Here is a 72,089-nt window from a genome sequence, read left to right as displayed (position 1 = left end):
ATGCATATATGTCACTTTTAAAGGCATGGGTTTTGCTTACTATGTATTAGAACACAATTATTAAAGCCTTGTTTAAAATGTGATATATTACTATATTAAGATGTAATGTTGTTATCTCTGTTGCAATCATTTTTACAATACATTTTTTATGTTAAAAAGCCCTTGTATCATAAGCTTCTTTCACACTGGCAAACAAGTTGCTTCCGGAGCACTGATATGTGCATTGTGTAGTGTCTGTCACCCATGTCAACGCTGCTTTATCAAAAACAGTGTGAAATCACGTAACCGACCCACATGACATGGGGTCCAGACCAGGGTAGAGCATGTCAGTGTGAAAGGGGCTTTAGAGGCAGAACAGAGTGAAGCTCCCTACGATCACCATTGTAAAATGATGCGCTTGCCAATTTTCCAAGCAGGGATTATATTTCCGCCCAACTGTCTAAAATGCCAACCATGATAGGCTTTTGGTTTAACTGATGACACATTATAGACACATTCAATAGCAAATTGTGAAGTCTCACTTCGGTGCTGATTGGTATAGATTTTCACATCTTAGAGTAAAGGCAAGAAATACATTTTGTTCACCTTTCTGTATGTCCTTTGTTTAAGGGCCTACAAAGTCATAAAGCTTAGACTCTAATTTTCATTGATTATACAAACATGAATCAAAGTCGGTTCCACAGACCAACAGCATCGCTAAAAAAGAAAAATAAATTGCACATAGTATGTATCTTTCAATTAGTAAGCGATACTTAAATGTGTATTTTCAACTTTAAATTAATATTTTCTAAAATTATGTTTTTTACAATGAAATAAAACAAAAAACGTCAAAGTATAAGTATTGTGATTATTATTATGTTGACTGGATCATTCATACTTCTGAAAAAAAAAATGAAATCTGAAAAGATTGTGCTTTACTGAATAGTATTCAATTATATGACGAGTTGAAAAGTGCAAAGTTCATGAGCAACACAGCAGAACTCTTCATAAGAGCAGAACTCACCAGATCCCCGGTTTACCACCCTAATATAATTGCATTTTTTATTTATTTTTTGCCTGCTGTTTGGTACATTGGAAGAAAATCCATAGATATATTATTTTATGTGTTAAACTGAAGGTACATATTGTTTGATTGTTTGTTTGTTTTGGTCTGAACTGAAAAAAAGAGTCTTATGTTTTGCCCGAATTCAAGGACTGCTGTTATAATTCAGATTGTTGTTATACAGTTCAGATAATCACAGTGTCCAAAGTTTGACGCTCATGTGTGCTCAAGATCATTTGCGTCAAATCAATTTTTAATAGCAGCATTTTACCTGAAAACCAAATCTGGAACAGAATTTAATATTGGCATTGCTTTCATCAAATTTCTTGAATTGTTTTGGCACAGGACCTTCCATGAAAATGTTTTCACTAAGCCCTAGGATAGGTCTATGGTCCATTAGATACCATTCACCTGAGAAAAAATGTGCTCTGTTTGTTTAACATTTCACCTTAACCTCACTTCTTGTCTAAATATTTTAAGTGATATGGCTACATGATCAGAGCTGCCTATGGTAGTAAAACAAAGACTGAGTTGTTTCGTTAGCTCATGAATAAGCATGTGCCTACTCAAAGTTCAGTAGCTGGGATAAGCTAGAAGCAAGTGATTGTACAATTAGCTTGGGATAACAAGGTAAGCTTAAACACATTAATAAAGCAGAGGCCTCTTCAATTTCTGTACATAAAATGTATAGGCTATTGGCATCAAAGTAAGGACAAAGAACAAGCAGTGCACTGTGTTTTCAATGGGCCATAAGGTAAGACAAGCCCTGTCAATGTTCTTAACAATTTGTAACTGATTAGACCATATCTTTCCTTTGGAAAGGTCAAAGATTAAATGGCCATTGGGCAGGACTTGCACCTTCTGTAAAAAGGCTAGTACATAACAAAACGAAGGGGTCCATTGTTAGCTTCATATGTGGTCTTTCTGACTTAGGAAACACTCTGTCTTTCAATATCTTATTTGTCTCCACACACTAAATGGCACACACTAGTAATACTTAATCGAATGAAACACTTCTAATCCAAGGCACTCTTAGCAGGCATTCACAAATTATAAAATTACCTTGTGATTCAATTCATAAGAACATAAGAACATGAGAAAGTTTACAAACGAGAGGAGGCCATTCGACCCATCTTGCTCGTTTGGTTGTTAGTAGCTTATTCATGCCAGAATCTCATCAAGCAGCTTCTTGAAGGATCCCAGTGTGTCAGCTTCAACAACATTAATAGGGAGTTGGTTCTAGACCCTCATAATTCTATGTTTAAAAAAATGCCTCTTATTTTCTGTCCTGAATGCCTCTTTATCTAATCTCCATTTGTGACCCCTGGTCCTTGTTTCTTTTTTCAGGTCGAAAAAGTCCCTTGGGTCGATACCTTGTCAATACCTTTTAGAATTTTGAATGCTTGAATCAGGTCGCCATGTAGTCTTCTTTGTTCAAAACTGAATAGATTCAATTCTTTTAGCCTGTCTGCATATGGCATGCCATTTAAATCTGGAATAATTCTGGTTGCTCTTCTTTGCACTCTTTCTAGAGCAGCAGTATCCTTTTGTAGCGAGGTTACCAGAACTGAACCCAGTATTCTAGATGAGGTATACTAATGCATTATAACATTACTTCCCTTGATTTAAATTCAACACTTTTCATTATATATCTGAGCATCTTGTTGGCCTTTTTTATAGCTTCCCCACATTGTCTAGATGCATACATTTTTGAGTCAACATAAACTCCTAGGTCATTTTCATAGATTCCTTCTTCAATTTCAGTATCTCCCATATGATATTTATAATGCACATTTTTATTGCCTGTGTGCAGTACCTTACACTTTTCTCTATGAAATGTCATTTGCCTTGTGTCTGCCCAGTTCTCAATCATGTCTAGATCATTTTGAATGATCTTTGCTGCTGCAAGTGTTTGCCATGTCTCCTATTTTTGTGTCGTCTGCAAATTTAATAAGTCTGCTTACTATACCAGAATCTAAGTCATTAATGTAGATTAGAAATAGCAGAGAACCTAATACTGATCCCTATGGTAGTCCACTGGTTACCTCGCTCCATTTTGAGGTTTCTCCTCTAATTAGTACTTTCTGTTTTCTGCATGATAACCACTCCCTCATTTAGTTTCGGAATTAATCTTTTATGCAGGACTGTCAAAAGCTTTCTGGAAATCTAAATAAACCACGTCATATGCTTTGGAATTATCCATTGTCGATGTTGCATCCTCAAAAGAAGTCAAGTAGGTTAGGTAGACACAATCTCCCTTTCCTAAAACCATGACTGTCTCCCAGGATACTGTTACCATATGGGTCATTTTCCATTTTGGATCTTGTTATAGTTTCGATAAGTTTACATATAATAGAAGTCAGGCATATTGCTCTGTAGTTACCTGGTTCAGTTTTGTTTCCCTTTTTGTGGATCAGTGTTACATTTGTAATTCTTCAGTCTGTCGGTACAACCCCTGTGTCAAGAGATTGTTGTATGATCATGGCTAGTGGTTTTTAAATAACTTCTTTAATTTCTTTGAATACTGTTGGGAGGGTCTCATCCGGCCCAGGGGATTTGTTTATTTTAAGAGTTCCTAGTCCCTTTAACACTTCTGTCTCGGTTATGCTAAAGAAATTTTTGGTTGACATGTGGGGCATGTTGTCCGTATCCTCCTTTGTAAAAAACTTGTGAAAAGTAATAATTTAATATATTTGCTATTTTTTTCTTTGTCTCTGATTTTGGCATTTGTATCTCTTAGACATTTAACCTCCTCTTTGAATGTTCTCTTGCTGTTATAATATTGAAAAACATTTTGGAATTGGTTTTAGCCCCCTTAGCAAAGTTCATTTCTATCTATCTCTTGTCCTTTCTAACTTCCTTCTTGACGTTTGTAGGTTCCAAGTACACTTTCTTTGTTTTTGGTCCCTTTTAAATGCTCTGTAAAGTGTCTTTTTCACTGAATATTTTTTTTAATTGATCTATTAAACCATTTGGGCAATTTTGTTTTAGATTTAGATTTTACTACTTTTGGGATGTAATTGTTTTGCGCCTTTAGTACTACATTTTTTTAAAATTGGCCATCTGCAAGGAGAGTGTAATGTGTGCATTTTTCAACTAGGAAAATATAAAGCCTACAAAATTATGACAATAGATATTTGGTAAGGTTTGCTGGATGTACTTTAAAGATGAATAATAATAATAATAATAATAATAATAATAATAATAATAATAATAATAATACCATCATTCATTTTAAATAATTTGTTCTTTAACATATTCAATGACATACTCACTGCCATTGAAATTTTGGCTTTTTTTCTCAAAGTAAAAATGCTGTACTGGCTTTGGATAGAAGATACATAATTGTAATCTCAACACTTCTTGATGATCTGTTTATGTGGATTACAGGATGTGGGCCTTAAAATACTGAACATTTGATCCTTTGACGTTAGTTTTTTTTTTTTTTTTGTACACATAATCCTGGTGGAGCTTATTAATTGAACAGTTGGGTTTGTTACACTGTCTAGACAGAGGTCAACGATTGTTTCATTAGAGATACAATCAAAAGTCCAATTAAATAATCATCACATTAAACACACATCACAACGCAGCTGTGGGCACCCAGTTTCTGTAGAAGCATTCATTCTGATGGTGTATCCCACTTTAAAAGCAGTTAAGACAATGTAAGGCCTTTCACCCTGCAACGGTACCAGTAGTAAGTAGCAGACTCCCTGCTGTTCAGTGCAGCATGCTGAACAGTAGGGGGTTGCTCTCTGTTTGTTTAAATCTCACAGGAATCACATTAAAGCCCTGAGTCCTCTCATTTAGGCCTTCTGAGAAGACACAAAGAGCAACCCTGGGAAGCGGCATGTTGCAAGGGACACCACTTTATATCCGAAGGGACACAGGCCTGCTTGTTCGTGCTCTGGGACGTGTCAACTTGTTGGATGACCCCTTTCGTCAAACCCATTCAGCAGAGCAAATAGAGAGGCATTTTAATTGGTGTTGGGCAAACAGATTTTGTCACAAAGTTGCAAAGAAAGTTAAGTAGCTGAATGTTCACATTGTCCAACCCCTGACCCAGGCTGAGGGGCCATTCCGAGACATCATTATGCTCCATTACTTTGATTAATCATCCCTGACTCCTCTTCACTCTGCAGGGGAAACCAGGACAGCAATTAAAAGCAATATTCTGATAATAACTCTCTGAATAAATACAAAATGAGACCTTTTCTCTGCAGACAATGATATGATAGTGGTGAGGGTGCAATTTGGCACAAGAAGCACAGTCTGGAAGGAAACATTCATTTGTTTGTTTTTGTTTGTTTTTTGTTTTTTTATGGAATCATTTGGCATTGTTTGTTTGGAGATCTGCCAAAATGATAAAATGACTGTTGGGCTTATGAAAACATATCTTGAAACAGACACAGGACACCACTTTAGACCTCAGGTGAAAGGTCTGAAATGTTTTCTTGTATTTCCTCAGTCTCTTATCAGACATTGAAACAAAACCTGAAACACTTTAATCTTATATGGTTAGGTCCTTCTAATTTTCTATGCAGGCTTCTTAAAGTTGGGACTATTTGAAGATGCTAAGGTAACCTTTTGGTATTAGATTGGGGGTGACATATTCAATGTGAAATGATACAATATAACAACAGGATTTCCAATAGAAAGGTCAATGTGCACAGGTTTAAATTTGCAACCTCCAATACAACAAGCCAGTGTTCAATACATTGACATTTTATACCTGTGCAAGACATCTGTATACCAAACTTGACTGATTTTTGACCTGCAATCAGTGTTCTGTTATTAATAAATCTGTATAAAAAATCCATTGTCTATCTCATGATTACCACAGTTGCAGAGTGGAGAAAAATTAGTTACACACTCCTAGTGATAATTTCTAAAACCACTCTCTTCGGATTCGTTCAGTAGCAGCCCTGTGGTCAAAAAGAACAGTCTAAGCAGAAGCAGTTTATACAACTATTACAAAAACCACTGGGCTATAAACAGGTAAGAATGGAATAATACAAAAATGTAGTAGTGAATGGCATAAATGCTTTTATTCACATGGTGGATACAATTATCAGATTCAAAATGTTGAAATCTTCCTGGCTATAAATCAGAAAGCACTGAGATGTAAATGAACTCCAGACCTCTTAACAAAAAAGAGTCGTAATGTATCTTAAGTTGGTATGTTATGTAATGCAAACCTGTACCAATCCAGACTATATCCTAATTCTATTACTTTCCTTGTTTTCTGAAGTATCATTTACTGCACAGTACAGAACTCAAATGGAAAAAATACAGAAGCACAGGGAAAATGATTCAATTTCTGTACAGTAAAAAAAAGATACCTCACATTATGGTAAGCTAATGCCATACATATTTTACTATGAGCAGTGAAACTTTTTATGTGACGCGGAATGCAGCAGATGTTTTTTTGCTTTTTTTATTTCCCAAGCATTTTTCAAGCATGGTCTCACATTTGAGCCCTAGAACCCCCAAACTGTAGAACATACCAAACACATTACAAACTCCAAATTCTGTCTGTTGTAAAAATTGTATAAATGTTGAACTAGCCAGAAGGAATAGCCTGTTCATCAAATTCCTTATTAGACACACTCACTGCGATGTGGAACAAAAAAAAAGCTAAGAACTTCTAATGCAGCCATAAAATGTTTAGTTCGGCTGCACTAAACAGTGAGTAAACAATTTATATGTGGTGTATAGTTAATTAAAATACATGTGTCCCTGTTTGGGTGCCTAAATTCTCTAAATTGTTAGTAGGGACTTGTTTTTTTAAATCTTTTTTTTACCATCTTAAACAATATCTGTTGCAGTGTGTATTGCTGTTTACAGTAACTTTTAGATTTGTTTTATAACATAAAAAAGTGAAGAAGATGGGTCAAAATTGTATTTGAAATGCAGCAGTACCTCAGAATAGGTTTTATATTTTCCTTTCTTCCTAAGGCATTCTACTGACCAATATTTAGGATTATTCATCCAAAATAATTGAGGTGACTAGGACTAAAGAATAATAGCGAATTTGACAATGTATACTTATTTTGTTATTTTCATTACCTGTTCAATCACCTTGGAAACTTAGTTGTAATTCTAAAAAGAGTAAACACCCATAATCAAATATGTAATAATTGAACCATATAAATACTAACTTCATCTTTGACCCTTATTGTTTGTCGTTCGTTTGGTTATGTATCACTACAGGTCGTGTCAATGCTGTGTTTTACCTTCACATTATGAATTTGACTTTTTAAATCATAGATCCAGTTCCAGGATTTGTCAGGGAAACATCATGACAGGAATTGTCTAACACCACATCCATTTTACAAACGTCTCAATTTTTTTATTTTTCAGAAGTCCTTCATTCCAGTCACTCAGTTGCCAAACGTTCCTGGTACCGATAAACTAATGCTCAAAACACACAAAGGTAGGAACGTTCATTTAGTACTGCTAGGACGAACACAGGAGTTTTGTGTTTGAATATTTGCTCATAATTAAAATATTAATTTGCATATTGGTTAATTTTCAAAAAGTAATAATAAATATTATATTGCTCAGAACATTATTTTACAGCAAGACGTTACAACATGTAACACGTAAAAGTAGAAAAATATCCCAGGAGTAAAGAATACGTTGTTTAAGCCTTACTTTACCCCAGTGAATTAACTACAAAACAAAGGTTACCAGATAGCAGTTTAAATTAAGCATTTAGTTTATTCCCAAAATAAATAATGCATACATTTGACACTGAATTTTATTTATTTATTCCTTTTTTTTTATTTCTTGCCATAGCCGTTTCTTCACAGTAAACAATGGCCACACGTTTTCATAAAGTAATAAGAGGTTTATTTGTGCCTTGTTGTAGCTGAAGAAGCAAAGGAAAACTGAAATTTTACTTTAAACGCTTCAAATAAAACAAATGTGGAAATGGCATTGTAAAATGTGGCGAAAAAAACTTACCATTTTGGTTCTCATTCATTACATTCCACATAATAGAGTCACAACAAAAAATATATAATATATACAATCTATATAAAAATCACTACACAACATTTCCAGCAAGTTGGGCATTATTTAAGTGAGGCACTTCAGAATGACGTGCTTGCCTTATTTCTGTCCCATGAGATTCTGACTCGCTCTAAAGCAGAGTTGTTAAACTCAGTTTTACCAAGGGCCATATCTTAATTTAACGTTTGAGTCGCGGGCCACAAAATGCATACCTTTTACATATACACATGCATTTTAATAAGTGACATAGAAAACACATGTTTATAATCACAGTTTTTAATACATCCACATGTAAGTTATATATGACTTATTAATATAAAACACATGTTACCTATCTTACCTAGTTGCTGTCCTGTGCATTCTCATTTACTGAAGAAATCTGGTACATCTTTTGTGAGACAAGCTTGTTAGTATCAGGATTCATGTTTTGTGCTGAAATGATCTTTAGCACGGAGTTTAGATGCTTGTCATTCAGGTGAGATCTTTGAGCGGATTTATTAATCTTCATCAGTGAAAACAGCTGTTTGCAGAAGTATGTACTGCCAAACATTGACATGACGCGTGCAGCCTGAATGCGAAGCTGTGGGAATGTGGCTGGAAGGAACGGGTAAAACTGCTCAGCCGAGACAGAATGTAACTTAGCCTTCAGTGCGCTATTGCACTGCAATTCAATAAATCCCATTTAGATGTCTTTTGGTGCAGTTTCCACATCTACGCCAAATGGATTTGAAAAAAGCTGAAACTGGAACTGCTGCTTGCGAAAATCTGAAAAACGGTGCAGCAAACGCAATACCAGGAAAAATAACATCTGCCACAGAATCACATACCACGTGGCACGTTAGGAAATGGGAAAGGTTTCCTTGCTGCGTGTCTTTCCCACACTTAACTTTAGCTGAAGTGCCTTAACACCATCATATATTTCAGTTATGACTTGTACAGCCTTGCAGTTTCACATTTAAATTGTTGAGCTGTTTGGTTATATCGCAGAGAAATCTCAAATCACACAACCACTTTGCATCTGAAAGCTGTCTAATTTCTTTCCCTTTATTGTGCATGAAAATTTCTATTTCTTGACCGAATTCAAAGAATCTTGTAAGTACTGCACCACGGCTAAGCCAGCTAACTTCAGTGTGGTGTGGCAAATCACTATATTGAGCATTAAGCTCGTCAAGCAACTTTTGGAATTGCTGGTGATTCAAACCTTTCACCCTGATGAAATTTATCATTTTCACAACCGTGACCATTATGTGATCCATTTTCAGCACCTTCCCACACAGCGCGTGCTGGTGTAGAATATAGTGGTACATTATAAGTGTCGTTGGACAATTCACCTGAAGTTTTTTGCATACCAAATTCAATAAGCCCATTTTTTTTCACCACACATGGGACACGCTCCATCTGTTGTTGTCAATCCAACTAATTTCTCCCACTGTAATTTCATGTTGCATGCACACTTCTCAAGCTGTTAAAATATATTGTTTGCTATGCTAGTCTGATGCATAGCTGCAACATCCAAAATCTTTGGGGTAATAGTGATAGATAACGCAGCGTTATCAGTAATATCTGTGCTCTCGTCAACAGCAAGAGAAAAGGCTACAAAATCGCTTGCTTTTTCAATGAGCTCTCTTGAAGATCAGTAGCCAGGTCATTCACTCTTTCAACCACGGTATTTCTTGAAAGACTGACATTGGAAAACACATGCTTTTTCTCAGGACAGAATATTTCTGTGACTTTAAGCATGCAGTCTTTTACAAAAGCACCCTCAGAAAAGTGATTTGACAATTTTGCTATTAGCTCTGACACAAGGTAACTTGCCTTTACTGCTGCATCACTTTAAACATGTTCTGCTGTAAATCAAGGGTTCTTTTTAATTCAGCCAGCTTTTCTTGCCTTTGCTTTCCTTCAAATTCGGTATATTTTTGTTTAGTTTCATTTTATAGTGGTGCCTTAAACTGAATTTTCATCACCGCAATACTTCCCTTACATACCAAGCAAAAGGGGTTTTCTTGCTGCTTTACAAATAAATATTCAAACTCCCACCTTTCCTGAAATAATCTGGCTTCCTTAACGATATTTCTTTTCTTTGACATTTTGAAAGTTATATTATCATTCTGAATAATGAATAAACTTTGCGGGGGGTGGATAAAGTACCTCCAAGGGCAGTATTTTGCCCGCGGTCCTTGAGTTTGACACCCCTGCTCTAAAGCAACGTGTTTTTGACCCAGATGGCCTCGCACCTGTCACCTTGTGTTTTCCCAAGAACCATACGGGTTAATTCTATAAGGTGGTGGAGCCTTGGAGGTTTGTCCTTTTTGGGGGGTGGTGGTCCAAAGCGTCACTTTTCCTGCCTACTGGCATTAGACATTCATAGATCCAATGGGCAAGGCCATGGGCCATGGGTCAGACTCAAATATCAATGCAACCATTCATAGGCATGTTTCTGTCAAATCAATAAACTGTTCGTTCATTCCATTGGCATGTCTCCTTTCTGAATGCATATTACATGTATGCTTGGTATTTCTTTTAAATAAGCCTTGTCTCAAAAACATGGATAGAATATCTTTGAACATGGTGTGTGTTCAGTGCTGTATTGCTTTTACATTTGCTGTAGAAGATCAGACACTGTTTATATGGTCATTTCTGTTTAGAATGGAAGTCCATCACTTAAAGACATTTGCCTTTTAAATATAATCTCTGACTCAGAGGTTTTTTTTCCCCTCAGATAAGGGCTTTGGAAGGACATTTATCACTGTTAAAGTTGTGTTGAATAAAGTGTTTACATGAGGTCAGTGGCAAACTCTATACAGGCATTCCACTTCTGTATTAGCAGATTACTATACATCAGACACAGTAGCATAACATCAGCTCAGGTCTGTTTTGGCAGGTTGTGAAGACCTGCAGCTGGTCAACCTGCACATTTTCTTAAAGCAACCTCCACAGCCACCAATGTGAAGTAGAAATTAATTCATTACATTTGCAACAGGACGGAGAATGGGCGTGAACCAGCAACTCTGTGCACCGCAAGCAAGTGTCTTAACCACAATGCAAAAGATCTAGGCTTGTCTGCATTCATGCTTTTAGAGCTTTTAACCTCATCTCATCTCACTAACAGGGCAGAATCTGTAACAGCAGTGTATCACACAACACAGACTGTTACACATGCAAAACCTAGCTCAGCCACTGACTCATTGTGTGACCCTGAGCAAGTCACTTAACTTGTGAGATGCTCTCAGGTGAGATGTTGTTGTAAGTGATTCTGCAGCTGATGCATAGTTCACACACCCTAGTCTTGTATCTTGTAAAGCGCTTTATGATGGTGGTCCACCGTGAAAGGTGCTATATATGAATCATCTACCAGATATTCTGTCATGTCCACATGGGTAATAAACTTCTAATCACAATTTATGTAAAACAATAATAATTAAATCAAAATGATATAACCAGAGTGTTTCATAATCATGGTCTGGTTCAGCTGTTAGGTCTCAAAGTTTTTCTGTACTATATTTTTTTTCTAAAAAATAAATAAATAAAAAGGTGATGGATTAACAATGACTGAAGTGCTCCATTTATCCTTATCTCAGGATCAGCTTGGAGAGCAGTGTTGGCCTCCTGACACATAGACATTGTCAGACAACATTGGTATGAAGAGACCATCCCTTGCTGGAATAAGTTTAAAGTGATGTAGAACATATTGCTTTAATAATACAATCACTACTTGGGCTGTCTGTTTTATTGTTTATTTAAAAACTAATAATAGTAATAACAAAGATAATAGAACATCCAGCATTTACTCATTGATTTCTTCTGGCTAAATAGTGAGAGCTCAGAGCTGAGTGTACATACAGGTAACATAAACACAGTCCTGCTAAACCATGCCTGCTTACATGCATGCCATAGAAAAGAGAACATCGAGAAGCTTTTTGCTGGGCAGTCACCGAACAGCAAGGAAAAACAGAACCTGTGCTTGTTTAATAGATAACTATTTTACTGGGACTGGAACCAATAATACATAGTGAGAAAGAAGTCTACCTTCTCTGCAATACCAGTCTTACTCACACAAGCAAAATACATTTCACTGTAGCTGAAACAATAAACTATAAAAATAACCATATCGTTATAATTAGTGGTTAAATGAGTTAGGCTGAATAGCTGTAAAATAGGCATCCCAGATATTTTATAATATGAGTTTAAATGGCTATTTGGTATGTATTGTACTAGTACTCCTGGTAGGTGCCCAGACTGAGATGTTCCTTTATTGCTCTGACAGCAGTACGGTTATGGGTGCTGTTGTGATCAGATAAAGCATAAAATACTGCAATGCAATTGGACGAAACCATGTTAACATGATTTAACAACTAACTACATTGTTTTTGTTAGAATATCACAGATTGCAGTTCTTGGGCACTAGGCCCCAGTTTGTTTTGATATTTTTGCAATGTGACCAAACATGCACTGACAAAGAATGACTCTTTTTTGCAAGTCTGATAGTGATGAAGTTGTCCTCTGAAAACAACTACTGTAGGAGCAGTTAAGGTGGTGTGAAAAATCTTGGCACTCTTGTTTGTGCCTTCACAAAAAAAAATGCAGTGTTTAAAGAACAAAAAGACATTTGCAGACACTGTCAACACCATGAAACTCCAAGAGTTATTGACTTTTTCAGCTAAATTTAGACACAATTATCCTTGTCCTGGAAATCTTGTGTAAGAGACAGGGATTCTTTATTCCAGGGGTGATTAGTCACCACACACCCACATCAAAATCAAATGGTCTGTGTTCTTGAACATAACTTGTTTGCAATCATGTACATATTAGTTTTTTTAGTAATAATAAGAGTGTTTCATGTGCTTTTTTCTTTTACAATCCAGTACTGTGTTGGCTCAATGATTTTTAAATCACTTCTTTGAAACAGAAATGTGGCCTTGAAAGAGTCAAGGGGCTTTTACCATTGGTGGGAAAATGCTGATTAATTGTGTCATAGCCCTGTGAGAAAATACGCCCTCTGTAATGCACTAATTATGGGTCCTGTCTGGAAAAAAAATGGCAAAACGTTCAACAAAGGCTCATCACATATCTCAAGACAATGAGGACAAGAGAATGTCAGGAAGAGAATTAATGAGGTGTGTCACCTGCCAGCTTCTGGCAAAAGGATCGTTCCGAGCTGTAGGACATTCCTCTACAAGGTTTCTGTGAGTGAACACAGTGGGCCCTGCCAAGGCATTGAAAAGATACGCATGAGGGCCCAAAGCAGAATGGGCCACCAAAAATACTAGTTTGCTATCGTTCTGAAACAAAAAGGAAAAAAAGAAATCCCTGGTACTTCTCAATTAGGTTTTGATACTGTGGGACTTTTGATATAATTGTACTACAGTCTTTAGGCACTGTTTTAGTGTTCATATGAAAGATCTGTGACCTCTGCTGAAATCCCAAATGTTGTTTGGGTCAAAGAAACCTTATGAACAGACATTTCTCAGCTTCACAGGCACCACCCTGGGAGTCATATTTCATGATTCCAGCACTCTTTTTTGTGCTGTTCATAACTAAACTGTTATCATCCCACTATTGGATCCGGCAACCCTTTACAATAGATCTACAATTTATTTTAAATTGTCATTACATCGGAATGTAAAAGGGAATACTAATGTTACCTAAATAATTACAATGAACCCATAAAAATGTACCGTGGTAACTGTGCACTGCAATTTTGCAGTTTACCATGTTTATTATACAATCTTTTTCTTTCTACCCAGATTTAATGGGATTCACCATAGCAGCCATATATCCCTGTAATTTGCAATGATTGCCTATGCTTTACCTTCATTTTATTATCACTTACTATCCTTAACAGCACTTGCTGGGCTTTTACCACAGATTACCATATAGATTAATTAGTAATGATTGGACATGTTTAGTTATGTACATGTGTTGGGGTTACCATTTACTGATACATTAAGTATTCATGAATATGGACCCTATTTTCAATATGCTGGAAATTTTACAATAGCTGTACTACAGTGTAAGTCATGGGTATCAAACACATGGTCCAGGGGGTCGAATCAGCCATCAGGGCAGTTTTGCTTTTGGTCACCACAAAATGAATTGCACTTCCATTGCTAGTCAAAGTCCTGAAGCCAAACATTTGCAAGTGGCAAATGGATATCAGAGACAGGATCCAATTGCATTATTGCAGATTTTATAACAAAGCATTGCCCTAAAACACTAAAAACTATGAATCGATCTATTAACCTAAATAATTGGAAACACATATTGGTGGGATGTAGTGTTAGTAGAATTCATTTAAAACAGACTTTCAAAAAACTACAAAGGACAAGTTAAAATGTTAAGAATACAGAAGGTCCTAATATCAGTTTTCCATTGCACAACAGAAGACTGAGGCTCAAAACGCTATTTAGGCGTTGTTCAAGCTTCTCTGAGGATCTCATCCTCCTGCTTTCTTCTTGTTTCCTTTAGACATTTTCAGAGGGCTCAGGGGTTAACCTCATACTAGGACTGGGAGATGAATAGGGTTATTGGGCTTGACCATCTCTGATTCAGAGAATGATGGAAAAGCTTGAATAAGCCAGAGCGTTCATAGCCTGCAGTCTTGGAATAAGAACAAAACAGGCAGAGCTGGAACAGTCAAGTAGGGTTTTCATGGAATATGTGTCTTATTCTACTTCACTGGAAGGTACACAGCATTACAAGAAATACATATAACCCAGCCCTTTCAAAACAGCAACAATTGATTGAATACGCTCATTTATTTTGTTAAATATCCTTGATTTAATGCTGGATTCTAAAGATCATAAAATGCTACAATTCCATGCTTGCTGATGAGCACTGGATGGGTTGAGAATAATATATTGATATATTACAAGAAGGGAGTTAAATCCTTACTGACAAAATGTTTTACAATGTGTTTGATTATCAAGATAATTGGTGGATTTGTTTTTAATGTCTACTTCTCTAGATTTGGTACAGAATTCAGTTTTTTCATGCACTTTGTAAAGAGCTTTAAAACAAACAACAATGTGCTTCAAAATGAGTGCAGTACTTGTCAGGGGTTTGTTTTATAATAACTTTCTCTTCTATACCCCCCATGTTGTTTGGATCTCAGACTGACTACTGGACCACCACAGGAACCACACAGACAAGTGAGTACAATGGCTGTTCTTTATTATGTCAAACAACCAAAAAAAAGGTTTACAAAAAGAAATGTCAACAACAAAAACACTTATACCCACTAAAATAACAATGGTTTTCCCAGGAATGCTATAATTTAATACCCACACAGTAAGAATTCAGGTAAATAAACAGTATAGTTAAGTCCCACTGGGGGATTTCAAAATGTCCCACACTGTTTAAAATTCAGATTAATTTCAGTATAGTGTCACCTGACCTTCAATGGTTTCTCATTCCTCCAAGGACAAAAAGCAATCTTCTCCAAAGTGGTCTTCACCATAATACAGGCACTTTAATTTGTCTATGAAAGTCCACCTGGCTCCTTGCCAATACTCTCCATTCCTATCCCACAGCCACCTTAAGGGGGTGCTTCCTCCCTCCTTCTGTGACCTCGATCCTGGAAAATGAAATCCATCCTTAATACTCGCTTCTCACCCTGAGGAGGGCCAATTCACACAAGAGCATTAGTCTTCCAATCTGGCCACTGATACTTAACTCTAGTAGGTGAGAGTCTTGTTTATTGGGGTGTCTGCAAGTAATACAACAGGCTGTCTTCTCTGCAATCCTTCTGGAACGGATGAATAGAGAAGGAAAGCCCTGGAGACAGACAAAACTACAATGCGCCTGCACTTGTAATACAATAAAGATATCTTCCAGTCCAACCGTACTTATTCCATTCACAGTCCCTATGTAGTGGAGTCATATAACTGTTAACAATAACTAGAACACTAGCATAGTAGTATCCATTAAATGGGACGCTCACATAAATGACACATGTTATAGTCGCAGTCTTCCTTGCATTTGGTTCTGCTGTTTTGTTTCCTTTAGCTTTTCTTCAATGTATTTGTTGTTTAGGCGCCAAGGGTTGCTGATGACTTGCACCTGACTACAATTAAGGTCCAATCACTTGTGACCGTGCCTGTGATAAAATAATTAAAAGAATAAAACACACATAAAACTCCTTATTGGGGTCTCCATTTGAGAACATAAAACATATGAATGTAACCCCTTATTGGGGTCTCTCTTTTGGGTATAAAAAAACACATTGCTTCCGAGTAAAGGCACTCCGCTTGGACTGCTGAATGCACCCTATAGCCTGCAGGTTGCCGGTTCGAGTCCAGGCTATTCCACTGCCAACCGTGGACGGGAGCTCCCAGGGGGCGGTGCATTGTGAGAGTCTGGAACCAACTCCCCAATCATGTTGTTGAAGCTGACACCCTGTAATCCTTCAAGAAGCTGCTTGATGAGATTCTGGGATCAATAAAGTACTAACAACCAAACAAGCAAGATGGGCCGAATGGCCTCCTCTCGTTTGTAAAATTTCTTATGTTCTTCTATATTCTTATGTGCAAGTGCAGTTTACTACTAAGTTGTGCTTCTGTCTGAAACAACCATTTCTGTCTGTTTGAACAGAGTAAATTATTTCAAGAGCAAAGCAACGTTCCAAGGTGAAGACTTAGGTCCTATCCCTCCCATCCCCTTGGCCACTCCACTTTTAGAAAGGCTCCAGTGCCATTGCATGGGAAAAATCTTTACAGGTACCTTTGTTTTTAATTTTCAACTTCTTGTATTTTTGTATTAATTCTTTATCGGAACAGAATATTAGCTTACATACTCAGATGAAAATATTATTACATTATTACAGTGTCTTTCCTGGTTAATATTAAAAAAATATTTAGTTTGTTTTACAAAACTATAGGCCCTTCAGTACACAAGATGAAGACTTACTTGGATAAGGCACAGAGAGTGAATAAGATACCCTTTGGAAAATTCCTGCATATTAATTAATTAGTTTTCTATAGATTGTTAGGAATATCGATATATTTCTATATAATATTTTCAAAATAAATTGCAATTGAGCAGTACTTAAAATAGTCATCTTTTTCTGTTAGTTGAATGGTAGTAGTATTGCAAGTGCTGGATGAGATTTTCTACTTACAAACAACATACTAGGCTGTAGTTGAATCACCTTTGTATAAAGAGGTCAGACAAATCTTTGACCGTGAAAAGCAAGCACCAAAATCTGTGTTTACCAACTAGCTGGAACTTCAGAATGGGAGAGGCATGTTCCTCTATCTTTAATGCATGAGAACTCATACAGAAGAGTTTTGATCCATCAGGGTTCTGAGAATTAATCATTTCAGTTATTCAACACAATGAAAGAGACAGAAGCATACATGAAATCTCAAAATGCATTATTTGAGGAAGACATTTTGTTTATTTCAACCAAAAAATATGTATAAGCATGCACACAAATATGCTATCCAGATGGAAGATTTTACAGTTATGCCTATACTTCTTTAGAAGTTTTGTGTTTGTTGTTACAGTTAACAGGATATCAATGTGTATATCTATATATCTAATATATATATATATATATGCTATATATATATATATATATATATATATATATATATATATATTATATATATATATATATATTTATATATATATATATATATATATATATATATATATATATATATATATATATATATATATATATATGGATGAAGGTTATATTTGCATCATGAGCCATTCATAAAAAATAAAAAAAAGTGATAATACCACAGTAGTGACATCAAAAAGTGATAATTCCTAGAGGAAAATATACATGAACTTTGTCCTATTCGACTCCTCAACACTATCTCTTTCATTTCAATCATAACCTCAATCTCATTCTCAATTATTCGACAACACCCACGGTACAGAAATGATCATTAATGATCAACAAAATGAGAATATTTTTTGTTTGTTTGTTTTTTTGTAATATTTATAGCTGGTGCATTCATATCTCAGAGAAACTGAAGGGGAACAGGAAATTAAAAAAAGGTAAAGGTAATCATCCAAATAAAGCTGAAGCACTAACGGATAACGACATAGAACGTCTGTACAGCACTGAAACACTACGTTAAAAAAAAAAAAAAATGTACTGCTGAACCTCATCTTCTTTAATATCAGCATCACAAGGGTATCCATGTATTAGAAAAAATAAGAGTCAAAACACATCTAGGACATGAACTTTTAAATCTCCCTTTTGTCTAAATAAAATGAAAATATTTTGTTTTTATCTTTGAATTAGTGTGTATCATTAAAGAACGCAATGGAGTGTGCGGCCTTAATTGTCTCAATCATCCTGAGCCATGGGAAGCTGAAGTTTGAAGGACTATCCCTTGCATATTGGTGTAAGTTAAGAGACAATCACTATATATATAAATAATTTGGCTACAGTGAGAATTTGTATTTCTCTCTTTCCAGCTCATTGGGTTTGTTCTTTATGTTTTGTTGTTTCATTCTTCCTTCTACGGCATATTTGGTTGCTTATGGTCAAAAGCCTTCTACATAAACTTAAGGTTTTGTACAAAAATATATAATTGTATTAATACACATCCATATACATATACTAAAAAAAATACTCTATACATACATATATACATACAAAACATTACCTTGTATTGTGAAACCACCTAGGTACCCACGTCCCCCGGGAAACCTCTGTTCTTAGACAAAGCTTGCAGCCAGTGCATGCAAGTCCTGAGAAGGACAGGAGGGGGGCTTTGCGACTCAGTGGATTGGCAATTTGATTTGAAGCCTTTCATCTGTAGGTCACTGATTTGATTGCAGACCAATTTTCCAGTGATCAAAGGTCATTGCTATCAAAAGACTGGTTGTCTGCACATGTGGTATTCGTTTTGATAGGTCTTGGCCAAGTTCCTAGTGGACAAGTGTCCACAAGAAAAAATTCTATTGAGCACATATCTTTGGCTGATTTTTGAAGACTGGACAGTCCTTGAAGCTAGATGAAACATACAGAGTGAGCTACCTGAATAATGCACATGGTGAAAGTTATCAAGTCAATCTCATTTCCAGTAGTAATCATCATGTGAATTAAGTTAGAGTCAGGTCCTAAATTAGTTAGTTGAACCTAAGGGTAATTTAACTAATTTAAGACCTGATTGGAACAAAAACCCAGACAGGAATGGATCTTGAAGGCACCACTGCAATAAGGATATTCAATTGCAATGCTCAAGCTAGGTGAATTGTCTCCTAAACATGCTAAAAGTTATGACCTTATGGGTTGCAGCTTTATCATTTTCACCCCTAAAAAGCTCTGTAATTAGCAGGCTTTAGAAACCAATGGCGGGCCAGCCTCTTTGGCTGATGTAGGTAGCTACACTGAAGAGATTTGATAACATCAGTGGGAACTTAAACAAAAGACATTTTTTTCCTAAAACTGCCATCTCTCAGCCTGACGGTTACTGTAAACAGTGGCAGAGTAAAAAACATTTTTAAGTCAGTTACTGAGACCTTGGAATGCTGCTTCACATTCCTGATCCAAAAAAATGCTTCAAATATTTGTTTGCAAGCATGAGGCGTACAACAACATTCACACAGTAAAAAAAATAAAAAATAAATGAACAGTTTTGCAGTCTGAAGGTTTGGGATATTTATAAAAAAAATACACCCAAGAGAATGGCAAGCAGGGTGACAGTCATTTTGGGAGGTTTGTGTGTGGATTATGTTTGCATTCCTTCTTTTTTTTTTTTTTTTGAGCTATTGATACTCTGAAAAGTAATGCTTGCTTCCTTTCCCGCAGTCGGAGTCTGTTTGTCTTTGCCTGTCTTTTGTGTCAATAGATTTTCAAATGCTTACAAACCACGGTTCTGGTTCAAGGAAGGTGTGCAGCTGGACAATACTGACGACATGCTTATCTAATCTCATAAAGGTATCCTGCCGCGCGAGTTGGGTTTTTAAGAAAGAGTTTAACAAGAACAGAAGGTCGGAACAATCCCTCTGATAAAAAAAATATATATATATATAATATTTGTACAATATACCCCAAAATCCATCTCTCCTTGAAGTTCATTTGTTTCCCTCATGTTGTTTTTGGAAGAAATTCAACAGAAGTGTCTGTTACACATGTTTATTGTGATTGAAGAGTGTGGTATTTATTTATAGGTAATGCACAACTCTTTTTGAATGGGTTGGGATTTGAAGATAGGAATGAAACAAATATAAACGAACAACAATAAAACAGTAAGATTCAATGTCTTCCTACAGTTTTGACAATAAAAGAATGTTCAACCTATATCAGTTTAACCGTGGGGTTTAGTCACACAGACACGGGGCGTAGGGTCATGTTCTGGCTGGGATCGCACAAAGAGCATTGGCTCCTACAGGTTGAGAAAGCAGAATTGTCAGGAACTGTTTCACCTCACCGCACTACAGCAGCCCCCACTGGCAAGGCGTCTGAGGAACTCAAGTGGACACCTGCGGGGCTGGCCTTTTGTCCTTTAGGGACTGGTAGCTCACTGGCATCCGTTGTTGAGCTTGGAGTCCGCCCACTGGCCTTCATTTCTCCTGGCCTGTTGTGGGGAATTTGCTGCGGTGAAGGAACACAACTGGACATTCTAACTTGGGGAGAAAAAATTGAGGTAAAATAAGAAAACAGGTGATTTAATCATCTATTTTGCCAGCTTGTCATGGCTTGTGTTATTCAATAGGAAATCTTTTAATCTCAACCCAAAGTGATGTCATTTCTCACATATAGCCAATGTTAAAGCCAGGTTACCTAGCCAAATTTCAAATACGATGCTGAACAAAAAAGGTCAGTAGAATGTAATATTGTAAATTTTCAACTGATCAAAGTTTCCCAGAAATACTACTTTCCAAACACAAGATGTATTTTAACATTAAAGCAAATCTGTCCACTGTTTTAAATAGTGGGCCTAAAATGCAGTAAAAGATGATGGGGGAAGAAAAAAATGGACAGAGACAGAGATGAAGGTTAGGAATTTAGGAATAAAAATAGATTTTTCATCATAAATCATCATTGATGAGTTATATGATTCTCAGCTGTCATCAGCTGCGCATACCAGCATGTGAATGGTGATGGGAAAGAGCAGTGCAAATAACATCTTGGCTGTTTGTTTTAAATATAACCCATTAATATGCATAAAGGTCTGAAGATTATGTAACTATTATGAAAGGACATGCTGTACCTCCACTGTATTGGTAACATAGTATGCAACAGTCAAAGTAGAAAACAATTTTGCATTTTATATATATATATATATATATATATATATATATATATATATATATATATATATATATATATATATATATATTCCTCACTTTATTAACAGAGGCCATATAAATTCAGGATGTATTTACAAAGAAAGGCAATAAATATTTAATAATAGTCATAAAACTGTTTGCATACACTTTGAATCATAAATGTGTCAAGTTGTTGGTAGCATCTCATATACAATACACAGTGTCCCTCGGCAGATGACTTAACGTTACAGCCCTACCAACATCAGGACTAAATCATTTTTATAATGGCCCGCTTAGTACACCAGCCTATTTTGGGCCCCCTGAACTCCAATCACCCTCTGCCTGTATTTAGTCTTAAACAGATCTACATATTCTGTGATCTTTTCAGTTTTGGATTCAGCTGTAAAAACCGCAATGGAATGCGCTATGATGATACACATATGTACTATAACATGCTATATGTATGTGAATACCTCACTGTAAGACAATGTATCACTTATATAGCAACTAATTTACAGGTGCTGTTAATCGTGGTAACTAGAGAGAGGATTGTCATTAGATGGTGTGACTGATATAATATCCAACTATAATATGCACTGCATATATGGAAGTATTTAGTTTGGCATATATTCTTCTGCAAAAAAAAGTACTGTTTAATAAATTAATACAAAATGAATATATCTGAGGTATAAAATTACCCCTTGCCTATTTTCCAATGTAATAAATTATGTACAACTGGTCAATACAGTTGGAAGGAAAACTATGATTTCAGATGGACTGGTGCCCTTCCCAGGGAAGAGTCCTGTTCTTCCAGCCTCTTTGTTTCCACTCTAAACAGTGTCTGCTATTATTGCCCAGCTAAGTAAACACTGAGGTGGATGAATGTGCAGTCATTTATCGAAGCCCTTACTTAAGGCCCCTTCCATTAACGTTACCGACAGATTTAAATTTATAATGAACTTGAATCACTTTATCATTATGCATCTTCGGTTAGTCTGTATGTTAGCTACAACATCTGACTTCAAATCATATAAAAAAAAACATGTAAAGGGAGGCAGGGAAGTTTGGAGTTTGGGGACCCAGAATAACTTTCATTAGTAACCTCTTCTGTAAAAGGGCCCTTTACAAGGTATTGCACTTATAGCTAAAGAACTAGCTAAGGTCAATATCATGGGCTTCCATCTTTTCCTTCTGGGCTCCATTACATCTACCCAGCTGAATATAAACAGACCCATCCACTTGCTGGTACTCTCCACAGATAAGAATTTAGTCAGTGACTCTAGAGGAGCTTCTGATAACGCCAAAAAAAAGCTGTCTGTTCTTCTGGCATTACCTTTAGAAGTAGCAACAGCAAGGTAATGACAAATGTTCGTTCTGTTCAATATAAATAATAATAAACAGCCCACAAGAAATTGAGCACATCAGAATAATTCCTGATTCCGTATGTATAAAAATAAAACATCTTTTCAGTTTTTTTTTTTTGTTTTGCTTTCTGTTTTTTTTTTTCCCTTCGGCACATATAAGGCAAGGTGGTTCAGTATTCCTTTGACACACATACCCGGGATTCTTTTTCATGTTTCAATTTGAGTTGAACTTGACTTTTAAGCGTCGTGCCCTGCGAGTTCGTTTGGTGACCGTGGTGAAACGGAACTCCTGTAGTGGGTCCACTTTGCCCTTTGGGTGCCTTTTCATAAAGTGAACTTCCTGCTGGTTCTGCTGAGTCCTTGAGCCTTTTTTAGGTCGTCCTTTCCGGGTGAATCCTAGGTACCAGCCTTTGTACTTAGCCGACACCAGTGCAGTGTAGTTATTCTCTAATACTTCTTCCACAAAGACACACTCCTGATTCCTTCCATTGAGCTGCAGAAACACAAAATGGTAAACAATAAAATATCTGTAATAGACTGTGATTCAGTTGTACTATAATTTTGTAAGCCCACTGATTTGGATGTACCTAGTTGAGTTAAACTCTTCGGACTACTGTAAAGGCTAAACATAGCTGCTGAGTCAAGTAGGCAAAAGCATCAATTTAATATCACAGAAACCAAGCAGGCAAAAAAAAAACACTTCTTCACTGTAGCAGTAAAGGAATAGACAGATAAACACACTGTCAGGTGCCGGCCCTTTAAAATGGGTCTTTTTCTGTTATATTTAGCCCAAATCAAGCAAGCCAAGCCAGAAAAGACAGGAATGTGCTATTCATGTCTGAATAAATGAGTTGTTATTCCTTTTCTATTCAGAAAGTGTTTGTGGCTGGTGTGGGAAGGTTGAAAATGAATGTTTTTTACCTGGAATCTATTGCCACCAGTCTAGGATAATAACTGCTCATTTGAGAAGTAGAATCTGAACATTTTGCCAGAGGGCCTATTGCTGTAATGTTTATTTCTTGTGTTTTTAAAACATATCCTTCTTTGCTAAGAAGCATATTTTTTGTGTGTGCTCTGCACTGGTGTGTTTGTGATGTAACGGTTACTTTTCTTGTATTGTCTATGGACAAAACAATTGTGAATGTGGCTTCTTAGAAATGACACGCAAACCAGACAGAAACCTATTTATGTGGCTTGTACCCTATTCCACTTGGATAGTTAAGTTTCTTTCACCTCAGACCACATATATGGACTCATAAATTGCTGAAAAAAGATTAAACCTGTTCAAGTGTGCCAACCTCTAGTGGAACTCATCAAGAAACAAAGCAATTTTACTAATAGCAACAAACTGTAAAAAAATGCAATTTCCGCACAATCTACATCTGTTTCTAGTCGCTGCTCCAAACTATGCCAAGATTAGTAACTGAGCAGGATATACTTGTTACAGAGAGATCTAAACTGACTCTTGCTTAAGTTTGTGAGTCACATTATAAAAGCGATATAAGTACCCTCTTTTCTCTTGTCAATTACATCTGCTTCTGCTAAATATTATGATAATAACTCCTGCTTTGTTGACTTTTACTAATCATGTACAAGTTCAAGCAAGTTATTAGTTTTGGGTTAAAAAATGAAAATCAATTTTAAAAAGATTCCAACCTTGATATACTAAACGAGAACCAACATCTGTAAGAGTTAGGTTCCTAATTTTAATCCTATTTTCTGTACAGAGTTTTAAACAAATTGTCCTTTGAAATTTCTGAACATGGACCACTTAAATAATATTTGGGGCTCTGCCCAGAGAACTATTGTGAACCTAATGCTCATTGTTTCAATTAGAGTGGCCCCTTTTTTAAATTATTTATTTAGGGAGTCTTTTGTCAATAATTTGTGATTTGAGAGATCTGTGGGGAACACTTGCTTACATTGTGCAAAAAGGTATCCGGTATATTACCCATATAAAGTAAGAGAACTTGCTTCAAATGATTCTTAGGTAAAATTATAACACAGTAAGTCAAGTAGATATATTGTATAGTAGTAGTAAAAAGACCTAAGTAAAACATTAGGCTCACATATCTATGTTATGGGTCAAGTTGTAAATAATCCTTTAGGGGATTCTTACCTTTCCAACAATTTTCCCCCTTTTGTTCATGCAGATGTAGTACCCAGTATCTTTCCCTTTTATTCGGATATGGCTTCCAAATGTTTCTGTTTCCACCACAAGGAGAGCTAAATTGGAATAATAAAAACCAAAAAAATCACAAATAATACAATTAGTAAAAGATCGATGTTAGACGAGTAAAATCAATTTATTCTCACTTGTACAATCACAGACATTTTGTAGAGCTGGTCTCAACAGCAGTTGGACTGGTTTTATAGTTTAAATATACTACTTAACTGTTCCACTTTTTTCCTGTTTTGTATAGAGCTTCAGGGTTACTCATACATCCCAGCCCTGCTTGAGGGAATGAAATCAGCTTGAACTTTTCTAAACAGTTCAGATGCTCTGGAATTATGTATCAGAGACTCTTTAGTACTTGTTCACTCAATTAAAAGGTTAAAGATTGTCTATCTGTTTAACACACCAGGGATTACAGGTTGCCCCCAGGGACTCCGAACAAATTCCATGAATTGTATTGCTTCGCTGGACATCTCTAATATCTACCACACAAGTGAGACAAAAAGTGATAACATAGCCAACAGATTCAACTGTTCACTTTCACTTGATCTGCAAGTTTACTTTGAACTGAAAAGGAAAGTCTAGTTATGCTACAACATGGTGGTATTTTGTTTGATTTTGTATACCACATTTGTTAAACCTCTAGGGTAGAAATAGTTCAAGGCCTAGAGTGCCAAATATATAGTTGTTTATCTGTTTCATACTGCTTATGCCAGTGTAACAGTGGTTACCATTCAATATTTATTAAGGTGTATTATGCTTTGGACTAAATTATTATTATTATTATTATTATTATTATTATTATTATTATTATTATTATTATTATTATTATTATTAATAATAATTGGCAGGAGATCTTATGAAATGCAATATAGTCCAATATCACTAGATTGAAACTGTACATAATTCATACGAGACACATATTTTAATAACAAGAAATTGGCCTGCATTGCTGGAAATTTAACAGAACAAAGTGTCTTTCTTGGCTCAGAGAGAGAAGCCCTGAATTTGAATGAGAGACAGTAGGTTTTATCACCCTGGTGGAGATGGTGGCCTCTTCAGGTCATGAGGCACATTGGCAGGACTCATGAGAAAGCCTGCCTCTGCTTCCACTCATGCTGGAGCAAGCATGTGGGATGACATACAAATGCAGTCTCCATGAAAGCTAATGTTTCTAAATTAAAAACTATACTCTCGCCAGGAATTCGGCAATTACATAATACTGCATAAAATACCTCTCTTCATCGTGGTTCTTGTTTATTTTGCTATCTAATTAATTTTAAAATCTTATATAAGGATAGGGGCACCAATTATTCCAATTCATTCCGAGGGTAAGTTGGTTCAGTCTGTTTCATTACACATGAACACTCCCGTACCATACTTGCCCCCATCGTCCCCATTGGCGTTGATCTTTTTCCCCAGGATCTGGACGTGTTTCCCAGTGGTCCGGCTGTAAAGCTGATATATCCGGACCTGTTTGCGGCTCAGGTCATCTGGGTTCCTTGTGTGGTTTTCGACATAGACACGGAAATCTGCTGATGTCTGCCGAGATTCCTTAAAAACAAAAAAAGGCAGTAATGTCAGTTTAGGGGAATGTTTTTTTAATTATTAGTAATGAAGTTCTGCTTTTCAGACTGTAGACATTATAGATTATTTTGATTTCTTCCATGAAGATTGGTGCTGACCATAGCCATTAATAAACATAGCTCTATTGACTTAATTATGCCAGGGCTAGCTTGTTTGAATCCCAAGCTATCAACTATTCACAACTCTAATGCTGTATATAGGGAAAGGATCAGTTTGACATAGTTGCATAACTGCCTTCAGCTATAGAAATAATGTGTGAGCAAAGCATTAAACAGCATTAAGGAAACAAGGAAACACTGAGGCATAAACTCTAAAACCCGTTTGTCCAAAAGTGGTTTTCCAAGTCTCCTTGTGTGCTCCTGCCAATTGATTCATCTGGGTATTCGAGAAAAAAAAACAGAAAAAAAAAAACGAATTTCTACTTTAGGTTTTTGTGCTCTTGCCAAGAACTAATCCCCTAACTGTATTGTTTAGTAATTATATAGTGCACGTCTTTCATGTGGCTTTTCTCAGGTGGGTAATTATATACATGTTACATACGCAAGAGTTTTTGTTATTTTAACCACAGTACATTAATTATATTTACAAAACTCAACTGGAAATGTTACATTATATATCTATATATCTATATATATCTATCTATATCTATCTATATATCTATATATCTATCTATCTATCTATCTATATATATATATATATATATATATATATATATATATATATATATATATATATATATATATATATATATATATATATATATATATATATATAGATAGATAGATAGATAGATAGATAGATAGATAGATAGATATATAATGTGTTTTAGATCTCCAGCATGGGAATCCGGGGAGTCTAGACCAGCTGGCTGTACAGCCATGGTGACAGGTTTAATCTAACCCTTGAAATAGTTCCCCAATACAGTTAAAGGCCATTGGTTAATTTGTACTGTTTTAAATATAATTGTGAGGAATGGTAGCCTAAACAAATGCTGTGGGGTTGGCGTTGGGGGGGGGGGGGTATTAATTTAATCTAGCTGAATGGTCTTTTAACACAAACTACATAAACATGACCAGAGAGAGAGAGAGAGAATAATATACCCACCCCTCGCTATGCTGTGGATTCGGATATATCGCGGTCCTGGAGTTGGCTCCCCATTTTTACTGTCTAACTGCATATGCCTTAGCTGCAATTTACAAGGCACTTGAAACTAATGTTCGTTTTATTTCGTACTGCAAATCACAAACAAAAATATACAAAACAACTAAAAACAAAACATTAATATTGTATTGTTATCATATACACACGCAATAACACAACGCAAATTAAATATCTACTTGCTGAAGTGGTTTTTATTTTAGCCAACGAGGTGTTCACTTGTGGCAGCAATGCACTAACAAAAGCCACAAGGCAGTGACGTCAGCTCCCTAGCAACAAGCCTCCTATGTTGGGAATGGATTCCTTTAATGCAGTGGGTTTGTGCATCTCTAAAGTAAATTGGCTATTAGCATGTTCTACTTAGGATCTATTTGTGAATAACGTTTATCGAAATACAATTATTTGATTCTAATTATTTTTTTTCTTTTTTCTTTTTCTTTTTTTTTAGTGTATAACTATATTGTATTTTATCATTTATACTTAAATAAATACATGCTTGCTTACAATCAAATTAATACATGCACTGGACATTCAGAAAGGTTAAGATATATTTCTATTTTTTGACATCCAAGGCGACTTACAGAGACTAGGGTGTGTGAACTCTGCATTAGCTGCAGAGTCACAACAACATCTCACCCAAAAGACAGAGCACAAGGAGGTTAAATGACATGGTCAAGGTTACACAGTGAGTCAGCAGAGGATGATAAAAATTCATATTAGCCATGTACACTAAACCCTGCTAGATACTGACAGGGATTGTACTAGCCGCACACCGGTCATGACTTTTGCAGACAGGTTTGCTGACATAAAGGGGTTTAACGGTAGAGTTTTGAGCAGACTCCCGGTGAATAGGGGAGGGTTGACAGATCTACTTAAGAACTTAACTGATAACAGGATTTTTGTTTTCCAGTTTAAGGATCTGTTGCCATGATAACATAGAATATAGGTCAGGGGGGGGGGGGGGGGGAGGCTCCTCTATATATATATATATATATAATATATATAGATAGTGTATATATATATATATATATATATATATATATATATATATATATATAAGACTCCCTGAGGTTTTACCAGGGCTAAAGCATCTAATGCAAGGTGTTTTTTTAAAAAGTAAAACAAACTGAATTACTTAAACCTAAAACATATTGAATATGCAAATACTTACTATATAAAAATAAGAAAGTTTTATATTCAGATTTAATATGGTGAACTAGCCAACTGCATTTGATAACATGATCTGAAAATGCCTGAGTTAGAAGAGTCAAAAATCGGCAACTAACAATTTTTAACGCCATTTGATCTGCATGCATTTTCTCTAATGAGGACAGTAAAAGAGTACTGCCATACACAAGCAACGCTAAATAAATACTTCAAATAAATATTTAATTTTGTTTTATTTCTGTAACTGCTGCAGCACACACATATTATTTTGATAAACACTGTAGCATAACTTCCTTAATAAATGTTTTTTAAACTGATTTTCCAGCTCAGTAAGAAATATTGAAATATTTTAGTTTGAATAAATTTGCTAAATTAATTTATATGGATTATTATTATTATTATTATTATTATTATTATTATTATTATTATTATTATTATTATTATTATTATTAGTAGTAGTAGTAGTAGTAGTAGTAGTAGTAGTAGTATAAAGTAAATGCATTTACTTGAAGACGTTCAATAACCATTTTAATCAAAACGCTTGTAATTGAAATTCTTTGATTTAATTTGCTAGCTATTTATAAATATGTTATTACTAAAAATTGTAAATGTTAAAATACAATGTTTGAAAATGAAATAGATAAAGGCTAATTTTGAATAGACTAATATATTTTAGAATTGATATTATCACTGTTGTATTTTAAATTTGTGGTTGAAGAAGACAATATAGGCTATGCGACTGTTCCCTTTTCCTAAAATATACAAGAGGATACAGCTGTGACCTTCAGGTTGATGTGATTCAGAATATTTGTAATATACTAAAATCCTAACCTTTCAGTTGGTCATTTTTGGCCAATATGTAGTTTTATAATAACAATAATTACAAAAATACTTTTTGAAGCGAGGCTCCTTTTCCCCAAAATTTTTAAATCCGGATATCTACACCGTATAATAATAATAATAATAATAATAATAATAATAATAATAATAATAATAATAAATATAATAATAATAATAATAATAATAATAATAATAATAATAATAATAATAATAATAATTTATACCATTTTATAAGAATTGTGTTCTTAAATAGGAGACTGGATATCTAATGAATGCAGTGCATGTGGAGTGTATGTATACCGTTTTAATCTTGTGTGGGATACATAATAAATAGCTTACAGTACAGTATCAATATAATCTTTTGAGTTATGCTCAACCCTGTATTAGTAGTTAGGACATTGAAAATAACAACATCATCACCAACTACCAGGTACAGTAAATATTAAAATCACCAGTAAAGTAAACTGATTCATATAAATAGTAACCCAGACCCATGTCTATGCAAGGGTAATTTATTACATACATATATATATATATATATACCTATATATATATTATATTATAATATATATATATATATATATATATATATATATAGATATATATGGTATACGATGTATTGTCACCAACAGTTTTCCTGTCCACACGAAACAATAATAATATCAATACAAAAGGCTAACCTACCTGAACTTGAAAGTAGAGGACTAGTAAGTGTAAACACCTGGAGGGACAAAAAGAAACACAATTAAACATGTATAATTACAAGCCATAAAAAAAAAAAAAAAAAAAAAAAAAAAAAAGTTTGCTTTAAGCGACTTCCATTGGTAAGAAGTTACACGGTTTATAAATCGAACCCAATAAAAAAGATGGAATCCTTACAAGTAGATGAACCGTGAAAGGATATAACGCATCTTGAGTTGTTAAAAATCCACCTGTTTCTAGCGCTAAAAAAAAAAAAAAAAAAAAAAAAAAAAATCTGGAATAAAAGGAAATGCCGCCGCTTTCCTTAAAATAAATATTTCCTTGAATCCCAGCGAAAGAATAAATTAATGAAGTTAAACAGTACCAGTGTGTTCAACATAGGCGCTTCCTTGTTTATAAGCGTGCCAAAAAAAAGAGAAAACAGAAACCGTTGAAACAAAAAGATCTTTACAATTCACGTCCACAGCACTACACATTGCAAAGGGCAATATTTGCACTGAAGTCAAAATTCAATTTGTATAATTGCCTTGCCAGGCTTCCGCTTGAAGAAAAAAATAATCCAGTGTATTTATTTATTTATTTTGTCCCTTTAAGTGTGCGCTCTTCCAAATATCAGAGAAACATCAGCTCCGAATTTACCTACAAGGGACATCTACATGTACCTACACCTTGTGCAGATCATTTAAATAAAGACAGTTATTTCATTTAAAAAAAAAAAAAAAAAAAAAAAAATAAAAAAAAAAAAAATAAAAAAAAAAAGAATAAACATACAGTAAGGAAGAAAAAAAAACAGCAGGGCTTGGCTTTCTCCCATGAAGTTAGAAACTTAAATTGTATCCAAGAAATGTATATGTACAAAACAAAACAAATCACAGCCTACTTCCATAGAACGCGATGATGTGTAGCCAGTAAAGAGTCTTTGTATTTGGGTACAGGGAGTCCTTGCTAGACAATTAAGCGAAATTTTCTTGGTGGGTGGAAACTTGAGAGTCGAGCGGCTGTGATTTCTACCTATGATAGGACAATCTAAAGAAGACCATCAACGCAGATTTGGAGAGAGTGGTTTTTCAAAGTGTACTAGTTGGGGAGGGGAGGGACTGGCGTGGTAAAGTGGTGGAGTTTATTTGTGTGTGTGTGTGTGTGTGTGTGTGTGTGTGTGTGTGTGTGTGTTGTGCATTTGTTTTTGTGGGTTATTAATGAAGAACGTGACAGTTAACCGTGAGTATTTTGCAGGTGCATTTCTTTGATTTCTTTCTTTTTAAAGCTGACAGAAGCAGAAGCCTGGAGAGGAGACGCATTTATAATTTAAAACACTAATCTAATATTAATCACGGTTAAATGGGGGGGGGGGGGATAAATAAATAATAATAAAAAAAGGTTGTTAAGAAAGTTCAACAGCCTTTTTGTTATTATATGTGTGTGTGTGTGTGTGTGTGTGTGTGTGTAGAGAGAGAGAGAGAGAGAGAGAGAGAGAGAGGGAGAGGGAGAGAGAGAGAGAGAGAATGCATTATTGGATTTGTGAAATGTAGATATTTTCTATTTATATTATTCCAGTAGGCTGACAATTGGAAAATTAATTAACCACGAGATCCAACTGTATGCAATACATCAACTGTCCTACATTTAAACTAATATACTACAACTGTAAAATGTTTTTTTTTTGTCTTATTTTTTTCCGATGCAATTAATGTTACTGTATCTGCAAAATAAAAAATATGTATCTTCTATATATTTTTGTCCTGGTATTTAGAGAGGGTCGACACTTTTTAAAATAATAAAATGACTAGCATGCTAACATGATCTAGACCACACTTCACACAATGTGAAAATGAACAAATATTGTATTTGATCTCAGAGCTGCCACACACCCTAATCTGTAAAAGCAGCAATGCAGATCACTGGATGAATTCTGTTTTGTGTTTACGATAACCTAATGAATTAATAATTACTATTAGACGTGCAGCATTTGTATTGTTTTTTGGAGCGCACAAAATGGAAGTAGTTCTGCTTCATTGCATTTAGAAAACGCAGTCTTGAGGCTTTAACTTTGCCCTTTAATGATATCACACGGTCGAATACAGTTTGCGGATTCGATTCTCTCGATCCAGACAGCATAGAAATGCAAGTGTTTTTCAGCTGCTCGCGCTGGATAATGTGTTATTCCTAATACTGCATTTACATAACCGAGGGAAAGCGAATCAATGTTTAAGGGTATCTGAACTCATAGTGGCATGCCAACACCTGGTACCTCTAAAGTAAATTGGCTATTAGCATGTTCTACTTAGGATCTATTTGTGAATAACGTTCATCGAACTGCAATTATTTGATTCTAATTATTTTTGTTTCTTTAAAAAAAAAAAAAAAATTCTAGAGTATAACCATTGTATTTTATCATTTACAATTAAATGAATACATGCTTGCTTACAATCAAATGAATACATGCATAGGGCATTCAGGAAGGTTAAGATATATTTCTATTTTTTTTTTTTTTATTTGTTTATATTTTAGCAGACACCTTTTATCCAAGGCGACTCACAGAGACTAGAGTGTGTGAACCGTGCATCAGCTGCAGAGTCACAACAACATCTCACCGAAAGACGGAGCACAAGGAGGTTAAATGACATGGTCAAGGTTACACAGTGAGTCAGCCAGGATTTGAGTCAGGGATCATCTATATAGGTTGATAAATTGATTTATCTATTTATCTACCTATCCGTCTGTCAGTATTTTATGTTCATGTTTGTTAGGTTGGAAACTACCGTGTGTTATATGCCTGCCGTAAGCAAGATACAGTTAGAACTAAAATTTAAGAATTAACTATTAAAAAATGAAATACAAACAGTTAAAGAATGCCAAGAACATCTAATTATGGATGTCAAAAAACACTATAGGAATCAGTATGAGTATGATCTTACATCTATGCAATAGGATATCCCTTAAACCATCTACATTAAGTGCACTTAGAATATGTTTATATATATATATATATATATATATATATATATATATATATATATATATATATATATATATATGTGTGTGTGTGTGTGTGTGTGTGTGTGTGTGTGTGTGTGTGAGTGATTACATTGTAAACATAACAACGTAATATCGAAAAGCTAATGACCTCTCTGGATTAAATATTTTATTTGAGGTAAAATTTTTCAAAGTTATAAAGTGGGACCCTGATCCACTTAGGTCAAGAGTGTTCATACCGTCCGAAAATATATATATATATATATATATATATATATATATATATATATATATATATATATATATATATATATATATATATATATATATATATATATATATGACTTTATATGCCTTAAAAAATGTACAAAATTATTATTTTTTTACTGCTGTTTACTTCGAAAAAATGACTAACTTTGAAATGAAGCTTCTCAACCGATTTGTAGTTAATTAACGTTTGTTTTTTATATATATATATATATATATATATATATATATATATATATATATATATATATATATACACACACACACACACACACACACACACACACACACACACACACACACACACACACACACACACACACACACACACACACACACACACACACACCACACACACACACATGTTTTTTTTACTAAAGCCAAGGTAATTCCTACATGTCATTTAATGTATAAAAGGATAGGAGGTAATTCCACTGTCTAAACTCTTTTATCTTAATGAAATGAAAGTCCTAGCAGCCCCCTTTTTTCAAACCATGTCTGGGAGCAGAGGACAGTTCTGAGCTGGATCCGGTCACTGCAAACTAATTGGTCTCATCTTGGATGAAACCCAATTGGTTGCTACAGCTGAAAATGCACATTGGCACTTAATGAAGCAATATGTCATGCAAAAAGCTTTATAAATCAAACGAGGTCGTAGGTTTGGTGACACCTTGACTTGCCAAGTCAACATATAGTTCCTACATTGTGAAATAAACCCTCCAGAACATAAACTCATAGCATTGAACTTTGCATCATACATGGACCACTGAAATACCACCAAACTCTTCAAATTGCACCCAAACTGGAAAGCAATTTTATAGAGGTTGGATTTGTCTCCATACTTCATTATATCCATGTCTGTCATCATCAGTCTTTATTGTATATAGTATTTTGTGACTTGTTAGTTGCTTTGAATTTGTGAAAAACGTGCATATTCCGCTCGATGCATCAATAATTCTCAAGGGGGTTATCGCTTGCTACAGACTCCTGACTTTGCCTTAGACCTATTGCTTAGCAAATCTGTCCATAATCACTGTTAATGCGCTCTATGATGGCTCTTTTTACCAAAACAGGGATGGCCTGGGGAACAGATGCACCAAAACGTTTTTTTTTTTTTTTTTTTTTTTCCTTTTGTTTACTTACCATATTTACTTTTAATATATATTATATAACATATTATATTATATATTAATATATTTATTTTGTCTGTTAAAATATGTACGCACTATGTTGTTTCGTTGTGAGAAATGTTGAGAGGATTTGGCCAGTATTCATAATTTGTAACATAAGATCTTGACATCTTGAGTGGATTAACCTCTTAAAAAAAAAGACATTTGAGTTAAATTAGCCCTTTGCCACAAGTGTGTGTATATATGTGTGTGTGTGTGCGTGTAGGATGTTACATACTTCTAGCATTTTATGCAATATCATGTATTATGTCGATTAGAATGCACTTTGTTCAATTGGGTGGCCACACCCAGTTGACTGTTTGCACCACACGTCAAAATGATTTCAGGTTGTTCAGCTGCACTTAGACATTTCAAACCTAAAACAGAGAGACAACCAATATTAACAATAATTCCTATGATGACTGTTTGTTTCTTTCGAGATTTACTTTAGAATTTTGACTGAAGTTATTGATGATTTACACAGTGAGGCCTGAAGCATGTTTTAAAGGGTAGTAATGTGGCTGTCACTCTATCTGAACCTGGCTTTCAATTCCCATGTTCTGCATGACAATACCAAATTATTTCCATGATCACCACAAGCCTTGTCCCAGAAACCTTAGAATAGTGTACTTAGTTTCAGGGAGGTGCCCCAGTAACCTTGGTGTTGACTGTGATTGCTGGTCCAGTATAGGAGATGTGTAATAGCAGAAAGAGGGTTTGTGTGTTCTGCATGCACCCTCAGCTAGCCCCAACCTGTAGTTCCATCCAGCCTAATAGCTGATTCCAATCCATTCCTTGGTCTAACACCTTCTTAGAAGAAACTTACCCCTTTGTTCTGACAATACACAAACGACCATTCACGGAGGGACCCTGTAATCAATGAAACACTAGCCCCTGGGCTGTTAGAGTGAAAAAAATCCATCCATGACAAAACTGCTCTTTAACTACCTGTCTGGTTTTTTTAGCTGCAGATGTTATTTCTAAAAAAAAAAAAAAAGTGTGTGTCTTGATTCCAGGTGGAGACCGAATGAAAACTTTTTTCTTGTTCTTTTTTTTTTTTTACTGTACCTGTATTATGCAATATCAAGCAAAAGTTTAATACGTTATAGTTGCTTTTCAACGCTACGTTCCGAACGAAGTGACATTAGGAAAAGTTGATGTCAATTCTAAGGACAAAATCGTACACAAAATAAGATCGGAAAAAAAAAATAGTCAGTTCGACATCAATAAGTCAAATTATTAGTTATAATAATATATATATATATATATATATATATATATATATATATATATATATATATATATATATAATATGTGTGTGTGTGCGTGTTTGTTCGTACAAATGTGGGAACACTTGTGAAAATTCGCGAAATTAGATCCATGATGTTTATACTTCATGTATGTCAGACGACAAACTTTTTGCCACCATATTTAGTATCAAGCTTAGATAGCTCAATGAGTTTTATTTGGTAATGTGAATTTTGATGACGATAAAATCAAATGCCAGTTAGAGAACTTATATATATATATATATATATATATATATATATATATATATATATATATAATATCCCTTAATATTCTAAATAAACATTATAATTAATATTAACGTGCTAATAAATATAATAATATAATAGATAATATTATAGATAATATAATAATAATTATAATATAATTAATTTTAATCACCCAAAGCCATGTACATTGGCAAGCCATGTAACCTTTGGTTTGGACACTAAAGTGTCCCTGATCAAATTAAGCCAATTCAGAGCTTTATCAAATGTATTATAAATCTCCTCTAGACAAATGATGTCAAATGATCATAAATTAGCTGAGCCTATACCTTAATTTGGCAATTCAGAGGATGATCCTGCTGTAATGATTTTTTAAAAAATCAATCCCAGATAAAGTTAATTTTAATTAATTGACGTGATAAGATTGGTATGTAACACCTTGGATACCGGAGCTCTAAGGTGTATGTCAGATCAGTCAAGATAATACAGGTATGATATAAACTCATACACTTACTGTGAAGATAGCACAATATGAGATCAAATATACAGTCAGTTGCTTAAATAAGTTACTGTATGAAATCTCCTTATGTTTTTTTTTTTTCAAAGAGAAACAGTTATAATCAAAAGTTTACATACCCAAATGGAAATTATGAATTTCTAGAAAACAAAGAATTTTAGGAAAAACTTTGGTAGCAAAAGTTTTGCTTTTTTGGATGAGGAAAAATAGGTTATTATTGTTAAAGGTGCTTCAACTAGCTATTAATTTAATTTTCCTTGTCAAGGTATGAATACTTTTGAATCAGCATTTTTGAAGTTTTGCAAAAAACTTGTTGATAGAGATAATTGTAGACATCTATTTATGTAACTTGCTTCCTCATCCACAAAATCAGAACTTTTGCTACGAAAGATGTCACCTATAAATTATTTGTTTTAGAGAAATTATACCTTTCAACTGGGGTATACAGATAGGTAGATCGATAGATAGATAGATAGATAGATAGATAGATAGATAGATAGATAGATAGATAGATAGATAGATAGATAGATAGATAGATAGATAGGCAGATGCACAAAAGAAACACGACACTCGGGTCTAATGGATTTAATCAAACATTTTAAACATAGATATCAAACAAAATCACACAAAATGTGAACAAAAATACAGATCAAAGAATCATGATTAGTTTTCAGTATGAAACGTGACACTCTGTCAAAATGAAAACATTAAAAAGTTAGTATCATGTTTGACCTCCCTGAGCATTAACACAATCCTGGCAGCGTGAATGCATAGACCTGATCAGCCTCTGGATAGACTGCTGTGGGATGTTCCACCACTCTTCCTGTGCAGCTGCATCCAGATGGTGAAGGTTGGCTGGTCACGGTTGTCTCCTGTGGATGGCACTGGCGATTTCGTCCCACAGACATTCTATTGGATTCAGGTCTGGAGAAAAAGCTGGCCACGGCAAGACCTCGACATAGTTTTCTTGAAGTCGTGCAATTGTAATCCTAGCACTGTGTGGTCTTGCATTGTCCTGCTGGAAAATCAACACTTCCGGATTGGCTTGGCTTCCGGATTATTACCTCTGAACGGCTTCTATTAATGCAAATAATTTTCATGCAGATAATGAGCTACAGTCATTCTCATTTCTTATTTCAGGTTATTTCTTCCTGGAATTTCTAGTGCTGTAGCCACTGCAGTCTGAAAACCATTACTCAGATGGATCAGTCAGATGTGAAAGTCCTGGGCTGGTGGGGTGACCCTCGCCTTCCAGGACGTGGCCTGTCCCTCACAGAGCCCGTTTCCTGGTTTCTCTGGACAAGTCTGCTGATTGTTGAAGCAGAACATCTCATTCTCTGGTCAACTTCTCTCACAGACAGGCTGCCTTCAAGTCATGCCAATATCAACCAGGCGATCTTCATTACTCAAGTGGTGCATGGTCTGCTGCGTTTTAATTGTGCATCAGTATATATCCACACGTGAAAATGTTTGTTTAACAATGTGTTAATTGCTCTGGCAGTTGACCACAATTCTAAATTAGTACCAGATCTCTTACTCAGGGCTGCAGATGAAGGAAGAGCCCGGTCGTGGAACCTTTATAAGAAAAGGTATTCTGTGTTACTTTGCAAAAGTAGTACTTTAAAGTTTATTTTGTGTATTGGTGTTTTGTTTTACAGGGAAACAGCTTTGCTGTCCTGTTTATAGTAAGGTTCCTGTATGTTGAGTTAGTGCTCTAGTAGAGCTAGGTTTCTTTTTGTTTATTTTGTATTTGCTGTGTGGAAATAAAACATGTGCAACACAGTCAAAAGCAAACACCTGTGGTCTTGGTTCATAAAACAGTGCTGAGAAAGAACCTGGAAGAGAGCGATCTTCCACAGTGTGTGTGTGTGTGTGTGTGTGTGTTATATATATATATATATATATATATATATATATATATATATATATATATATATATATATATATAGACACACACACAGTACAGCCTCACTATAACAAACCTGTTGAGATCCAAGCCTTTTGTTCTTTGTAGCGAAAGGACAATCAAAATGAACAGTAAACTGTTGGATTAAGTTAATGAAATGATATTGTGAATAAAAGTTTAATTACATGTATATAAAAGACTAATTTATTTCCAACAAATTATTCAAAAAGTTGTCAGGATGTCAACAATGAAAAGAGAAATTACAGGTGCATTATTTAAACAGTTGTAACAACATATGGGGACGTATAACGGTGTATTTTTCGGAACCCCTTTAACAAACTTACTCTTTAACAAACCTTTGCATTCATTTCAATTAAATATTGGCTTCGTAAAGAGATTGTACAGTTAGGACAGGGACAAATATGCCCTAAATGTAAAAAACTTTCCAAAAATAGCCGGACAAATTATGTGTTCACATGTCAGCACATGTTGAGCACTATAAACAACATTGCTATCTATTAGAGGTAGTCAGGGGTAGTTACAGTCAAATGCTTTGCTACCCAGGGTTACAGGATTTCTTATGAACTTGTGGCCCCTGACTAGTAATTTTGGACCCCTTTTGTTTAATTTGGTGTTTACTCCAATTCTAATATAATGATTCTTATGTTCTTAGAGAAACCATTCAACTATAGACCACTATAGACTCCTGTATATATATATATATATATATATATATATATATATATATATATATATATATATATATATATATATATATATATACGCACACACACACACACACACACACACACACACACACACGCACACACACACACACACAGTGCCAAGAAAAAGTTTGTGAATCTTTTCCTTACTATCCAATAGGGTTTATATTAACCAATTCCATGTCTTTTGAAACAAAATGACGTATGAATTAGACAAACAATGAGTAATTAAGATTCAGGGTATGTGAAAAAGTAAGTGAACCCCTGGTTGTATCAGATAATTAGAGGATAATTAGAATCAGGTGTTTAAATAAATCTTCAGGGGTGAGTTTGGGAAGCTCCACCCTATATAAAGATCGGAAACATTGTGAGTTTGGTCTTCGCCATACAGGTGTGTGGAAACACGTCATGCCACGATCAAAAGAAATCTCTGAGGAGCTCAGAAAAACAGATATTGATGCTCATTAGTCTAGAAAGGGTTACAAAACCATTTCTAAGGATTTGGGGTTCCACCAGTCCACTGTCAGACAGATCTTTTCAGTTTATATAACGCCACAGGTTTGACCCACAACCAAAAGTCCACTTATCACCCACACAAAACAAAAAAACACAGACACAGTTCTTACGGTGCGTGAATTAAGTGCTTGTGTTGCAAAGACAGTTCCTAGTGGAAAGTGAAGTGCTGGTGTCTGGGTTTAATGCTGGCCTGCAGCTGCAGCTCTGGATCATGCTAGTAATCTTGAAAACAGACAAAACAAACAAACACTAACAGAACACTCATGGTTTCTTTTAAATGCAGGGACTAATTTTAGGTTGCTTTCTAACCATTTACAAAGGAACTGATTACTTTGCTGCACCACTATTTTATACCCTCGCTCATGACCCCTTGGTAAACACGCGCATCTGCTCCTCCAATCCACTCCACTGTACTGTAACTCAGTCCCTTTTCCACCTACCCATGGGAATAAACATTCCTTTTAGTCCAGGGTACTCTGCTCCCTTTATCTAGTACCCTCTCAGGTTGGGAGGGATCTAACACCAAGCATCATTTGATCTCTGTCACAACATCCCAAAAATCTTTTCATTTTTGTACACTAAAGTTATACCTCCTTTTAAATCTATATATGTAAGGTAAAACCATGACGGGCCGTGCGGATATATACCACACCTGGGGTGGTGATAAGCCTTTACACACCCCAGAAGTGGTATATATCATCGGAACCTCATGGCACGAAATGGTTTATACCGCTTATAACACGGCTACCTGTCATTTGTGGGAAGAAAAATAATTAAGACACATTTAAATTAAGACAAAACCAGAAACTTTTATTGTGTATACATCTGCAGTGTGATATAGTTAGAAATTTAATTTAATTTACTTCATTGTTCGCTTATTAAATAAATTGCAACTGTTCATTTATTGTGAATTTCTGCATTGAAAGTGCCATCTCACTAGAAACTGATGATGATGGGCAGAGTTTCAAATGACACTAAGGAAGTAAGGGGAGCAACTGCAATGAAGATTGAAGCCGGATCTTGAGGTGAGTTTGTGAACTGGTTATACACATTCAAGTACATTTTCATCCTCTTGGATCTCAAAATCTGTTTTTGTTAGTTGTCGGATACCCTCGCATCAAAGTTATGCCAGATTAAGTTGACGATCGAATCAGACTTCATGCACCAATCCGATCACGATGTCAGGGGGCAGTTCCTCAGTTTTCTGCAGACGCTTCAAATCCAGGCCGGTAATTCGGGGAGTGGTGTCTGGCCTTGTCTTTACCTGCTTTTCTAACAGTTTTCCTGACTGACAAGAATACATTATTGCTGGTTTTATACTCACTGTCAGCAGAGATGTTAAAACTTCCACTGTTCAAATATGTATTTAGTCCAGCTCAGCATTATAAAACTGGAGCCTGAATACTGGTCCTCAGGTGAACTTCTTGCACTGGCATAAAATTCCCTTATGTTGTTGAGATTTTTTGGACTCCATAAAATTAATGTCCATATTTTTTCTTTAAGTACATTAACTAGCCCATGCTGTATTTTTCTTTTTTTTTTTTTCAATCTTTGCTTTCTTCTATTTCATGTAGCTGTTCCTCATCTACTGTTACATGGCTACTCTTGCTGGAGCACTTATTTTATTTATTTATTTATTTTTTTTCAGATGGACTGCTGTGTTCACTCAGAAAGTTGCTGTTGTACCAGTTATGTGGATTTTCATCCCCAAATACATTAAAGGAAATAGGTGAAATGCCACTTGTTTTTGGATGTGACAGTTTGTCATGGAATTTAGAATGCAGTGGTGTGTAGTGATTTTTTCTCGTATGAAGCAACTACTTAGTACGCAAGCCATGCTATAAGCTTTTTATACACACGGTCATGTGATGCTGTTAAACCAATCAGAGGTTGTTATTTTTCCAAGCCATGTTATAAACATATATGTGTATATGTGTGTGTGTGTGTGTGTGTGTGTGTGTGTGTGTTTGTATATATATATATATGCAATAAGGCTTGACAGGGTGTCTTTATACGTCGAATATACAGATGCCTCGGGGTGTTGTGCAGCACGAGACGAAGTTGAACGCCTCCAGCTCCTGAGAAGACCCTATATTCAAATATTCAAAATATACAGACACCCTGAATGGCCCTATTGTGTTTATAATCCAGGTAAACAGTGGATTTGAAGAAAAAAAGCATAAATCATGTTTAGTGAAAAACATTATTTGTTTTCTATTGACTACCCTTACACCAATTAAGTTATCCCGTTTATAACTTTGAACTACAAACTAAGTTAAGCTGAGTAAATTAATTTAATTAAAACATGCAAAAGTACATCTTTATTTTTGATATTGTGTAGATTGCCACTGAAAGAATACACCAGGACGTGGAGTTCAGACAACACTGAGTTTTTATTTATTTATTTATTTTCCTGCACACACTGTGTTTGAGCAGAACAGACAGGAGGAATAGAAATAAACTTAACAACGTCTCAGATTTCAGTAATCTTTCAAGGTCTGTGTTGAAGAAACGTGGATAATGTGCAGAAGTGTATTTTTGTGTTTTTCTGTAGCATTTACAAACCAATTTTTTTTTTTTTTTTTTTGTGCTTTTTTTTTGTTTTGCTATCCTCCAGTTCATTTAATTATTCCTCACCCCAATTGGCATGTCTGCTTACTACTTTTGGGATTTATTGTTTCACATTCCATTGCCAGCCCTGGATTATAAATATACAGTTGTAGTCAAAAGTTTACATACCCCAGTGGAAATTTATAATTTCTCAGAATTTTTCAAAAAAAAAAAAAAAAAAAAAAAAGAATCTTAGGAAAAATCTTTTGTAGCAAAAGTTTTGCTTTTGTGGATGTGGAAAAAAGTTACAATAAATAGATTTAGATAATATTTCCAATAATACAAAAAATGCTAATTCAAAAGTATTCATACCCTGACAAAGACAATTTAATTAATAGCAAGTTGAGGCACCTTAAGCAGTAATAACTTCTTTTGTGTACAGCCTTCTTCAACTCATACCAAAGATTCTCAATCAGTTTTAGATCGGGACTATGACTAGGCCATTCCAGAACCTTGATTGTAATCTTCTTTAACCATTCTGAAGTAAATTTTGATGTGTGTTTTGGATTGTTGTTGAATTGGAATATCCAGTTGCTCTTTAAACCAAGTTTTGTAGCGCAGGGTTTCAGATAATTGGCCAATATCTTCTGGTATGCTGTGGAATCCATTTTACCATGTATTGGAACTAAATTTCCTGTGCCATTAGAGGAAAAACAGCTCCATAGAAGGATATTACCACCTCCATGCTTGACAGTAGGTATGCTGTTCTTTTCTTTGTACACCTCACCAGACTTTCCCCAAATGTAATAACTGTCAGGATGACCAAATAGCTTGATTTTTGATTCATCACTCCACAAACTTTGACCAGAACTCATATCCACAGTTCACATGCCATTTTGCAAACTTTAAGTGATTTTCCTTGTGACGTTTTCTTAAGAGTGGCTTTTTCCTTGGCCTGAGACCACTGAGACCTTCACCATGCAATACTTGACCTGTGGTTGAAATGGAAACTCCAGTCCCACTTGCAGTCAATTCACTTTGAATATCTTTGGCAGTCAATCTCAGATTGTTATTAACCTTCCTCACAATTCTTCTACTTCTTTCTTCCAGACTGAGGGAGCGTTATGACAGTACCATGAGTCTTGTACTTCTAGAAAATAGAAACAATACTTGAAATTGGGATACTTAAATGCTTGGAAATCTTCTTGTATCCTTCTCCAGCTTTATGATAATACAATAAGGTCTTCAGATAGCTCTTTACCTTTTCCCATATTGACTTATTGGTAATGACAACCATCATCCTTTTATACTCTCTAAGAATGTTCAACAACAATCCAGCATTTTCTAGACTTTTCTAGAATTAGGTTCTGCATTACCATATTGAAATGATTCTAGTACCTTGTAGACAATACTATCATAGCATCCAAGGGTATGAATACTTGAATTAGCATTTTTGGAGTTTGCAAAAAAATTGCTGAAATAAATAATAGTAGACATTTTTCTTCATCCACAAAAAGCAAAACTTTTCCCTAAAATTTTGTTTGAGAAATTTCTTGAAATTATAAATTTCCATTGGGGTATGTAAAAATGTTTGACTACAACTGTATATATTATGGCTTAAGCCGTAGCATTCTAGGTGCTGCAAAACCTTTGGCCTCTTGATATTTCTAAGTCTTGCAGTACTTGGCAGAGAAACACCCCTCCTTTGCCTCTAGTTAATAGCTGACAAACATAATCCATTTATGGCAAAAACTGATTGGGAACTATCCAGAAAAAAACAGCTTTGTTTTACTGATTACCTTTTTAAAGCATGATGACTATGATTTACAAGGGAAGGTTTTCCAGGTGTTTATAGAAAGGTTTTGATCTCAGTTTCTCAGTAACACAGCTCTGGTCTTTAAGGCAGTCAGCACAAGGCTGCATATTGCATCAACCACATATTCACTGGCTTCATAGTAATATAAATAGTACTTGTAGCAGATACTAAATGCACATTGTCTCCTTAAGTGATGTTTATACAAAGTCTCCCTAGCATTACATATAACAAAAATAAAACTAGTGTCCCATTATGATTTTATGGGTATGTACATTTCAAAATATTACTTATTAGAGAAGAGTAGAAAGCATACTCTGTATTATCATTGTGAACTCAGAGGCCTTTGCTTTTGGGGGCAGGTGCAGTGACTTCGGTCTTTTAAATTTACATTTCTTGTTGCAAAAATTTCAAATTGAACCTTCCTTTTAAGAACCTTGCAGCTACTACAACATTTAACCAACATATTCATAAACCCATTCAAATCTGTTGCACATCCCTTATTTTTATTTTTTTTTTTTTAGAAAACTATTTGTACAATAGTATATTTCTATTTTTGTAAGTGAAATATGTTCCTCAGATCTAATATCTAACGAGAAGAGTGTTTGGCAAATCACACCAATAAACTCTCACAAATTACACATCCTGTTATGCCACCATTATGAAGCAATATACAAAATGTTCATATCAATCCAACAAGGTGTTCAAAAGTTATAAGCCTCAGCAGCACTCATGCAAAGAAACATCCAAACAAGGAAACATATACCAATATACGAGCAAAATCCTAATCTGAATTTTTCATTTTAAATACAGTCAGCACTCGGTTATCCGTTACCCAGATACACATCAGTTGAGTTACCCAGACACGTCATATAACAAATTAATGCACTTACCCATCACACGTGATTACCAACTCCATCACCAGTTTTCTGATACAAAGCCCATCTCTTCAGTGTTACATTTTATCTGAATATCCGTCACAGCCTGCGTCTAAATAAATAAATAAATAAATAAATACATCTCCGTATTATTGTGCAGTTACACAAATCTTCCTCCAGTTTTACCCAACAAAAATGCAGCCAAAACAAAGGGAATGAGACACGCTAGGGTAAGGTAACAGTTAATCAGTTCCAGATACTGTGATGTATTTATCGAGCACTATATTCTGCAATTTTGAATACTGACTTTGGATACTATTTTAATTCTGGAAACTTTTTTGCATTGTATTTTACACTGTACACAGTTCTGTGTATGGGTAATATTTTGATTTTGCTGGTGGGTCATTAACAGGGAATTTTCCATACTGCTACAATACCGGATTTAAAAGTACGTACTGTATTACAGTCCACGTGTCCAGTCGACTCTTTGGCAAGTGAAATTTTCAGAATCATATCATTCTGAATTAAAATATTTATTCTATTGTAAATATAGTACTATACCAACAAAACCAATACAGCATATCTAAATGGAAGCCTGCTTATTTTAAAACACTGTCCTTTCAGTTATGTACTTTTGATATTGTATTTTTTTTTTTTGTGTGTGTGTTCCCTGAAAAATGGACAAGGGTTGGAATGGGCCAAAACTAAATAATCAGATATGTGTCACACGCGTTTAACCATCACTGAAGTGAAAATATTATAGGGTCATATATGTGAGTGCTGACTGTATAGCATGTTTTCACTGACTTTAACACTACTGCCATCTAGTGGAAATCTGTTAAAACAAACTCTTAAATCCTAATGCAGAGCTATTCCCTCTTCCCATTAAAATGACTCAAATAATAATAATAATAATAATAATAATAATAATAATAATAATAATAATAATAATAATAATTAATCATTTCAGTTAGCAAGTCTACTTGTGTATAAAAGATTTACAAAATATTTCAGGGCTCTACATATGTGTAGATTAAATTAGTTTAAAAGCACGATCCACGTTTATGCAAACTCATCCTAGACCTTGAAAGAGTTCCATTTACAAGCTCTATTGTGTAGGCTAAATTGGTTATTTTACATACAAACTCTGCAGTGCTTTTAACATTAAAAATAACACAAAAGTTACTGCATCTTGATGCAACATATTAAACCTAATTTTACAAGAATAAGAGCCAAGTAAAAGCAGCACACTGACAAAGTGATCTGGCAAGCGACTGCTAGTGTCCACACAGTTAACAGGCACATCAACAATATTAGATCTGCTGACACCTCACAGAAAAAAAGGGCTTGCTGTGGGGATTAAGGCTGAATGAAGTTACTGTCTTGTGCCATGTAATTAAGAGGAAGAGAAACTGAGGATGCACTGGTGGACAAAAATGAGTAAAATACTGCAGCATTCATTGAGCAGCGTTGCTTATACATGGGACTATGCCATAGTTCTGATAAACATTACGTTCTCCTTTGTGTTTTGTATTAGCTCATAAAAACCCCCAACTGAACTTGTAATGTTAATATTTTAAATGTTTTCCAAGGGCTAAACATTTATAAAGTTTCTTAAACTGTTAACCAAAAAAAAAAAAGTCAAATATAGATGTCACCCCTAAAAACATGTGTAAGGTAAGTTATGAAAATAAGGACAGCGCAACCTTTGAACATTTTTTTCCCCCTGTTAATTTACAACAAGAAAAAAAAAATAACTCAGTTTTGGACGGTTAATCAATTTTCCATTTTTGGTTGAAAAACAGTTGCCAAAGTAACATCAACTGAAGTACAGTAGTAAGCAAAATTTTGATTTAAAAAAAAAAAAAAAAAAAAAAAAAGTAAACATTCACAGAAAAAAGGTTAAATAAACATCAACAGTTTAACACTAAGTTTTTTTTTATAATACTAAGTTTCAATTGTCCAGTTTTACCATGTTCAACTCCAGATATTTTTTTTGTTGATCAGCCCAGTCTGTTTTCATAAACCAATAGCAGCTGAAAGGGAGCAATCTTCTCTCCCCTGCAGCACTAAGGGTTTATAAATGGCATATATCATTTTTGTAAAAGTCAAAAAAGCAGTTTTTTTGGCTATTACAGCAAATGCTTTTAAACAACAAATGCTTCAACATTTTATCACGTTGCCGATACGTAAATTAGGTTGTTTGCTGGGTTAAAGGAAGGGCAATTATTGTGGAAGCATCTTCTCAATATTCTAAACAGTGGAAACAAGGTATCATGTCACAAGCAGATAGCAACAGGCCTAAACTTAAAAGAGAGCAGATAATTCAATGCCAACATAGATGTCGTTAAACGATACGAACTTGCACATTCCACAATACTTTGATTTTACAAAAGAGTAAAGAGAAACAGATCTCAGCCTGACATGATTAAATAACTAAATGATTGAACTTATGGTTTTTTTTTTTCATTTAAAAGAATAAGTCAGCCTATTTTTTTTTTTTCCAGCCTTTCATTAAAAAACAAAAAACAAAACAAAAATAACATTTTCGGAGCTTCTTAACAGTTAGTAAACCTATACAATTTACTGTACCCTTCCTGGATACGTTCACATTTTATGAAACATTTTATGAAACAACAAAGATAAAAATGAGAAACAAAAGCAAAACTATAAACCAAGTATCATTCTTAACAAACAACAGCAATGTAGCACAACATAAAAACTACAATCACCTTTTACAGTTTCCTAATTTTAGCCCAGTAAATGGGATCCACCGCTATCTTAGATTTTCTCCTGGTTTGTGGCCAGGCTGCCATGAATGCACAATATGAGCTGCTGGCATGGTTCGACGTGCTACCAAGGCATGTTACGACAACTTGTTTTTAAAAATGTCAAATACAAACCAAAACAAAACTATTTACAGTACAGTAGACAAGAAAGAAAGAGAGAATTATTTCTTCTCTGCTTTCAATTTTTGTAAATAGTTCCAAAGTTCTTCTGCTACCTAGGAGGAAAGTTAGTGAAATATTACCAATAGAACACAGATCTGTGATGTCATGATGTTGTCCTTAACGCTTTTTTCTTCCTAATTTAACAAGCAAGTATTGCAGTCCATTCTCATTTAGCTAGCGATGGGCCAGTGGAAATTGGGAATAAGGTCACTAAGGCCCTGTCCACACTATGCCTATAAACCATATTAATTGCCTTTAAACTGGATTAAAAGTGCTCAATACGGATAGTGTCTACACTACGCAGCATTTAATACCGTACTCGAGAACCAGACCCCAGACCACTTCAGGGGGTAGTGTGGAGTCCAGTTCTAAATTAGATTGCATCAGGTAGTGCGGTTTGTCAGAAGTGTGGATGCTGTAATACAGAAATACATTTTTTGTGTGTCCTCCAATATCCCAAAATGCTTTCTGATATGTTTTGACGCGTGGACATTACAAATACAATACTCAGAACAGGATCCTGAAGGCGTTGAAAACAACTGTCAATATTGCTGTACTGTATACAATTTCTGAGGTTTGTTGTAAAATGGTGGATAACGGAGTGATGTGATCAGATGCCAAATTCAAGGCACACTGATACCTGGAGCAATGAACTCGGTCAAGGAGTTCAAAACGAAATACACACATTATGATAAATTGTACCTCGTGTTTTTAAGAAACAAAGCCATAATGTTCATGCTAGGAAGCACTATGTCTTCCGTGGGCACGGGTTTCAAATTTGCAAGGTTGTAAACAGTGCATGGTGGGATAATGTTATAAAGTCCCACAGTCCATTGCACTGCTAGGAACTGTAACCAAACTTTTTAATAGTGTTTGTACGCATTAAGCCTGACTAACAATGAAACAGTACTATAGTGTCAACGCTTTGAGCTGGATTAATTCAAATGTTTTTGAGTACTGTTCTGAATATCAGTTATGTAGTGTGGACAGGTCTTAAGTCTAACAACTTCTCAGAACTGGTTTCACAGAATGTTTTCACTTCTTATTTACAAACTCATTGTCAAAATTATCTTGTGGCTGGAGGCATGGATTTTGATTGTGTCAAAATCAAACACCTCATGACTGATGCTTTATTGCCAACTAATAAATCGGACATTTCAATTACTGGGTTTAATAACTTAAAAACAGATACAAAAGTGGCACTTCTATTGTTACGTGTACACTAATTATTTGGAGCTTTATAATTTTAAAATGATAAGACAAGGAAGCCAGCCGCTTAATAAATCTTTATGGTCATTCCAGCTCAAGTGACATGATGAGCATTAGAAGATGTCACACTGCAAACATTAGGTGCTGTCAGTCCAGCAATGTTTGGATGTTAATGTTACTGGAAGATATGCATAATATGAAGACAGTATGTAAAACATGTGAGTACTTGTAAAGGTGACATTTGTGAAATATGGAAGCCATATTAGGTCAAGTATATTAGATCAAGTTCAGGGTTACATACAAGTTTCAGCAATCTAAAAAACTATATATAAATATATATATATATATATATATATATATATATATATATATATATATATATATATATATATATATATCTTCTAAACTTGACAGAGATATGCTTCCGGTTATCAAATGTGACCAAAAGCAAAATTCTCACCTTTACCTGGTATTGCTTCAGATATACTTACTTTCTGATCTACAATCTTGCATGTGTATTTCGCATAATTTACAAACTTCTTCTGTGTTTTTGGTAGGGCGCATCGCTGTTTGGAAAATCACACATGCAGACAAGAAGCTTTAAAAGGATTTTAAACTTTAAAATACATTTAATTTTCTTTTTTTGAAAGTCGATATGGATGACATCAACAAATTCATAGTCATTAAAAAAACAGCATTCTACTAATAGCTTAATAACAAATTACACAATTTATCTGTTGTTAGTCATGATATAAACTGTAAATATAACAATAAGAACACCATTTAAAAAAAAAAAAAAACAGTATAGAGCGCACACCCCTTGTTATTTTTTATTTATTTTTTGTCAAGTTGCAGTTGAGACTAGTGTTACTTAAAGATGAGACCACAAATGTGAAGGTGGGTGTTTTCTTCCTCACAGCTGTCTCTGTGTATAACTACTGTTGTATGTGGATTTATCTTTGAATGAAAGTTGCTCTTTTTAGATCATTAACAGTTCAGAATTGTTGCAATGGAAATTATGAGGTAGTTAACATGGATGACCAGATGTCACTATAAGAATAACAACAACATTTAGATAATTACATACATCAATGTACTTTCATTGAAACCCATCGCTCGACGGGCAGTGGTTCATTACCATGTCTGTTCTGTGCTTTTAAGAATATGAAAGAAAAAAATCATATGGAGAATAAAGAAAGGTGTTTTGTTTTCACCTCGCTAACCATGGTTTTTAGTTTGTCCTTGACTTCATTCACACTGAGGCTCGCAATGGCTCCAGACTTTTCTTTTTTATGATGTGTAGTCTAAATAAAAAAATTAACAAGAAGGGTGAAATACAGTCAGGGCACTGGGAGTGAACTGGTCCACATGATGATTACTAAGAAGAACACGGGACATCCCAATTGAAGGGCTATATAGCAGTTCAACTAAACAGAGTTGAAAGCTTCAATCTTTTTATGCCTGGAGGTCAGTCTTTTCTTAGCTGCATGACATGGTCTAGACTGGTAACAACTAAATTAGAATGGAAGTACCTATCAGCCATAATAAAACAGCTGCATTTTTTTGCTTGCAAATATGAGACTTCACTCCAGATACTGTCAATCTCTCATTCTTTAATTCAGATTATTCAGTTTGATGCATTTCCAACAACATGGTGGTACAAGGTTGTGGCAGCTCAAAGTCTGTGCCCATGATGTCCCATAGCAAAAAGTCCCCTAGACAAATAAGCAATACTGTGCAGCATGGTATCACATCTGTAGCCTCTAGAAAAAGTTTTCTATATATTTTCAACGTAATGTGCTGTATGTCTTGCTAAAGACATCTTAATCCACTGGGGGTAACTTTTTAGAAATTAACGGGTAATCCACTTTGTTCCAAAAGATGCAAGTTACTCCTGCCCAAAGATTTGCCTGCTTGCACTGAGATTTATAAGCAATGGTTCTGCAGTGTTGTTAGCCTCAAACATTGCACTTACCACAGTTTTTGTTATTTGCTGCTATAAGGACAGCATTTAATTTCATTTAATAGTGTTTCTTATACACTCTACAAAGATTCTAGAATGCAATTCCAAAAATGTGATGGAAGAATGCTTGACCCTTAAAAACTTGATTTGAAATAAACCTTAATTTTAATGCAATGAACAAAGGGTTAAAACTGTCCTTGCTGTAAACACTGAGATTTAACCAACAAATCACACTACTAATGCATATAGTTCAGTCAACGCTGATAACTGGTTTATTCAGTAATGCTACATGGATATGCGCTTCAGCATTCAGCTGTGAACTCTGTACCTTTCAACACAATCTGATCTGTCAGTGAAGCCATTACTAGTCATTGCAAACACTGAATAGATATAAATTGAAAACGGATATGGGAGGGTTTTTTGTTGCTTTAAAAGGTTATAATCTTTTCTCTTTTTGCCTGTTTACAAAATGACACGTTCATCAGACAGATGAAAGAGAATGAAATTAGAGGACACACTCTCACACACGTCTGCAAAAACATATGGCTTTGGATGAACGCCAAACATGCCGATTTGTGCCTTTTTTCCCCAAAAGCGGCTTTTTTGCTGCAGCTGTGTACCTGAAACAGCTGACAAACAGATACTATGAGCAGCTCTTTTTCATCTCCTGTAGGCAGCGATTATAGATATAAAGGGCCTGACTTACTCACTGGCACGCTATCACTTAATACCATAACCATTTCGGAATCCATTAAATTCTAAAGCCATATCCATTCCATCATGTGGTGGAAAATATATCCTCATCATGAAAAGACTGCTTAAAAAAGTTTCTTGGTTGCTGTGCCTCTACACAGGAGATGACAGCTGCTAACACAGTTCAGAGAACGACCCTGCGAATCATGTGAGCTAGGACCCGCACAGTACTGTGTCTCGCATGTGTCCTACATCACCTTAGATATCTTGGGGTCCCCCATTTCTGTCATCTCGATCACTCACAAGGCAGCATGGGAGAGGATTGTGTGTACTGGTTAACATAGAAGCAGCCCTCGGGAGGGGCAGGAAAAGAAAAATTATAAAGCACTGCGATCATTTCCAGGTAATTTAAATCGGTCAGGACAACTCCTCTTTCAAAGACTACTTTTTTGCTCCACTTAATATATAGTCTAACCTGACATCAAACAAAAAGATAACAGCAGTTTCAAAGTCGGCATGGATGTGGGGGTGGGTGCAGTCGGATAAGGTTTTACGCTCCCTGAGCTCTGATCTCCTGTAGCTCAACCAACCCTGCAGTTAAACTGCAGCATACTTATTAAAGAATTACCAAATCTGAAGATTGGCCAGAGGATTAAATGAAAAACAATTATCAGACAACTTCTATAGTCTAGCTATTCCCAATGATACGCTGCTCACAGCAAGTATTTGTCTAGCATGGATTAAACTGCAATGATGGCTACCTGTTGAGGTTATTAGAAACGTGTTAAACTTGCTGCTCTTTCACTATAAAGAAAAGGGGCTTTGACGAATGCCTGAATGTGTCACAATTTAAAGATGTTCTGTAATCCAATGATGTCAGTGGCTCAGAAGGTCACAAGTTCGAATCTTGCCTGGGGATAAAATAGCCAGGACAAACTCTAAGTGCAGGACTTGTGCTACTAAATGTGCTAGTTGTACAGTTTGTCCAAATCAAAATATTAAAGGGAGGCAGTTTTCATTAATTTGTATAAAGTGAGCTATGAATGACAGGCATACACTTTTTCACCAGAGGTGGCGCTGTAACAGAAGGATACTGAATCTTTATCTCCCTCGGGTACCCGCTTTACTTAAGCCAAGTTCAGTGTATGATGTGTCTATCTATATCAGAGGTTCATGAGGATTCTAGATATGACATTTGTCCTAAATCCTCACGGTTCAATTCATTTACTTTACTCTTTACACAATGCAGCCAGATTGTGCAAACATTGATTTTATAGGGTTTTTTCCGCATGCATTTTAGAGCTAATCTCTATATTTTAATGCCAGTCTTGCGCAGAGTATTGTTAAAGATTCTTAATCACTGTTTATGTAACACTAAACCAATCACCTGCACATTTTTTTGTAATATTTCAAGGAATCTCCTAGAAATGAGTCGATACATCAATACACTTTTGCGTGTTAAAATGGTTACATGAATAGAATTAAAATGTATTATTATTATTTTGATTTTATTATTCAATTTTAGTTAACTTGCAAAACCCAGGCCATCGTAAACTTGTATTTAGCATTACTGTCGGAATGTATAAACATAACTTGTGCTGCTGTCTCCCCAAATATATTTTTCTACAACTACTGATGCAGTCGATACAACACAAAAACAGTAGCATTATTCTACAGTGTATGATTCATACAATGCCAATACGCAAACAGTGACATCACTGTGCAGTGTGGTTCTATGTGGTGGCAGACCATCTTCAGCTAGTGTCTCCCAGACCCTCACTGTAGAGGAATCCAGTGCGGTAGGTAAGGGGTGGCAATGCTTTTTGTAGTAGACGCAACATTCAATGAGTGCTAATTTACTGCTCTTATTTTTTTATTTTCTAGTCTTTTACATTCCATTGTCTGATTCTCCTTTGGAAGAGATCTCTTCAGCTTTGTGACTGTTGAAAGATTCAATAGTATTGAAAAGCAAGGTACTGTCCAGTATATCCTAACTCAATTTAGCCAGCAACTGCAGAACCTGTAATTGTAATGTCTACCCTGTATAAATAATTCAAATAGCTACATTAAATACAATTCCTAGCTTCTGATTAGGTCTAGAAATGGAAAAAAATCATTTACTGTACATATGTCAGTTTATCACACTTTAGTTTTACATCTAGAGAGCCACCTCTCCAAATGTGAAAACGCACAATTATTAAGTCTGAGAGCATCAGAATCTGGGGGTATACACCATGTGGGAGTCTGCCTGTGACCTAGGTTAGTTTCTAATCTGGTACACTTTCATACTGACATTGATTCTGTAATTTCAACTGTGGAAGGAGATGGATGCTACGAACATACTTCTTTTAAAATCATTAAGAGTCCCCATAAAATACTGTATCTGTTACCTTTACAAAGATGTCATGTACAGTGTTTGCAAGATTGCAACAACCTGACAACTAATGTACAGTACAGTATGCTTGTTATACTTGTTTTCCAATATTCTTGGGTGTGTAAATGTTTCCATGATCACATTTTTCAAAAAAATTATGTTTATGATGCTGCTGTAAACCACATTTGACATTAAAACAAGAAATGTAAGCTGATGTTTTAGAACAGTATGTTATGCGAACTAGACATTTCGTTATTAAATAGGGTGTTTGGGAATGGCTTAATGTCAACAAGCCTGGGAATGTTATTGTCGAAACATGTGCAGTCCAGTGGGTTTTAGGTTTGTGACGTCTTGAAATCAAGTGCAAGCTTTGCAGATTTGTATTATTTTTTTTTTTTAACTCTTCTCCTTTATTCTGTGTGCGTGTGTTTTATGGTATTGGTACATGCTGTGCATCACATCCGCCATGAAATTACGATCAGCATCATTAAAAGTACTGTCGACAGCCATAACCTACAGCTCATACCATAAAGATGGGGTCATCTTGAACAAAGCCACTGATTGGCTATACAGTTCCCAAGATGTATAAAAAACTGCACATTTGGAAGAATGGACAAAGTGTTTTATCTGCTATTAATATATACACTATATAATAAATGATAACACAGAAATGGTGAATTTTGATTTAATTACCTGGTTTCTATTTAATGGTAGGCCCAAAATTTTTGTTGTAACTGGTCTGGCCTATCAATAAGACACTGAAATGTCACCATCAGAAAAGTCTTGGTCTTGCCAGTGGTCTAGTAACTGATGACTTAACATTACATTTTCACAGAATGGTCTACTGTCAATCTTTTTGAAAGACTCAGCTGTGCTGAGAACACACACTTCAATAGGCATGTAGCGTGTGAATCATTCACAAAAAATAACATGTGGTGCTGTCACCCCTGAGGCAGAGCACCTCGCGGAACCCATGCAGGTTTTCTGTAGTTGTTGGTGGAGCAGAGTGAAGCGCTCTGTTACCTTGGGCTGTGGCTTGGCTGTGTGGGCTCCTGTTTTCCCAGGTGCGCCATTGTGTTGGACGCAGATTTTGGCTCTGTTTTTTCCTTCCCCGGAGTCTCATTCTGGAAGAAAATAAGAAATAAATAAACAGACATTAAAAAATAAATAAATAATCAAAGTGAAATTACTTCACTTTAGTCCAGATTTTGTGAAAGCCAGATGCATGTTTTGACAGCTCGAATCTAGGATTTACTTAATTTCCCTGCAAAATCTGGAGTTTCAGCTGGGGGTGTAGTCCTTCATCTATAGCAATGTGCCGATTCATCGATTTGCGCAGTGAACCGTGATATTGTTCTTGATACGATGGAACAATAAATGTGCAACTTGTACGTCTCACACATACTGCAGAGTACCGTGACCCACGTGTCATGATGTGTATCATGAAGACACTGGCGATGCACAGCCTTATTCATTACCACTACAGGTCACTGTGAACAAAGAAAAAATGTTAAACTTTGAAGCTTAATAATTTAGAGCCTGTTCTAATCTGATAATTGTCACTACATCACAATTCCTGGTGTAGGAGGTACAACATGCGCACTGGGTAAAATCTTGCCTATGGGTAAAAAGTGATATAGCATAAAGAGTATGACATAACTGGTTCCTGGTACTTTTTTTTTTTAAACCATCGAATTAATTCTGAAGTATTTGATACATTTTGGAATTATACAAGTTTTGCAAATACAAATTACTTAACTCATTCTACACACAAAAACAGCCATCTTTAAATTCAACTGTCAGCCAAAAAATATTACATTTCAAAAATTAAAAACCTGTTCACTTAACCATGAAATCCAATCCGCATTAAATAAATAAAAACATCCGTCACACAATTCACTCAAGCCTCGGGCCTCCATCCACCACACCTGTAGATTGAGCCTACGGCTTCCATCCCAAAGGCACCTCAGCAATCCAAGAAGCTGACCGCCTCATCTTTGCTCAGTGCACCAGAACAGGGAGGAATCTGGCACTAAATAAATCACATAATGACAGAAATGCTCAGCCCCCCCCCCCCCCCCCCCCCCCCCCCCCCGAGCTAAAAATCTATGCTAGAAACCAGGTATGTGCATTGGCCAGCTTTGATCTTTGCTTGGCACAGCTTCAACTTGGATTGTGTCTAAGGCACACATACATAAACCACATAAACACGTACACACAGGCTCTACTGTTTAGCACAAAGGCCAGGTGCAACGAAAGACTGAGTGGCAGGAAAGGGAAGAAGGGAGAGAGGAAAGGACAGAAAAGGAGAATTCACAGTACCTGCTTCACATTCTTTAGGAGAGCAACATGTATCAGCTCTGGGAGCATATTTCTGGCACAGAGAGCTGCTCATGAATTAGCAAACTTGCGAGGAGATTACAGAGAAGAAATCCGATCATTATACTCGATACCCTGTATTTTAGCAGCACTAAAACCAGATGGGGTGCGAAAGGAAAAGATTAAAAGTCAGCAGGCCCTGTTTTTTCAAAGAGTTTTAAAATGTATGCTATAAAAAGAGCAGACAGTAAATTAAAATAGTCTTCACCCAGTATTTAATCCAGACTTTGTTACATGGCATAATCAAGATCTAAAACTTGGTGTTTTATTAATGTGCTTAATATGAGACCCTTTAGTCTGTATAGTAAGAAAATACCAAGTAAGTATTATTATTGTGCTGAAATGGGCTGCATTAGATCTTAAGGAGGACTTTGAAAATTCTTACAGCATTGTTAGACAGTCAGAAATCAGTGTCAAAAGCATACACCTTTTTCGTGTTACAGCTGCTACTATATAATGTATGAGCAGGCGATTATAAAACAACTTTGATAATATTTGGATACAGTATCAAAGGAGAAGCATCACTCATTTTACAATCTCTTCCCATGATACCTGCAAAAACAAGCTAGGTGGTATCCTTACAGTATCTGATGCAGAATGTAGAAGACATTGCGATAACTGAATGAGCAACCTTCTTTTTTTTAGGTATTAAATATTGAGAGACCCCCTTCAGCAAGGTAAACATATCTAGTTCCAATGCAAGGTAAATAAGTGAACACCCACAATTATTATTATTAACATCCAATTGATTAACTTGTCAACCACACCTCCACTTCCACACATACGGCAAGTATCAAGCATGACCCTCTTGGACTTCCTACACTGCAGCATGTGAACTGTACTTATGGAACCAATCAATATTTGTAAAATGTTTATGGTTTTTGGCGGAAATCAGAACGTTCTAGGAATTCGGCGGAATCCATCCATAGATATATAGGTCATCTACATATCTACGGATGGATCCCAATGTAAAATGAATAGAGTTATATGTCAAACAGGGCATCCACAGGAAAATTGCTTCAACAGAATCCCTCCCCCCCCCCCCCCCCCCCCCCCCCCCCCCCCCCCCTTGGGTTTTTCACTGTACTAGCCCCATAAATGTTCAGCAGTAAAGAGGTCCTGTGACTGTCTATCATAACACTGCAAAGGTGCTGCATTCACAATTTGAGAAACTTTACACACCAAGTTTCATGGGTAGGGTGTTTTGATCACAGCTAGAACAGAACTGAATGGTTGCAAACGTGTGTGACCGCCTGAATGTTACCAGTACAAACATTATCAGCTGCAATACTAGCGCTGGGAGAAACACTGGATTTTCATGTTCGGACAGTCACTCTTAATTTAAATATTCTTTTGGATATTCGTTCATTTTCAAAAAGTAATAAAAGCCAATATATTGCTTAGAACACAGGCAGAGACAGCATAGCAGCAGGGACAGCAGAGCATGGCCCCTGCGTGTGTGCCTTTATTTTAAAGCAAGTCATTACAATATGTAACAAGCTAAAGTAGTAAAATAACCCAGGAGTAAAGAATACATTGTGTAGGCCTTACTTTACCCCAGTGAATTAACTAGGAAACAAAGGATGCCAAATAGCAGTTCAAGTTCAATGTTTTTTGTTCTGTTTTTGTTCGGGCCTTTTGTTCTGTGACCCCTCACCTCTGGAATGATTTGCAGAGATTTTTAAAGGACTGTGAGGCTATTGAGGCTTTTAAATCTGGTCTAAAGACTCGTTTTTATCAATTGCCTTTTTTGTAGTTTGTTGTTGTTTTAATATGTGTGAATTGTTTTTATTTTACCTGTAAAGCACTTTGAGATAATTGTAATGAATGGCGCTATACAAAATAAATGTATTATTATTATTATTATTATTATTATTATTATTATTATTATTATTATTATTATTATTATTATTATTATTTTGTTTATTCCCGAAATAAATAGTACAGTGCTCAATCGCTGTAAAGCTCTCGGTTATAACGAGCCCCGGATATAACGCTCCTACAGCATGTCCCCAAATTCTCTATACTAGTGATTCATGCAATATTTCTACAGTAAATACAGTACCGGTGTTGTTAAAACTTCTCAGGCTAACTTCTATTTCTGTATCTCCCTTCACAGCATCTGAACTGAAGAAAAGCTGCCCTGGCACTTTATATCAAAGACACCTTACTCAACATTTGTTTTACAACTAAATAAATATTAGGCCTATTACGTGGTTAGCAAAATACTTTTTTGCTGCGAGAGGATCTGCAGCTTTCTTTGGGAGACAAGATGCTTCAGCCCCGCTCCAGCAGCCGAACCTGGGACGAGCCCATTCCCTCTTCCCCTCACCCAATCCGCTCTCCTTCTCGCACTTGGTTTGCTTGTCTGTTGCTTCAAACTGAACTCCCTACCGCCGTTTAGCCAGGGTATTTATAGTTTAAAAACTGCTAAATTAAAATAATCCACTAGAGGGAATGTTACCTTTTTTTTTTTTCTTTTTTTTTTGGAAAATATACAGCGTTGATTACATGGTGCAATATGCTTCACTATATGAGTATTATAGAGAGGGAGTTAGTTTGTATTTTAATCAATGTGTGTTGTTTGTTCGTGTCGCCACGGGGGTGTGGGTGGAGGAGGGGCAAATGGTTTCGTTATTAAGTGCGAGAAGCCAAGATTGCGAGTAAAACACCCCGGGGGCTCTGGGTTAATATCGCTCCCCTCGTGACATATATAAAATTCCTTGCCATTTGCCGGTAACGGCACAGAAAACATTTGCTCCATACCCCATTTTTATAAAGTAATAACAAGTAATAATAATTATTGTTCTTATTATTTAATCGACATTTTACTACTCTTGTTTTTTGAGTGTCAAATTCCACAAATAATGTAAGGTGTATTGTCTTTTCAACGTTGTTTTTTTATATTATATATGTTAGGTGTATTTTTTGTGATGTGTTGTACAGAGATTCTAAGCCGAGCGATCCCATGAGATTCTGGCTCGCTCTAAAGCAGCACAATGCTTTTTTGACCCAGATGGCCTTCCATAGAGATCACTATTAGTGCGCGTGCATAATCTGGTTTGTTTACTTTTTGCTGTCTAAAACTTTTAAATAGAGGCTCAAGAGCTGCTGTGTTGATCCTGTGTTTTTATTTTTTATTTTTTTATATATTCATCTCACTGAGTTTTTTCATTTGCCATTTTTAAAACTGTCGTGCAACTTCTGGTGAGGCAGTAAATAAGTGGACGGTACTTTTGTCATTTCTAGCGCATACAAACATCTGTTTTTTGTACTCGATTACATGTCAAGAAATACTTGTTCGAATACTCAGATATTTGTCCCAGCACTAAGCAATACCACATACTCCAATACTCCTATGTTCAAAAGATTCACTGGGTGGATACATCCAGAAGAATGCTAACAGCTGTAACATGTGTTTTGTGGAATAATGTAGTTTGAGAGCAGGGGTACTTGGAAAAGGTACTAATTTACAGGTTCGATTCACAGCTAACAAAGATTCAACCTTGTGTCGCAACTTTACACATTCCTGAAACATTCCAAATGAGATGCTGAAGCATACAGCACAGTTAAAGAAGGCAGATCAGTACAAAATACCTTTATGAGGAGAAGGGAGATGATTTAGCCAGGTGGTTTGAGCAGCTGAGGTTATGACAGAATCACATAATCTTTCTAGGAGCAACATTTTAAGGCGCTTAGACCCAGCTGCAAATATCTTCATACTGGGAAAATAACTAAATGCAACACTTACAAAAGCCAAATGTACCTCTGGGTTGGAAAGGGGGGAGGGATACTCCATCAGGAGCATACACACAAGCATGACCTAATTCGTCAATGAAAAGCACAACTGCGTGACCTCAAATTGAAACTACACAATGGACTGATGGGCTGTGAGTAGTGGTAACCAAAGACTCAAACTGCATGAATTACTCTATCCAGAGACTCACAGAACACTTGCATTACATTTCAAGTGGTGTGACCATAATTTACAGCATCACACCAATGATGTACACATGATACATGAGTATACATGAGATTCATAGCACAACTAATGACCCTCTGTGGTCAATGAGGCAGATTTATTTTCAGAAATACTGAAATAAACTTTTTTCTTTTGGCGATAACTTTTAGATAGACATCAACAAGTTATGTTACTGTGAATGAATGAATATCAGCATGGTCATTTGGGCCACTGAATAATTTTCAAATTTGATTATTTGTCCTAGCAATAAGGATTTTGAAGTTGATGTTAGGGATATTGCTGAACTAACAGCTTCTCTTAGTAGGTTGCCAGGGGCAGGGACAAAATGTCCATCACGTTGGTTGAATAGTGTGATAAAATCTATGAATGTCAGTCACTCTTTTGTTGTTCTACTTGAAAACAGCACCAATGTTTCAAGAGAAGATGCTTGATGTACAAAGACAAGTGGACCAGCGAAACTGGACTGGAACCGACAAAACTTAATCGCTTCTGCCCCACTTTAGATCAACTGTGGCTGTTTTCAAACTACTAGCCTACAACCTTGTTTACAATCACAATCTCACAGACTCAATGCAGTAATTACAGTTGGAAAAAGAGAAGACTCAGAGATACAGACAACCTTAACACTCTTTCTTGCTCCACTATTAAAGGACCCAATCCTCAACCAAATTCTAAGGAACTGGTTTGATTAGTATAAACAGGATCACATAGCATCTAGGGAACTAAGACATTATTCATTGTGACCGTTTAATTGAACCCTTTGGTTATTTTGTGCAATTTGATGACATTCTGTAATTCTGTGAACTGCATAGCTGAATCACTTATTTACGCAATTATCTATTCTGTATTCCCTGCCTTACTGTACCTGTATTATTACAGAGAAACCTTCATCATATATTTGAACTTTTGAGCTATTCAGGTTGGGATAAATAAGAGATCAATCATTGTAAATAATTAGTATGTATCCTTCCCATTTTGTAGTTTTTCACATACATATGGAAATCTAACAAAATGAAAAATGTGACATTTCAGAATCTAACATGAAACACTGTACTACTATGATGGCTTCCTATAGACTTTTGCGATATAATTTTCTAGTTTATTTGATTACATGATGTTAAATAAAATAACTAAATTATGTTCATATAGTTTATTTTTGTTATATATTTTTATTATGTCTCATCTTAAAATTCTAGATGATGCAAAACTTTTGGCCATAGCTGTACAAGGAATGTTGTAGTAACCTTGGGCTATATTCCTGAGTTTCCTAGGTAATTTGAGACTAACGTACTTATTTGGTCAAACTTAGGGGATGTTGGTCTTAAATAATTTATAGATAAGGGACGTTCAAAACATCCCTTATCTATTCACTGCCACAGGCAAGACAGAGAAACTCAATGGAACAGTCTTTCTCAGCTCTAATCTGACACCTAGTGATCAATGTGAGGAATCATCTGTTTTAAAAATTAACAAACCCACTACCTTGAATGAATCTGACACAACAGGTTAAATGTATGTCCAGCCACCATGTGTATTTGTTAATATTGCAAACCAGAATCTCTGAACCTAAACGGTAAAGTCAAAGTAAGAATTATTATATGCAGTGAACAGCCTTGGTCCAAAAAAAAAAAAAAAAAAAAAAAAGATGAATATAGCAATTCCAGCATCAAAACTAGATTTTATTTTTATTTTTTTAATTTTTTTTGCTGGAAGAGATACATTAGGTACATTTTGGTATGTTGGACAGAGACATTAAATGGAAAATCCTTAGTAAGGGAGCAAAAAAAAGCCCACTCTCGATCTTACAAATTACCCATAAGTAGAACCAGTCCAAAAAAAAATCATAGAATTCACAGGCTCCGGCAGAATTCAGTCTTCCACGGATTCAGCATATTCTGCAGCTACATCGTCATCATAATTATCATAAACAAACTGCTAGTGACCTGAAATATGTAACTTGGTTCTTCAGTTCTAGTAAATCATCTCCTTCAAAAAGCTGGAGTTAAAGGCTTGAGTTAAGGCTTTGAAGTCCCATGTGATGTGATGTTTTTATGTGACAATTTTTAAATATTTTACTGACAAAATGCTTGAGATATTACATTGGAAGTGCTTAAACCATACATTGTTTATATGATTATATGTTTACTTGATTTACATGTTTATAAGTCATTATTAATACAAATATTAAAACACATCAGATGCGCCGCAGAACACTGTGTTAGCTACTTAATATTTCTGCAGTTTTATGCATATTTTCCCACAGCTTTGGACTGCCTCTAACCACAAGTAATTAATCAACAATCCAGGTTTATCAAATATCAACTTATTATTAGATATACAACTTAGTCATTTTGTGAACACGTTTTGTTAATTTTTTTTCAAAATATTGGGGGAATAAAGCACTTGGAATGGTCCAGGAACCATCAGTCATCTGCAGGGGTTTACAAAATGTGCAAAAACCTCCGACTTCCTCTGCATTTAGACATGAACACCTGAACAATGCGAACAAGGAAAATGCAGTGCATAGAAATACACAGCTTTAAAATGCTTTAAAAACAGAGCATTTACACATTTATTTTTTCTAGTAAGCTGAAGCACAACCAGTATGCCACATTGGAGGTTACTCGAACTGGTTAACATTTGTATTGGGGTATCCTGGACTGAGCAGCTGCAGCTCACCAAAGTGGTACATCATTTCGTATAAAACAGAAGTTCATTTATTGTTCATATGTTTTACTATTTTAACAGATCTTGTGCAGTTTGGGAGCAAGTTTTTTGTCTGCTCAAACTGTGGAAAATGATTTCTGTTACAATGATAATAGACACCCTACAAACACAACGTATTATCTTTTAATAATCACAAATGTAATCAGGAAATGCTATTATAAAATGAAAAAGGTGTTTTTTTTTTTTTTTTTTTTTTTTTTAAACTTTCGAACTATGCTGTATGTTCTATGCACAGGATGACATTTACACACAGGATATGATTTACCAGAACTTTAAAAAAAATCAGTTTGGTTTCTTAGAAGTGATTATTAACATGTTAGGCCAGACTTATGAAGGTCTTCACACCTAAATGAGTTTTCTCCCTTTTGTGAAGAAAATACAACTGATCATATTTCTGACAACAAGTATCAGCTTAGAAATCCAGTAGTTTTGGCTCCCAGTTGGTAACACTACTACACGGCAAAAAAAAACATCTCCTCCTCTAAGACCGAAACCCTAAGCACTTACGTTCTCTGGTGCTTTTGGTGGGGAAGCCTTATTTTATCATCATCATCATCATCATCCCTGCAAAAGAAAAAAAAAGGGGGGAGTGGGGGGTGGGTGTGACTGAAATTGTCTCAGCCCAGAAACAGCCTGCCAGCAGCGAGTCTACAGCCGAGCCAGAGGCTGCTACAACATCAGCTTATGCTGACCAGGAGAGTGAGTTCAAGGTGGTGGGGAAGAAACGACGGCTGAAAGAGAGGAAGGCATACTCTACTGCTGCCGGTGCGGCGGGCGGGCGGGGAGTCAATTTGGGGACCTATGGTTTCTCACGGCAGTGGCGGAGGGTCTCAGCCCTGCACTGCGGTGGAACAGAGTAGTCGGACGGAGGAGGGTGTGGATGGTGATTCCCGGCCCACTGATCCAAATTCTCAGGTTCATGTATCGGGTGGGGTTAGTGGAGGTGAATCTCTGTCGCCCCAGTGGTGGTACTTGGCTGTGAGGAGGAAATCCGCGGTGCTGGAGTTCAAGCCGGTTCTGATGGGGATCCTGTCCCGGGTGGCTCCTCTCGGCCAGGGGAGTCGGCGGTGGCAGAGGAGCCAGCGGAGGCAGAGGCAGAGGAATCGGTGGACAAGGAGGAGATGTCGCATTTTGACCAGCCAAACCGGTAAGGGCAAATTATGTACTATTAAAGAAATCAGCACTTTTCTTGATAGATCAAAGGGTAAGAGGAGAATAGAGGTAAAATCATTTTTCCCAGACCAGAAACGTTTTCTATACTCTGCAAATGTTTCTATACTCTGCAAACTCAGGAAAGCAACTTTAGCTGAATTCAATCAAAAAAAAAAAAACATTCAGACTGAAAAGGCACATGAGTTCAGTGAGGAAAATGTTGAGATCGTCTAATCAATTTTAATGGCTAATTTTTCCTGGAATATTTATACATTTATGTCTTTATTCATTTTATTGTTGAGCAATCTATTTTTACCAATGGAGAAAATGATTTTAGGCTCTTTTAACATAAATGGGGGTAGAGATTTTAATAAGAGAGCACAGCTGTTTGATTTTTTAAATAGTAAACGAGCAAACATGATTTTATTGCAGGAGACACATTCAGACTGCACCAGCCAGTCTCACTGGCAGTCTGAGTGGAGGGGCGACTGTGTTTTAAGTCACGGCTCAAATGTCAGTAGAAGTAAAGTAGAAGTAAATTATGGTGATTTTTAAATTAGTTTTATTAATATTTATGCTCCTAATGTTGGGGAGGGGAGCGAATTTTATTTTTTTTAAAAAGTTGAGTCAGGTGTTGGGACAATGTGACACTGGTCATGTCCTCATACTGGGAGGAGATTTTAACTGCACTATGGATTTTAACAATGATAGAAACCACGGGGAGCTCAATCCCCAATCTGTTAGAGAGCTGGCCACTGTCTTAAACACTTTTGACCTTGTTGACATCTGCAGGAATTTTCATCCCACCAGCAAATAATACACATGGATTAAAGTCAATCAGAATCAGCTGTCAGGGGCACGTTTGGACCGGTTTTACACACCAAAGCATCACATAAATAAATTAATTAGATGCAGTATCTCACCCAACTCTATTTCCGATCATCACTTCGTATCTGCTACTATCTCTTTACCTACCAAAACACATTCAAAGTCATAGTAGCACTTTAACACAAAACTAGACAAACAATTCACAAATTATTTTAAATTATTTTGGCAGAATTGGAGAAAAGAAAAAAATAAGTATGCCAGATTGAGTGATGGGATATCGGAAAGGTCCAAATTAAAGTGTTTTGTCAGCAATACACCCAGAGTGTCACCAGGTCGGTAGATGCAGTGGTCAGTGAGTTAGAGAGTGAGATTGTGGAGCTTGAGAGGCAGTTGGATGTTCAGCGCAGTGAGGAGGCGTACCGGGGCCTGCAGGAGAGATGGCAACGCCTGGGCTGCTTGCTGGAGGAGAAGGTGAAGTGCTCCCTGCTCAGAGCCCGTTTCACTGAGCTTAAAGACATGGACGCTCCTACAGCCTTCTTCTTCAGCCTGGACAGGAAGACAGCAGAGCGCAAGCAGATGAGCTGTCTGAGGCTGCCCTGCGGGAGAGGTCTCCAGCCCTGCGGAGCTCAGGTATGCGGCAGTGAATTTCTACAGTGGTCTCTTTAAGGCTGAGAACTGTGACCTGGGAGAGATGGAGCGACTGCATCAGGGGCTCCCCAGTCTGAGTGAGGAGGAGTGGCGCAGGCTGGACACCCCGCTGACCTTCCAGGAGCTCACTGTCGCCGTCATGCAGCTCTCCAACCAGAAAGCGCCGGGATCAATGGGCTGCAAGCTGAATTTTATAAATGATTCTGGGACTGTATTGGACAGGATTTTTATAAGGTCCTTCAGGAATGCAACTGGGATGGAGAGCTGCCGCAGGGCAGTAATCATGCTGCTACCCAAGAAAGGAGACCTCTGTAACCTTAAGAACTGGCGCCCCATCTCATTGTTGTGCTCAGACTACAAAATATTTTCCAAGGCGCTGGTAAATCGGCCGCGGACACAAATAGGGTCAGTGGTGCATAAGGATCAATCCTATTGCGTACCAGACCAATCCATTTTTGATAATCTGTTTTTAATGAGACCTTTTTAATATTGATGATGGTTTAATTTCAATTGACCAGGAAAAAGCTTTTGACAGAGTTGACCATGAGTATTTGTTTAATGCACTGAAGGCATTTGGTTTTGGCCTTGTTTTTATTTCTAATATTAGACTCCTCTATAAGAATGTTTTTAGCCTGGTGAAAGTAAACAATGATCTGAGTGTCCCTTTCCCTGTGTAGAGGGGGATATGGCAGGGCTGCTCCCTCTCGGGGATGCTGTACTCCCTCTCTATACAGACTTTCCTGCATCAGCTGAGGGAGAAGCTAACGGGCTGGCTGCACCCAACAGCATATGCTGATGACCTTAATGTTTTCATTGCTAATGACAGGGATGTCACTGTGCTGGAATCCTGCATTAAGAATTATGAAAAGGCCACCTCAGCTCGGGTCAATTGGGTAAAAAGTGCAGCTTTTCTGTTTGGTAGCTGGGAGGGAGTAACTCCCCCATCACTGCCCCCAGCGCTGACCTGGGAAAACACTGGGGTTAAGATATTGGGAGTGTTTTTTGGGAAAAAAGCGTTCATGCAGCAGAACTGGGAGGGATTGCTGGATAAAGTGAAAGGGACGCTGCAGAGCTGGCAGTGGCTCCTTTCACGACTCTCGTTTAGGGGGAGGGTCCTTGTTATTAACAATCTGGTGGCATCTATGGCTGGTGTGTCTGGACCCTTCCCTGGGTCTGTTAAATGAGATTCAGAAGTGTCTGGTCCAGTTTTTATGGAGTGCGCATCACTGGCAGCGTCCGGCTGTCCTGTAAATCCCCCGTGAGGAAGGGGGGCAGGGGCTGATTGATATCCCCAGCAGGGTGGCAGTGTTCAGGCTACAGGTTGCCCAGAAGCTGTTCTATGCCCCAGAGCTGAGGTGGAGAGGCCTGGTTCACTCACTCCTGCACAGAGCAGGAGGGTTAGGGCTCGACAAGCACCTGTTTTTAATATCCCCTGAACAGCTCAATGAGTTAGTTTTTAAAAAAACCTGCTTAACGCATTGAGAATTTAAAAAAACACTAGATCAGAAGAGTCGCTGTGCAGTAAATGGGTTTTTGAAGAGCCTCTGTTTTTCAATCTCATTTTTAAATGTGAAAGTTTTAATTCTGCACATATGTCTTCAGTGTTTTACAAAGCAGGTTTTACTAAGCTTGGCCAGCTGATTGATTTTAGTCTGTTTAAATGGATAGCCAGTAGGGAGTTAGCTAAATCACTACAGATCAAATCAGTGTGGTTTGTAGAAAAGATCCTGAGTGATTTACAGGCATCTCTTATTCCAGCTATGTCCAAATTTTTGACGAGTCTTTTATCAGAGCGCTTGGTTCCAGTGCAGGAGCCCCTGTTCCCCACAGTGCTAGTCTCCCCCTCAGTGCCAGAGGAGGAGAAATCACCTGGAAAAATACTGCTGTTGAGGAAAGTGGCGGAGGTGGCTTTCCATACGGCAGAGAAAAGCAGCTGTATGAAATGTGTATTAAAAAATGTTATTATAATCAGCTGAAGGACCTGGGGGACACTAAGTGGAGAGCTCACCTCAGTGTTCCTGACGATGAATCCCCTGTCTGGAGAGTTTTATATAAACTACCCCTGCCCAAGCACTCTAGAGACCTGCATTGGAGAGAGCTGCGTGGAATTATAGTCACAGACCGGTACTTGAACCGTGTGGAGCCGTGTGATCAGTGCCCCTTCTGTTCCGCAGTAGAGACAGTTTTCCACCTGTTTTCAGACTGCCCCCGGCTGCATTTTTTTTTTTTTTTTTTAGAAAACCTGCTGGCTTCCTTGGGAGTTGTTTTTACAAAACAGCTCTTTGTTTTTAACATTAAATATAGTTTTAAACAAAGAAGCAAGTGCTCACTGGTCAACATTGTACTAGGTCAGGCGAAATTGGCCATTTTAAAATCCCGAAAGAGCAAGATGTTAGCCACTGGTTTTAGTAATGCTGTAAGCATTTTTAGAATCCTGATGGTCTCCAGGATTAAGATTGATTTTCATTATTAACAAATGGTGCAGGACTTGGACAGTTTTAAGCGAGAACGGGGAGATCATTGTGTTCCTATAAAAAAAAAAACTGTAAAAGTGATCTGAATGGACCGTGATAGTGTTGCTATTGTTTTGAAATTGCTGCTTTGTGGCTAGATGTTTTTTTTTGTTATTTTTTTGGATATAGTAAAGAGATTTTAAAACTCAAAACTCTCTCTCTCTCTCTCTCTCTCTCTCTCTCTCTCTCTCTCTCTCTCTCTCTCTCTCTCTCTCTCTCTCTCTCTCTCTCTCTCTCTCTCTCTCTGATAAGCTATTAAGATATAAAACATATTTTTATAACATGTTCTTACAATTTTCTTATGTGTTACAAGCGCCTTCCAGTGTTGCAGAGCCTAGCACCCCTAACCCCTATTGATGAAAGCAAGGAGAACATCAATGCAGTACCGGGGCAAGAAGGGAGTTTGAAGCAGAGTTTGAAAGTCTCTTCACTGGAGATGTCTTATTCTCCTCTTCATCTCCTTCCTCCTCCTCTTCCTCTTTTGCACCTGCAGAAAACAGCAAAGATACAGTCAATCTGAGACAAATTTAGGATTTTTAAAAGCTTCGGACCACAGATACTACACAGTAACATAGGGAAAAAGAGATCACTTACTGATAAAGTGCTGGCCACTGATAAATACGGGACCCGAGCCAGAGCTGAGACGGAATGTGACTGGAGGTTTGTTTCAAAGCCTCCTAGACTTATCTGGAAAACAGACACAACACGAAACAGCCAATTACAGAGATGCTGGTGTTTAACAGGACTATAATACTTCTTTTTCATTTAAAGATTTAACAAAGTTTGAAAATCATAAAAAAGTTGTAGATTGCAAATGGTTTCCTTGACAATATCTACAAATACATTCCAAACCTCAAAAAAACAACAACAAAAAAACCACAAGTATATAAATCAAACATGATTTGAAGAAAATAATTATTTGTTCACTCCACGGTGATCAGGAGAACTGCCGTTTTTTGTAGCAATCTTCACCAGACTTTCATCATACTCTCCTAGTCTCTTCTACACTAATCTGTAATCTTTCACACACTGTGGGATTATTACATGATTATGATTATGAGTGCATATGCTAGTTCAAAGTGGACTGGTATGCTAAATATTCTCAGAATTTGTGAGGAGTTAGCTGGATAGATGAATAAATAATTTGCTGGAACACTGGCACACAATCATATCATAGCATTAAGAGCTGCCCTTCCGACTGTATCTCACAGATAGGTCAGGTCAATTTGCACCCGTCAATCAGCATATAACAATTTTTCAGTAATTTCTCTTTTGATAATAATGATTTAACACGCTTGACTGTATTTCAGATACAAAACATTTGGTGCTAGGCAAAAAGATGGGTGATTGGTGCTTCTGTCAGTACTGGAAACCGCCTTTTTTAATATGCCGTTTCTAAAGGTGTATACTTCTGATCAAACCCACTAATATATTATTTTCAGAGTACATAGATACCAGGATCTGACAACCTGTTGTTATTTTAATTACTGTACCTAGCAGCAAAATGCAATTCAGGATATACATCTTTTGTACTAGAGAACTAGCTGTGCTTTATGACGCAGGTCACCAGTTTTAAATCCTGTTGTCTCTCAAACTTTTGTATATTTAGCTTTTTAGCAAGACTGGAGTCAATCTTTTCAAGATATTGCATCAATCTGGACTTGAGGAACATATTTTAAAAAATACATCCATATAAATAAATATTATGTTTATTTACACACATTTTATGACAATTGACTGGTAACCATTGGTTATTTATTTTTTGCAAATCCACTTGGTTAGTGATGAACAGCAGCCTGGAAGAACATTCATTGTGTGGTGTTGGAATGACTAAGCTGATCTACCAAGAAAAAAAGAGGTTGTTGGATCCTATGCACAGCCTATTTTTAAATTCATCTAACTTTGAGTTTCTTATTATCCACTGACCTATGGGTGGGATGAGATACAGTGCAACAAGATATAAGCTCTACTTCTGTCACATTTCAAACTGGTTTGATCTCTCTCTGATGTCTATGGTATAACAAACGACTGATTTTCAATAGTATTATACTAGTTCTCCAAATACTGTTTTAAATGCACACCTTAGTAAAAATATGCTGCCCCTTGTTATCACAGGAACAGAAATTTTAAAACGTGTAGAAAGATAGCTTTAGAAATTGCAGCAGTAAGTAGTAACAGAGACACAGGAAGATAAGCACAGTAATACATATATGTCCTTCAAATCAGAGTGTTCAAATCAAGGACCAACAGTGAGAATGTGACAAGGGATGTGCATTATCTCTGTATTACCTTTATCCTAGGGGCTGATGTGTAGCAATGCTATTTCCTGCATACCAAATGCTAACTCCCTTATTTACTTACAATTGGAATAACTGATGGTTTAAGAACTGCAAGTTGCACTTTTGTCACTGTTCCTTCATAGATCATGCCTTCAATTTCTACTGTGTGAAACTCACCTGCTGCCTCCACTCCCAAACATATCTGTAAAAAGAAAAAAATAAATAAATATATATTAAACATATGGGTCTGCTTTAATCAAATGAATCCCTTCAACAAGTATTAACAAAACGCATCCCCCCCCCCAGTCGTTGCATCATTGCCCTGCAAATTTAACCCAAACTAATTGTAGATGTATGTACGTAATTAGCCACATTTTGACACAGCTAAATATCTATTTAAGAGAAAGCAAATGCAATCAAATAGTGGGAACACTTGTAACAATTAAACCCTTTATGCCAAGGCACTTACCAACTTGAGACACAGCTGATGTTCTGCTTCATCATCTTCCAGATCAAATTTTTATTTCCTTTTCTCTGGCTTCAGCTCACAACCTGGAGATAGGCAAAACAAAGTCAAGGACAGATTTAAGAATGATCCAACCTGACGGCATGAAATCCCATTCATGGAATAAAAGGTTTATGTCGATGGAGTAAATTCAAATGTATTTTTTTCTTAAAATTTGTGTTAAGGTGCAGCTAATTTTCTGTTCTAGTTGACTGTCACAGATTAGATATATAAGCTAGATCAGACAGTGTCTCTTGTAGAAGCACAGTAAGAGCTGGTGCCATCTAGCGATCTGCAACTTTACCTTCCTTTTGTTTCTCTGGCAATATACTGCCGTGCACTAGAGGGTGCTGGTCTTAAGCTACATAAGGAATTAAGCATTTGTTAAAACATGTTCTTCTTAAAATACATTTGAGAGAGACTGAAGTGTCACAAGGAAACTGAAACTTAGGATGACCAGATCCAACCTGTCAGTAGATTGTAAACCCTGTTTCTTGCACCTCATTGCAAAAATAACAAAGTCAGCATACTTTCATTTGTGGGACACTTATGTCCTTTGTACCTCTGAGGGTTAACAAATATAAATCTTCTGCAATTGAGAAAACCTGTCTCTGTTACTAATACAAATGTTACTATGGAAACCCCAATAATAAAAGGAGGTCCTCTGTCATGCCCGCTTCTTTTATAAATAACATGTTTTGCATCTCTTTAATCAGAGAGCAATAATGAGAACTCTGAGCTCTAAACTAGTGTTCAAACCAAAAAA

The 72,089-nt window shown here is 36.1% G+C and overlaps 1 protein-coding gene across 1 annotated transcript; it reads right to left on the bottom strand.

The window, feature by feature from the left end:
• Positions 1–21,452: 21,452 nt before the first annotated feature.
• Positions 21,453–56,680, bottom strand: LOC121326269 (fibroblast growth factor 18-like). Its single transcript, XM_041269511.1, has 6 exons — positions 56,633–56,680; positions 55,334–55,434; positions 30,275–30,311; positions 26,215–26,392; positions 24,782–24,888; positions 21,453–23,155 (listed from the first exon to the last, which is right to left on the bottom strand). Exons 1-6 carry the CDS (start codon positions 56,678–56,680, stop codon positions 22,877–22,879), a joined length of 750 nt encoding a protein of 249 aa, XP_041125445.1. The 3' UTR covers positions 21,453–22,876.
• Positions 56,681–72,089: the final 15,409 nt, after the last annotated feature.

The sequence above is a fragment of the Polyodon spathula genome, chromosome 2 (assembly GCF_017654505.1).
Source record: "Polyodon spathula isolate WHYD16114869_AA chromosome 2, ASM1765450v1, whole genome shotgun sequence".
In the NCBI taxonomy this organism is placed as follows: Eukaryota; Metazoa; Chordata; class Actinopteri; order Acipenseriformes; family Polyodontidae; genus Polyodon; species Polyodon spathula.
This window is presented reverse-complemented; position numbering and strand designations above follow the sequence as displayed.

Excerpts from the sequence above, each read along its gene's own strand:
- LOC121326269 (XM_041269511.1), bottom strand. The coding sequence starts at position 56,680 with ATGCTCCCAGAGCTGATACATGTTGCTCTCCTAAAGAATGTGAAGCAG. Across the intron at positions 26,393-30,274 it reads TCCTCTACTTTCAAGTTCAG|GAATCTCGGCAGACATCAGC; the intron begins GTAGGTTAGCCT and ends TTTGTTTTTAAG. Across the intron at positions 23,156-24,781 it reads GGGGGAAAATTGTTGGAAAG|CTCAATGGAAGGAATCAGGA; the intron begins GTAAGAATCCCC and ends GTGTTTCTGCAG.